The 60,948-nt window shown below is 30.3% G+C and overlaps 7 protein-coding genes and 1 pseudogene across 11 annotated transcripts; 5 read left to right on the top strand and 3 right to left on the bottom strand.

The window, feature by feature from the left end:
* The first annotated feature begins 1,169 nt into the window (after positions 1-1,169).
* Positions 1,170-3,934, top strand: LOC119608162 (zinc finger protein 181-like). Its single transcript, XM_037962468.1, has 5 exons — positions 1,170-1,649; positions 1,762-1,947; positions 2,011-2,454; positions 2,516-2,536; positions 2,660-3,934. Exons 1-5 carry the CDS (start codon positions 1,281-1,283, stop codon positions 3,605-3,607), a joined length of 1,968 nt encoding a protein of 655 aa, XP_037818396.1. The 5' UTR covers positions 1,170-1,280; the 3' UTR covers positions 3,608-3,934.
* Positions 3,935-4,087: 153 nt separating this feature from the next.
* LOC119608157 (zinc finger protein 2 homolog) lies at positions 4,088-7,654 on the bottom strand. Its single transcript, XM_037962459.1, has 8 exons — positions 6,914-7,654; positions 6,797-6,847; positions 6,143-6,193; positions 5,966-6,048; positions 5,882-5,903; positions 5,655-5,684; positions 5,153-5,206; positions 4,088-5,083 (listed from the first exon to the last, which is right to left on the bottom strand). Exons 1-8 carry the CDS (start codon positions 7,526-7,528, stop codon positions 4,139-4,141), a joined length of 1,851 nt encoding a protein of 616 aa, XP_037818387.1. The 5' UTR covers positions 7,529-7,654; the 3' UTR covers positions 4,088-4,138.
* A 47-nt stretch (positions 7,655-7,701) lies between these two features.
* Positions 7,702-17,405, top strand: LOC119608165 (zinc finger protein 155-like). The gene is made up of 6 exons (XM_037962473.1): positions 7,702-8,397; positions 8,730-8,780; positions 8,875-8,928; positions 14,879-14,920; positions 15,184-15,213; positions 15,500-17,405. Exons 1-6 carry the CDS (start codon positions 7,810-7,812, stop codon positions 16,232-16,234), a joined length of 1,500 nt encoding a protein of 499 aa, XP_037818401.1. The 5' UTR covers positions 7,702-7,809; the 3' UTR covers positions 16,235-17,405.
* Positions 15,084-28,348, bottom strand: LOC119608166. 3 transcript variants are annotated; one of them, XR_005231800.1, is made up of 3 exons: positions 27,934-28,348; positions 27,747-27,848; positions 15,084-15,643 (listed from the first exon to the last, which is right to left on the bottom strand). XR_005231800.1 is itself a non-coding variant. In XM_037962475.1 (2 exons), the coding sequence occupies exon 1, from the start codon at positions 18,624-18,626 to the stop codon at positions 17,562-17,564; it is 1,065 nt and encodes a 354-aa protein (XP_037818403.1). In that variant the 5' UTR covers positions 18,627-19,270; the 3' UTR covers positions 15,510-15,643; positions 17,543-17,561. The 3 variants fall into 3 exon arrangements, 1 of the variants encoding a protein (XP_037818403.1); XR_005231799.1 differs by lacking the exon at positions 15,084-15,643 and adding an exon at positions 19,936-20,218; XM_037962475.1 differs by lacking the exons at positions 27,747-27,848; positions 27,934-28,348 and adding an exon at positions 17,543-19,270 and having other exon boundaries at positions 15,510-15,643.
* On the top strand, positions 19,803-22,229 carry LOC119608164 (zinc finger protein 846-like). Its single transcript, XM_037962472.1, has 6 exons — positions 19,803-20,446; positions 20,608-20,658; positions 20,896-20,949; positions 21,023-21,067; positions 21,139-21,168; positions 21,264-22,229. Exons 1-6 carry the CDS (start codon positions 19,871-19,873, stop codon positions 22,083-22,085), a joined length of 1,578 nt encoding a protein of 525 aa, XP_037818400.1. The 5' UTR covers positions 19,803-19,870; the 3' UTR covers positions 22,086-22,229.
* Positions 23,162-28,191, top strand: LOC119608163 (zinc finger protein 571-like). 3 transcript variants are annotated; one of them, XR_005231798.1, is made up of 5 exons: positions 23,162-24,085; positions 24,173-24,223; positions 24,309-25,210; positions 25,661-26,099; positions 27,207-28,191. XR_005231798.1 is itself a non-coding variant. In XM_037962471.1 (4 exons), the coding sequence occupies exons 1-3, from the start codon at positions 23,219-23,221 to the stop codon at positions 25,203-25,205; spliced, it is 1,815 nt and encodes a 604-aa protein (XP_037818399.1). In that variant the 5' UTR covers positions 23,162-23,218; the 3' UTR covers positions 25,206-25,210; positions 27,207-28,191. The 3 variants fall into 3 exon arrangements, 2 of the variants coding, with proteins under 2 accessions (XP_037818399.1, XP_037818398.1); XM_037962471.1 differs by lacking the exon at positions 25,661-26,099; XM_037962470.1 differs by lacking the exon at positions 27,207-28,191 and having other exon boundaries at positions 25,273-25,921.
* A 66-nt stretch (positions 28,349-28,414) lies between the features above and the next one.
* LOC119608173 (zinc finger protein 845-like) lies at positions 28,415-33,344 on the top strand. Its single transcript, XM_037962483.1, has 4 exons — positions 28,415-29,015; positions 31,962-32,012; positions 32,206-32,241; positions 32,310-33,344. The coding sequence occupies exons 1-4, from the start codon at positions 28,443-28,445 to the stop codon at positions 33,204-33,206; spliced, it is 1,557 nt and encodes a 518-aa protein (XP_037818411.1). The 5' UTR covers positions 28,415-28,442; the 3' UTR covers positions 33,207-33,344.
* Positions 33,345-53,681: 20,337 nt separating this feature from the next.
* LOC119608171 lies at positions 53,682-54,088 on the bottom strand (annotated as a pseudogene).
* Between the last annotated feature and the right edge of the window lie 6,860 nt (positions 54,089-60,948).

Genomic DNA, 60,948 nt, shown 5'->3' with positions numbered 1-60,948 from the left:
TAGAACGATGAAATCCGGAAAAAAATGTATGCCATCCGATTTCTACACTTCCAACTTAAAGTTCTATATAGGTTTTTGTCGTGCACAAGATCGTCCGATAGCACTTATATATCATTTTATATATACGGCTATAGTAACATTTTTTGTAAAAAAAAAGTTTGTTGTTGTAGTACACACCCTAGAACGATGAAATCCGGAAAAAAATGTATGCCATCCGATTTCTACACTTCCAACTTAAAGTTCTATATAGGTTTTTATCGTGCACAAGATCGTCCGATAGCAGTTATATATCATTTTATATATACGGCCATAGTTATATTTTTTGTAAAAAAAAAGTTTGTTGTTGTAGTACACACCCTAGAACGATGAAATCCGGAAAAAAATGTATGTCATCCGATTTCTACACTTCCAACTTAAAGTTCTATATAGGTTTTTGTCGTGCACAAGATCGTCCGATAGCAGTTATATATCATTTTATATATAGGGCTATAGTAACTTTTTTTGTAAAAAAAAAGTTTGTTGTTGTAGTACACACCCTAGAACGATGAAATCCGGAAAAAATGTATGCCATCCGATTTCTACACTTCCAACTTAAAGTTCTATATAGGTTTTTATCGTGCACAAGATCGTCCGATAGCAGTTATATATCATTTTATATATATGACCATAGTAACATTTTTTGAATGTTTTTTATTAAAAGGCATTCTGTAACGATATAATCCCAAATATATTTATATTTTATCAGATTTGATCCTTTCCACATTTATACACTTATTTTAATTGATCAAAAATATTTTTTTTAATGTAAATCATGAAAATCAATTTTTTTGAATTTTTTCCACGTGCATAAACACATATTGAAAATGTAAATAATGAAAACGAGTTTTTGCGTCTTTTCCACGTGCAGAAACACATATTTGTAAACAAAAATAACTCACCACACCAAAAAAAATGTTTATTTTGATAAAACAGCTGTTACGGTTTGTTTTATTTTTCGTCGGGTTGTTTTCTTTATGTGCGTAATGATTTTATAAGTTAGTAGAAAATATTCAACTTCAACTTTTGAACACAAAAAGTCGATTTCAGAACCATATCAAAAACATATCGTGTAATAATAACTTTAAACATATTCTTTTCTTTAAACCCACTTTTACTATTGAACATACTCTTTAAAAATCATACTTAACTGAACATACCACGTACAAAAAGTAAACATTTCTAAATTTGGACCTTTAGCTAAAAAATTAAAAGAAAATTAGCAAACATATATTTTAATAAAAATGTCAAGTACAAGTGTTTCTAACTATAATACTGTTAGCAAAAAGTGTGGAGAAATTATAATCACAATGAAAAAGAATGCCAAAAATGTTTATTCATTCAATTGCTGGTTTTGTGACACCATTTGTATACAAATGAAAAAATTCACTTTGCATCTTGAACAGGAACATGTTACTGAATTGCAACATGCAATTTCTATTGTTACTGATCAATATAAACAAGAAAATGCTCATAAATCTGATATTGAAAAATTAAATAATGTCGATAATACATTAGTTGGAGAAATTAAAGTAGAAGATTGTGTCAATGAAGATATTAAGTCCGAAACGGATGAGGAAAAGTCACAAGTTATAAAGGGATGCAACAAAAAGGTAAAGTTTATACATATAAAATTGAAAATGCAATAATTATAAAAAAAATGATTTATACTAAGCTGAAAATTAACATAATTCACTTTTTGCATACATATGTATATATTTTTAGGAAGAAGTAATACCAAGATTCCAAGACCCTCTTGAGACCTTTGAAGATAATCATGATGGAATTTCATTGTCCATTTCTGAAGTATTGGTTGACCAAAATTCTTTGAAATCAGATAGAAATGAGTGCTTTGAAAATATACAACCAACAGAAGATGTAGAAATGCATTACTTTTCAGCAGATGAACAAGTAAATACCATTAGATTGTATTGTAATTAACAATAAAACACCAAATAAATTTATTTTTTTCAGCATGAAGATCATTCAGATTTAAGCGGTGAATATTCTTCTGATAGTGATTTTAAAATTGAGGACAATGTCGATGAAAAACTAATGAAACCATTTAAACAAAATGCAAAGGCAAAAGAAAAGGAACTAATTTTGGGTCTTATTGATGCGTACTATAAAAATCCACAACTCTGGGATACGACACTTACGGAAAGATGTAATTTGAAGCAGAAAGAAGATATACTACAAAATATAACAGACGAATTGAATGCACACCTAAAGATGAAATTAAAATTATACATGGTTAAGAAAAAGTTAAATTTTATTTGCAAGCAGTACGAAAAAGAAATTGAAAGACAAATCAACGAGAATGACAATAGCAATGAGTCGCAGAATTCAGAATTATGGTTCTTTGAAAATATGAGTTTTCTGAAATCCACAATTGAAAACAAATTAAAACTAAAAAGGGTATGATATTTATATATTGCTTAATATAATAGTTGTAATAAAGTTTCCTTTCTTATTGCAGAAAAAACCAAAACATAAAGTGGTAAGTTGGGAGAAAATATTTTAATAAGTACATACATACATGTACATAAGAAAGAAATTTATAAAAAATATTTTAACATTCACTCATTTCTATGTAATTAATTCAACTTGTATTTCATTCCAGAAACCTTTAAATGATAATCTCTTATCTGATTTAATTGATATTTACAAAAACTACAACAGTTTATGGGATGTTAATCATTTAGCTTATACAGTTAAGGATAAAAGACATGAAACTATGGAGTCTATGTTGGAAGATATTAATACTAAAATGAATCTTACTTTAGATATATACAAATTAGAAAAGCACTTACATTTTATACACAAATCATTTGCTAAGGATAAACACCACAGATTGGAATGTCAAATAAAACAAGAGGATTTTCATCCATCATGTTCATACTTTAATAAATGTGACTTTTTGGAAAGCAATCAAGGACCTTTCAAATGCCCCAACTGCAATGAAATCATTGAAACTTATAATGACTTTCAAGTACACAAATCGCAACATGATGGCTCCGTACCATTCAAATGTCAGGAATGTGGCATGGGCTTCAAAAAAGTTACTAACTACACCATACACGCGAAACGGCATTTGCGCGTCTTTAAATTTCATTGCGAAATCTGTGGGAAGGGGTATCCCTTTAATGCTGAACTAGATCTTCATATGCGTTCACACACTGGAGCCCAACCATATTTATGTTCGGTATGCGGCGAAGGGTTTCGTACAGCCATTAGTTACGATAATCATATACGACGTCATGAGGAAAGATTTAAATATTTTTGCCATATATGTAAAAAAGGGTTCAATCATATGACACGCCTTAATGACCATGTCAAAGCCCATCTCAATGTCCGTGATGTTATATGTACGGTCTGTGGTAAGGGTTTTACTAGCCGTAAATATTTAAATCATCATAAGCGTATACATGAAGGTAAAAATTATAGTTGTAATATATGTGGGAAAAGCTTTGCTCAGGATGCTGGCCTAAGGGCTCATAAAAAATACCATGGAACTCCCATTGGCATTAGTAGTATTCAAAAGGAACAAAATAAATATAACTTATTGTAAGTTCATAAATATTTATGAAGAAAAAAATTAAATGTATGTAAAAATTTTAAAAATTTCCTGTATAAAATAAATATAAAGAATATTACTTTTAAAAATTATAAAATTTTTTCAATATTTGGAGTAAAAGTTGTTGTAAATCCGAATTATGGACACCATATGTCAAGCCTAAAAAAATTATATTATTTGTAAGAAATTGCAAAATTTTTTCTATGTAATGCAGATATTATCATGTTTTTGCTGAGTGCGTATTTATTAAAAGTTTTTCTATATAAAAAATCATCTAGTTTATTAATAAGTTTAATACCTGCATATCAGTATCACTTGCTCACTTTTTTCGTTTTTATAAGTTTGTCTCGCAATTGAATTCTCAAACAATTAAACAAATATTTTTACTAATAAAAATTGTTTTGAGTCACCAAAACAATCTTTTCTTCTCGATTAAAATTTTTGTTGCGATGTAGAAATTGTATATAGTTCAAATAGCTTTAATTTTTTATTTAATAAATTATTTATATTCAAAATTATATTACACTATTTAAATACATTTAATAAATTTTTATTCTCCGCTATCGTGGCATAGGGTTGATGTTGTTTTCGATGTGTTCGTAGTCCAGAATCTTGGGCAAATGCCTTACCGCATACATTGCACTTGTAGCGCTTTTCTTCCTCGTGTATAAGTTTGTGTCTATGTAGATATTTAGCTGCAGTAAAACCTTTGCCACATACATTGCATATGACATCACGTATATTAAGATGAGATTTAATATGAGTATTGAGTTTACATAAATGATTAAAGCCATGTTTGCATATATGACATTCATAACGAAAACGTTTTTCGTGTCGTCTTATATGATTGTCATAACCGTGACGTGCTCTAAATCCAGCACCACATATTGGACATAAGTAGGGTTTTACTCCCGTGTGCGACGTTAAATGCCAGTCTAACTCTGATTTAAATGGATAACCTTTACCGCACACATTACAGTGGTAGCTATTAATGCCTAAATGTCTGGTTACATGCCTTATATAGTTGTCGAATTTCTGAAAACCCATCTCACAAAGACGACATTGGAATGGTATCGTACCATTGTGCTGAGCTACATGTATGTGATAACGATCGTATTTTGCAATAATCTCATCACAATTTGAACATTTAAATGGACCTTGGCTATCGCTTAGAAATAACAGTTCTTTATAAAATTTTGATGACGGTGTAAACTCGGTTTTATCTAATTCACATTTAAGTTCTTTTTCTTTATCTTTAAAAAATATGTAATTTATATAATCGATATAATCTTGTAGTTCATCTAGATTCTTATCGAAGTTATGATTTGCTTTTAATTCCTCAATCATTTTGCCAAAAGTTTCGTTTCTTTTGGGTAAAATACCAAATGCAATGTCATTAACTTGCCATAGAACTTCATACTTTTTGTACATTTCAATTAGTACGGGTAGTTCTGAATCATCGATATTTTTCTAAAGCAATAAAAATAAAAAATGTTTTTATGATAGAAAAGTGATAAAGTTAGTGATTCTAAAACTTACCCAACGCTTTTTACATCTTTTATGTTTTTTTATTGTATTCGATTCCTTTTCTTCCTAAAATTATATAAAGATTTCAGCAAAGCGAGAAGAAATCTTGAAAATATTTTTAAATAACTTAAAAATAAAATACATCTATAAAATAAATAATAAATTATATTGAAACTATACACTTTTTGTTTTGCATTTATATTTGTTTACTTAATAAAAATTGTTTTTTGTTCAAAATTGTCTTTCTCGAAACTAGATCTAGGGAAACTGACGATAAAAGAAGCTTATCTTAAACATTTGTATAACCAATTCTAATGAATTTTATAAATTTCTAATTCAACTACACAAATTCTAATAAATCTCATAAATTTTTAGTTCAATTTTAGAAATTTCTCATTCAATTTTAAAATATAAAAATAAAAAAGATTGATTGCTAATCACTGTATTTAAATTAGACTGCTCTAATGTAAATAATGTGTTCAAAACTAGTAAATTCATATTTTATAAAAAGTACCTTTTGAGTTGAGTTTTGATTATTTGCAACCTGAAATTACAGAAATATATATTTAATCAAAATTAAAATTATTTAAGAATAATTAGAAATATTTCTTATATTACATCTATTAAAACACAAATTGTGTAAATATAAAATTTAGATAATATTTTCTACAAAATTTATCTTGGAGATGTATACCTACACACAATAAATAAAAAAATAAATAATACTTATATTATACTTACTAATTTTTGTTTCGACTCTTTTCTTTGTTTTGCTTCTTTTTTCTATGATAAGACAATAATACATATTTTAGATTGATTTAAAGCTTATATGTATAAAAATGCATAGTACTTACAATATGCTTTTTGGGGTTCATAGACTTTTTATCGGTATATAGTTCTTTTTCAATCTAAAAATAAAAGTTAGAGTAATAGTTAACATTAATTAATATGTTAAATAATACAAAAAATACAATTACATAAATTAATATGTTTAATACTTACATCGAAATCGGAATCACGTGAATCATCGGTGCTTACATCGGATATATTAGACTGAAAAAATAATAGTTATAACTTTGTCCCCACATTTTTGGCGTTATATTAATTTTGGCATTTTGTTTTTAACAAATTTAAAAAACACAAGGTGTTTTGAAGTGTGTCAAATTCATTCCTTAAATTAATAGTCGTTTTAGGTGACATCGAACTCATAAAAGATATATTCTCTATAAATTTCTATTTTATGTTGATTAACAATAGTGATAAAATTTTGAAGAAGTTTGTCTTATGTAATTAGAAAAGGTACTTGCCCCTATATAAGGTCCTTTCATAAAACGAATAACGTTCATAACTGGCTTACAAATAGCAGTATAGCAATGAAATTCGACCTTAACAAGTTTTATGAAATCAAAATCTTTTATGACCATGGGTTAATCATTGTCCCTACCTCCCAATAACAGTAATGGTATTAAGATCAAATTGTAAAGAAATAGTATAAACTGAATATTTTGAGTTCTGTAAATTTTGGCTCAAAATTGACACACAACACACCATAAAATCCCAAAATGAAGATTCTTAAAGACCTCAGTCCATCTATAGAGTCGCCTTCCGAAAATTTACAACACAAGCTATTTTAAAAAATAAAGGAAAAATATTTACATTATCTTCAGCATCTTTAGATTCATCAGTGCCCATTTCATTTTTATGTGTCTAGAAAAAAAAGTTATATTGATGTATACATATGTTATTACCGACAGAATAGTTATTTTATACTACCTTTTGCTTCACTCTTTTACGCCCTTTCGTAAAATTAAGTTTTAATTTTTTAAGCGGCATTTCATCTGCATCTTCTTTTATTTCATCCTCACTATAGCCACTGGAAAAATTTGAAATATCAAGTTTTTCATTGGCTTCATCATCACTGGCAGCTGTGGATAAAGCGCAGTCCATTTCATACTTTTCGCAATAAGTACTTCCATCATTAGAGTTTTCTTTTAATTCGCATTTGATAACATAATTTACAGTGTCATGATTTAAATTTGGTCTTAATGGGTGGTCTATTGTATCTAAAGGATCTGAATTTATATATGTACTGTTTTGTACGGTACTACCGAAATCTTTCTTAATATCTGTACTCTCTATGTCTGTGGGGTTATTAATTCTGACCTCTTCTGGTTCTGTTTCCAATTTTAGCTCCGACTCCTTTAAAATGTCTTCAGAATTATTTAAATGCGCTTCGCCAAGGTGAAGGGAAAACTTCTTTAATTGATCACACTGTATGTCGCAAAATGTGCAATGAAAAATGTATATTTTGTTTTTTCTATTTTTTGTTTTTATATCTATTAATATTTCACCGCATTTTTGAAGATTAGACAAATTATTAGCACCCATTTTATTAAAATTTATTTTTTTTTTTTTAACATGCAATAGATTTTCCAAATTTTTTTATTTACATCAAGTACTATTGTGTATTTACATTTTTCCAAAGGGGGTATGTTCACTTCAAGATAGTATATCAATTTAGTGATTTTAGCATTAAATTTTATATATAATCGCTACTAAATTTTGTTTATATTTTGCTGAAAGTTGCCAATATTGGTTTTTGTTTTGTTTATTTACATATGTACAATTTTATTTTATAAAATAGTTTTTTGTGGCTAAATATTACTAAAATGGGTGCAAACAAAAATTCAGATCTTCAAAAATGTGGAGAACTTTTAATTGATATTGAAAAAATTAAGTATAAAACAAAATCATATACATATCGCTGTGTTTTTTGTAATATTGATTGTGAACAATTAAAAAAATTTACAAAACACCTAGAAGAGGAACATTTTCTAAATTTTGACGAGGTATTAAAAAATGATCCAGTAAAAATTGAATCTGAAAGTTCTAGTCTTTCTTCTGATCCTGAGGATTTTAAAGTGGATCAGCAAATTTACATTGTTAAGGCAGATAGTGACGCAATTATTCCAAATAATTCCATTGATACTAATGTGTATTGTGATCCTTTAAAGGTGATAAAAGTAGAAACTAATGATTATTTAGTGGATGAGACAAAAAATGATGTATTGAAAATTGAAAAGATGGAAAATAAGATGCCTGACTTAGAAACAAACGAGAATGCATCCTACGATGAACACGAAAGTGATGATTATGTTATGGGCTTTGAAGATTGCAACGATCAAATAAAAGACAATAATACTACAAATTGTAAAATTAAAAGAAATTCAAAAAAGACGAAAACAAAACAAAGAAACGTAAGTCTTAAATATGTTTTTTTTGTTGTTTAAATATCCAATATATGAAATAGAAGTCCATTCATATAAAAATCTGTTGAAAGTACTGGAAGACCCGAAGGTGATGTTGTCCATTTCAGTACCAAACAATATTTTGGAGAATTTAAGCTCACAAGCTTTTCCCGTTCGGTGCCTTTTAGACAGTCATACGAGATGGGTAGAATCTAATAAAAACTCGAAATTTCTAATGAGGTCCAACTACTGACATTTCAATGTCTTTCAAACGAAATGACAAAATCAATCCTTCTGATTATGGTTGAAGTTAATAATGCAAATTATCTTTTTGATTTTAGTCTGATGTATCCGGTGTAAGCAGCAATAATTCAGATGATTCTGATTTCGATGTAAGTATTAAAAATGTTATTTGTGTAAATAGTATTATGTTTTTTTAATTACTTAACAAATAAATGTTAACTATTTTTTGTCCATAATTTTTAGATTGAAAAAGAAAAAAATACCAAGAAAAAGTCTAAGAACCTCAAAAAGGAAATTGTAAGTACTATAAATTTTATATATTGTTACGTTTTACCTTTTAAAACGTTTGTTTATTTCCTTTTGAAATAAACTGGATTCTTCTTATTGCAAATAAAAGCGTCAATTTGTTAAAAACTACAACAACTCTTTATTTACACAGTTTTATACACAAATACTTTTATAACACAACTTATATAGTAGACTGTAAGGCTGTCTTTTTATCTTTAACACACGAAAGCACACTTGACTTTATTAACTTTACTCAATGACGATTTATTACAGACTGACTCATTTGGTGATTGCCACCGCTATTTATACATGGGCATCACCTTCTTTATATTTCCAGTTTATTCTGGCTCCATCATCTAGATACTTCTACTGATGTAAGTCAATGTTTAGTGGAGACACACACCTCTTCAACGCTTAGTGATGCCACCCAAATGTTAGTCGCTAAGAAATGTCGGGAACTGGCCGTTAAAAACCGTTTAGTTTAAATGCAAATTCAATTTCGTAACACTGTCCCCCGCTTAAGCCTGTTCGTCCCGAATAGGCACAGATTCACCTTTCCCATAGGCAGCTAGTCGTTCTAGGTGTACAACCTTCATTTTGCTTCTCGGGCTCTTATATTTCTGTATTCGGTAGACTACGTCGTTTAATTTCTTAATCACCACATACGGTCCTTCCCAGTGAGTTTGCAGTTTAGGGGATAAACCTTTTTTACGTTGTGGGCTATACAGTAGTACTAACTGGCCTTCGGTAAATCCTTCAGAATTTACTGCTCGATCGTATCTGGCCTTCATTTTATCACTAGTCATTTTTATTCGTCTCCGCACGAATTCATGAAGTTCATTAAGGTCATCTTGCTCTTGGGAAAAGTTTTCATCATCCTTACTTTTTGATGACGGCTTTATACCAAATTCTAAATCACCAGGCAGCTTGAGTTCTGTTCCGAAAATAATTTTTGCAGGTGTTCGAGAGGTGGAGTCGTGAACGGCTGTTCGGTAGGCCAGCAGAAATTTTGGTATGTGTTCATCCCAGTCCTTCTGATGTGCACTAACCACTTTTCTCAAATATTCCTCCAGTGTGCGATTGAATCTTTCGACCATGCCATCTGATTGAGGATGCAGTGGAGTTGTTCTTGTTTTTCTTATTCCGTATAAATCGCACATTTCTTTGAACACAGCGGATTCAAAATTTCTGCCCTGGTCCGAATGTAACTCCAATGGTACACCATAACGACATATCCAGTTGTTCACAAACACACCTACGACTGTTTTAGCTTCCTGGTTGTGGATGGCATACACCTCTGGCCATTTGCTGAAATAATCCATAACCACTAGAATATAACGGTTTCCGGCATCACTAACAGGAAAAGGGCCTGCTACATCCATTGCAATCCTCTCAAATGGCGCTCCTGAGTTGTACTGCTGAAGTCGTCCACGACTTTTTCTTACTGGACCTTTGGCTGCTATGCATTGTGGACAATTTGAAATCCAATCGGCTACCGATTGTTGACAACCGACCCAATAAAACCGTTGTTTTACCTTTTCTATGGTTTTCGTCACGCCAAGATGTCCACCACTTGGACCGTCATGGAACTCTTTCAATACTTCATTTATTTTAGAGGCAGGTACCACAATTAGATTTGTCACCGTTTTTCCGTCTGCACTTTCCCATATTCGGTATAGGCAGCCATTTAACACTTGTAGACTATTCCATAGAGCCCAATAGGATTTCATTAATGGACTTTCTGCAGATATTTCATTGCGGGCTGGTCTTTTGCCTTCTACTTTAGCCGATATTATCTTTGCCAGTAAGGGGTCATCCCTTTGCGCTTCAGACCAATCTTCAGTGGAATCTATATGGGTTAGCCGAACATCGATGACGCTTTCTTTTACCTCAGCCTTTGTGCAATGCCTGCATTCCACGGTGCATGGTCTTCTCGATAGAGCATCCGCATTACCATGTTTTACACCTTTCCTGTGCTCAATGCTAAAATCATAAGACTGAAGGCGTTCAATCCAACGAGCCAGTTGCCCTTCAGGTTCTTTAAATTGCAGCAACCACCTGAGGGCAGAGTGATCGGTTCTCAGTTGGAAGTGTTGCCCATATAGATACTTATGGTAGTGTTTGACACACTCAACTACTGCTAGGAGTTCGCGACGAGTAACGCAGTAGTTTCTCTCAGGCTTTGAAAGCGTTCGGCTGAAGTATCCGATGACTCTTTCAGTTCCATCGATTACTTGGGAAAGCACACCGCCTATTCCGTATCCACTAGCATCACTATCCAGCACAAACTTTTCTCCAGGTATGGGATATGACAAAATTGGTGCCTTACATAAGAGATCCTTGAGCTTTTGGAATGCTAATTCTTGTGCTTCACCCCAATGGAATGGTTGCGACTTCTTGGTCAATTCATGTAAGCTTGCAGCTACACTGGCGAAATTTGGAACAAATCGTCTGTAGTACGTACAGAGGCCAAGAAAACTTCGCAATTCATGGAGATTTTTCGGCCGTGGCCAGTCTTTTACAACTATTATTTTATCTTCATCTGTTGATATTCCATCTGCTGTTACGCGATGCCCCAAATATTTCACTTCCTTCTGAAACAATGCACATTTCTTTACACTGAGTTTTAGTCCAGCCGCTGATATTCTTTTAAGGACTTCTTCAAGGTTTTTAAGGTGTTCATTAAAAGTATTTCCCATGACAATTATGTCATCGAGATACACCAAACATGTCTTTCCATGAAGTCCTTTTAATACATGTTCCATTAAGCGCTCGAATGTTGCTGGAGCATTGCAGAGTCCAAAGGGCATTACATTAAACTGCCATAATCCGTCACTAGCACTAAATGCAGTTTTCTCTTTGTCTTTGCCTGCAATCTCTACTTGCCAATATCCACTTTGCAAGTCCAATGTGGAGAACCATTTTGTTCCAGCTAGCGTGTCCAGAGTATCATCAATTCTAGGTAGCGGATAGCTGTCTTTCTTGGTGACATCATTCAGCTTTCTGTAATCTACGCAGAATCTTGTGCTGCCATCTTTCTTCTTAACTAAAACCACGGGCGAGCTCCAAGGACTAGAAGATGGTTCGATTACGCCGTTCCGCTCCATTTCGTTCACTAACTCTTTCACTTCGCTTCGTTTTGCTAAAGGAATACTTCTGGGGGCCTGCTTTATTGGTCTCGCATCGCCAGTATCTATTTGATGTTTTACAATTGCTGTTCTACCTTGATTTTCACTTTTTAAAGCAAAGACAGATGCATGTCTCTTCAGAAGTTGTTTGGCTTTATTTTTATCTGACGGCGCTAGCTTTTCTACCCATTTTCCCACATATTCCGCTAGTAGCTCATGTTCCTTGATGGATTTATTTGCAGGATTTTCCACACAGTTGACTACAGCCTCTGCTGAAGCACATTGACCTAGTTCGGAATTTGGCTTTATGACTTTTTCAAAGCTGGACAAGTTAAGAACTCTTACGGGAACTATTTTGTTTTTACAGGGTTTGACGAGGGCTTTAGCTGTTACAATATCACTTTTTATTTCTGCTGGTTCTACTACCCACAAACTGTTGTCCTCACAATCTCCCTCCATACGGGCCCATATCAAAACCTCTGACTGTGGAGGCAATTTTTCATGTTCAATAGCAACTAGTTTTTTTACTTGAGCCTTGCTTTGATATCCGACATCAAGAGGTATTTCAACATTACGCCAAATCATAACATTTGGTCCCAAATGTAATTTAATGCCATGCATAATCATGAAGTCTGCACCAATGATTACCTCATCCACGATATCGGCAACAATAAATAAATGATCTACGCTTATGTTGGCAATGTTTACTTTCGCATTTACTTTACCATAGACAGTGGCAGGCTCTCCAGTGGCGGTGCGTAATCTTACCCCGCATAGTGGTTCAATTGTTTTCTTAACTAAATCTGGTCTAATAATAGACTGCGACGCTCCTGTGTCTATAGTAAAAATGTGCTTTCGACCATTGATGTATCCACCAGCAGTTAGATTACTATTTTTCTGCTGCATTACTGATATGGAGATTGTGGGGCCGTCATATGTGGGAGCTAGCTCTTGCCCCTCAGTGCTAGCTCGTTTTAATTTAAAGGTGATTCTTGTGATGAGTGATGATTTACCTGTTGGTTGTTTCTTGGCGGTGAGACCGATCTGGTACGTTTTCTTTGTGCTTTGCAGTTTCGCTGAATATGTCCGGTTTTTCCACAGTTATAGCATTTGATTTTGGCTTTATTTTGTTTCTCATTTAAAGCCTCTAAAACTGCCTCTTTTATCTCAGTGACTATATTCCTTTCGTTTTCAGCGACAACTTCGACATTTCGTACCTTGAATATTTGTGGCTTTGAAATTATTTTAGCCGTTTCTTGTGCCAGCGCAAATGAGACAGTTTCAGCGAATGATGGCTTTGGTGTGGCACAAACCGCATGTTTAATCTCAGGATCACGTATGCCATTTACAAATGCCTCTATCTTGAAAATATCCAAAAACGGGTGATGTTCTCCTGGATAAGTAAGCTGTATCAATCGCTCGATTTCCAATGCAAAGTCTTGTAGTGTCTCATTGGCCTTCTGCACTCTGCCACGCAATTCCATTCGGTATAATTCCTTTTTATGTTCTCCACCGTACTTGCGTTGTAGTGCTTCCATTATGTCGTCATAATTATTTCTGTTGCTCACTGGTACGCTCTCAAGAACTACTGAAGCACCTCCTTTTAAGGCTAAGATCAATTCTATAGCTTTTTCTTCATTATTCCACATGTTTCTGATGGCAACTGTCTCAAACTGGAACTTGAACACATTAAAAGGTGTGGTGCCATCAAAACTAGGGGCTTTTATTCTACCCGAGGTTTCTGGAATGATTCGTACAGCTCCTTCTTGATATTGCAGATTATTCATCTTTGTTTCTAAGTCTGACACCTTTTTGTCAATGCCATCTACTCTGCTATTAATAACCTCAGACACTTCCAGAATTTTTTCTTCTGTGGCTCTTGAACTTTCCTGAAATTTTGCTTCCATTTCAGCTAAGTGTTTAAAAGTTTCCTTTACTTCAGCTTTAACCTCAGCTCGAAGTTTCTCGTTGTCAGTAAGAAGTTTCTCGTTGTCAGTAAGAAGTTTCTCGTAGTTAGCCTTAGAAGTTTCTTGAACTTCAGCAAATTTCTCCATCATAGCGGCAAACATTGTGTTTAAGTCCATGTTGCTCGTTGTTGAGCGAGTACATATCTCAGTTTCTTCTTTGTACTCGAATTCGTATGTACCTATGTCAATGTCACGCCGCTTGAATTCATCTATTAGCCTCTTTTGCAATTCTGCCTTATTACCGGCTGTCGGTAACTCCATCTTACTCAATTCTCTCTTGAGTTGTTCCACTTTTAGTTCTTCGAACTTCATGACTGCTTTTTATTATGCAATTCCGCTTCTGACACCAATTGTTACGTTTTACCTTTTAAAACGTTTGTTTATTTCCTTTTGAAATAAACTGGATTCTTCTTATTGCAAATAAAAGCGTCAATTTGTTAAAAACTACAACAACTCTTTATTTACACAGTTTTATACACAAATACTTTTATAACACAACTTATATAGTAGACTGTAAGGCTGTCTTTTTATCTTTAACACACGAAAGCACACTTGACTTTATTAACTTTACTCAATGACGATTTATTACAGACTGACTCATTTGGTGATTGCCACCGCTATTTATACATGGGCATCACCTTCTTTATATTTCCAGTTTATTCTGGCTCCATCATCTAGATACTTCTACTGATGTAAGTCAATGTTTAGTGGAGACACACACCTCTTCAACGCTTAGTGATGCCACCCAAATGTTAGTCGCTAAGAAATGTCGGGAACTGGCCGTTAAAAACCGTTTAGTTTAAATGCAAATTCAATTTCGTAACAATATGTATATAAACATAAATTTAATATATTTTTTAATAGAAAAAAGAAGCAAAGCACAGCAAAGAGCCTAAAAAGGAATTAGTAAGTATAATAATTTACATATATACTCTGTGTACATCTTTATTAATCAGGATAAGGTAAAATTTATAGATAATATTGAGATATTGCTCATTATGATACTAATTAGATTAATTTTAATATACCTTTTATTGATATTAAATCAAAATAAATTTGTTGTATACAAATTTTCGTAGAAAAAATACTGTTACAATTTTACAAATAAAATAAAATATTTTACAAATTTCGTAAACATTTATGATAAAGATATTCATGTTTATTTTTAGGTCGAAGATAATGAAAATCCGTCATCATGGGTAAGTTATGTATAACAAATAAATACATATATTTTAAAATTAGCTTTTGTTACAATCTTTTATGTATTAAATATATATTTTATTTTAAAATTTTCAGAAAATTTGAAATTTCGGATAATTTAAAAATAAATATAATTCTATAAGTAACATTCTTTAAAATTTAAATATAAAATTTTTAATTTAAATATATTTTTAATACATACATACATATGTACATATCTGAGAAATTTATATTAATGATGTAATACGAATAAAGTTAGTTTTACTTTAATATTTTTTACTTTAGCGCATCTACAAACAATTTTTACCGCTATTTATTGAACAATATAAAAAGTATGAAGAACTTTGGAAGGTAGATAATATTGCATTCGGAGTTAAACCAGCAAGATTTGAAATACTTGGAAAAATAGCTGAAGAAATAAAGTTGAACCTGAAAAGAAACATAAGTGCTCAAGGAGTACATACTCATATTATGTATTTAAATCGATTATATTCCAAAGATAAAAAACAAGAGTTAGTATGTAAAATGGAAAACAAGGAATTTACGCCAGAATCAGATTTGTATCCTAAACTGTCGTCGTTTCTCAGCGAATGTCAAGGACCATTCATTTGTTCGATTTGTAATGAAATGATACCAAAGTATGACCCCTATTGTATTCACTTGGCTGAACATAATGGTACGAAGCCATTTAAGTGCACGTCTTGCGGAATGACATTTTCTAAATTGCATAAATATAAAATACATAAAAAACGTCATCTAGGGGTATACAATCATCAATGCAATATATGTGGCAAAGGCTATCTTTTTCAAGCTGAATTAAACGATCATCTAACTTCTCATACTGGACTTAAGTTGTTTCTATGTCCTATATGTGGTGAAAGCTTTAAACGACGCCAATACTATGCTAATCATATGTTGCGCCATGAAAATCGTTTTCGTCACGAATGTTACATATGTAAAAAGGGATTCATGTACACACAAGCTCTAAAAGCCCATATAAAAAGTCATATTAAATTGTAATATAGATTGAAAGTTTCTATATGTATTTAAAACAAGTAGGAAAGTATAGTCGGATATGGCCGACTATATGATACCCTACACCATGGGTATATTTTAAAAAATATTTGTTTTTCATAAAAAATTTGTTGAATTTTACCTTAATTTCGATGTATTTAAGCAATTTATTAATGAAAAACTAAATTTATAAAAGAGGCTTTATATGGCAGTTAGGGTCAAATATGGGCCGATCCTCAACAAATTGGGAAGAAGGATATAATTTTATATAAAGGTTAGTTATGCTGAATTTCATCGCGATACTAATGGTTATAAGTAAATTTGTGGGCGTTTAGGAAATTTTTTAAAGCGAGGTTTGTATGGGGGCTGGGTTCAAACGACGGCCTATCATTATAAAAATTGGCATGGTCATTTATGCTTATGTAAAACTTGTTGTGAGATAGTGACATAGTTATGAGTTAAAAACACAAAATCGGAAGGTCAGGTTGTATGGGGGCTAGGTGAAATAATGGACCGATTTCAACTATTCTCAATAGGCATCGTCCTTGTGCTGAAAAACTCTTATTAATCTTAATCGACTAAGAAAGTGATTCTGAGGTGGGTGTAGGACCAATATTTGTATGCGTTACAAAAATCAGCACAAACGTATAATACTCTCCCCACTAGTGGTGTAGGGTATAAAAAGCATGAAACGTCTACGCCAGAGGCGATTTAATCTGATGTATTAAATGCCTGCACAAGACAACAATAATGAGACAATTTGTAAAAAACTATCGTGTGCGTCATCATAAGCACAGGAAATTTTTTAGCAAATTAACTCATCATTGTTGCCTTTATTATGTATTAAGCAAGATATGGTGATTTTAATTTTATCGAGTCGTCAGCATATTATTATTGTTCGATATTGAGAAACATTTTAAAGAAGGTTAATAAAGAGTTTTCTCAAAGCATGCGTGATAAAAATTGTAAGAAAATAAAGTTTTTTTTTGTGGTCCATGTAAAACTTTTGTTTTCATTCTCGGTTTTTGCAATATGCAAAATGAACAAATTAAATTATCCTAAAAACTATTCAAAATATAGAAAAATTAGTTGTGAAATAGAAGAGAACCACGAAAAAACATAAATCACAAAACAATTTGTGTTATATGGAGAATTGATGGTAAGGTGATGTCAAAACTATAACATCTTTTCTTTTTTTCAATTCGCCTTTAAAAAAATTTAAAATAAATTTATTTTTTAATATGAAAAATCAAGTTATAATTGCATTTATACTTAATATAAATATCAATATTAGTTGTCAGTGAGGAATAATACCAATTCTGACTAAGCTGTTTCACATTGGCGTAGATTTATCTGCACCACCAGCAGCTTCTTTAGTCTTATGTTTCGAAAAACGGAATTTGACAGTGCCAAGACCGAAATTGGCAACACCAGCCACTTCCTCCAAATATTCTAGAGATTTCTGATCCACAGCGAATCTGAAGTCCCTTCCGGAGTTCTCCTTACACACCAGTGAGGTGACAAACCTCCATTGGTCTGTTAGAAGTTTAGCGTTCTGTTTGGCCAATACTCCCAGTATAGTTTCCACCGATATAATGGGTGGTGGAATCCATACCGTGACGACTGATCTAAGTGGTAGTTTTGAGGCGTTTATTACATCCAACTTTATGTCTGGGTTAAGTTGGTTAATCTTGTCAATTGTGTTTTTTAAGAAATCAAATGAATTTTTGTTACCACAATTGACTATCTTCGTGCCCTTAGACCAATCTGCGCCATTGAAGGATACATCCTCCGAGCTGCCATTGAAATTGGCGATTTCATCCAGAAGCTTACGCTCAACTAACTGCCATAGATCGGCATTTATCTTCCCATTGCGATTACTCCAATCGACGACAGCTGCCTGAAGGTATCTATCCCGGTTCTCGGATTTCTTTGCCTTCTTTGTTGATGCTGAATGTTTTTCTGTAACTTTCTTCACCATACCTTTTACTTTAAATCCGTTGGTTTGTTTACTGGATGTTGCATTATTATCTCCTGCAGCTCTTTCCGAAGACGTGAGCGATTTGACAGTAGGAATAACACCATTACTCATTGAACAGTTTGTGGATGAAATAGCCGACCCTTTACTTATAATAGTATTTGTCGGGTTCACAGTAGTCTCATACTGTTCAAAAAGATACGACCTTCCTAGAATAACACTGACAGGGCCGTAAATTCTTTCAAATTTTGACACGTCCTGTCTGTGTCTCCTGATAAGGTGCCTTTCTTTAGAGGTTAACGACGAAGGATCTTTTTTCGCCATCTTAGCCAGAAAGACCAGAGATTTCTTTGTGCCGTTCTTCGCCTTCTCTTCCTTCGTACGACTGGTTTTATTGTTTCCTGAAGAGGCTCTTTGCATTTTTTGCGTCCTTATAAACGATTTTATTATTAAATAAAGTGAAGCGGATAGAAATGAAGACTTGTAACTTGTTGTATGAACTGTATTGATATTTCTAATACTGTTTATTTTTGGTTTTTATCTAGCATTTTTGTTCGCTTGTTGTGTATATAAATAGAGTAACGAGTCGATCCGCGTAAAAGCGGCGTCTGGCCGCGGCTTATCAAATTGTCGACGTCGCGCCGCTACCAAATTACTGATCAGTCTTAATCGTTGCGGCCGTTGTTTGTAGTTTTATTTTATACATATACACAACAATATTTTTTTAAAAAATTGTTTGATTCAGTGCTTTGCTTATATTAAATTAATTGTACAACAGTTTTCTGTTTTGATAAATTGTCTATGTAGTATATAAAATATATATTCTATATTGCCTGTAAAATTTTATTTCATGAAGAATTTATATGTTTTCTCTGTATAATAGGTCTTTCTAATAGTTTATCTGTAAAAATCATAATTTCAATGTGTTCATAGTTTCATTTGGACAATTTTCAGTACAATAGTTTAGCTTGTAGAATACAAAAATTTTCCAAAAAAACTTATTTTAAAGACAGTCTTTTACAGAAAAACTTTGTGACAAATTTCTTTAGAAATATTTTTATTTCTATTCTATATCTTTTCTTCTTTAAGGTATTTTCAGACTACAATACTGAGTATTAATACTTGTCAAGAATATTTGTATCATAATACAATTTATTAGTCTAAATATAATTTGTAATTTGATTTTCAAAAATATTACTGATTTTTTTGGCATACGGTCGGTATTCATAAATTTTTTAAAACAATTCAAAAACTTTTTATTTTCAAACGTATTCGGTATGTATTTTATAAATACAATAAAAAACAAAGAAAAAGTGTAAAATACATTAAAAATAAGAACGAAAAGTGCATAAATAATTGAAAATTGGATAAAAAATATTACAAATGTTATAGTGTAAACATAAAATGTATTTTTCGGATTGATTTTTTGAAAATGCGAATTATTTTCATAATATTTTTAATTTGAAGTGTGTTAATACTCAGTATTGTAGTCTGAAAATACCTTTATTTACATCATAGACTACTCAATTTACATCTTACAAAGAGTATGTTTAATTGAAGATACTTTTGCTAGTTTCACGATTTTATAGTCAAATGACTAATAATTTTCATTTGGTTATCAACACTGATTTTTGTTTATATTTTTTTTAGAAAATATTTGTAAAATGGGTGCAAACAAAAATTCAGATCTTCAAAAATGTGGCGAAATATTAATTGATATTAAAAGAATTAAACATAAAACAAAATCTTACACATATCGTTGTGCTTTTTGTAGTATTGATTGTGAACAACTTAAAAAATTTAGCAAGCATCTCGAAGATAAACATTTTCGAAATTTTGATCAAGAATTGAAAGATGTTCCAGTACAAATGGAGCCTGAAATTTCAAATCCTTCATCCGATCGTGAGGATTTTAAAATGGAACAGCGAATATATATTGTTGACACGAATCACAATGCTGTTGCACCAAATAATTCCATTGAGACTAATGTTTATAGTGATCCCTTAAATATGCTAAAAATAGAAAATAAGGATTTACTAACAATTAATAAGAAAGAAAATGAAACATCTTATTTAGAAGCCAACATGAATGCATCTTGTGAGGATTTAGAAAGTGACAATGATTACACTATGAATTGTAATGATTTCAGTAGTGAAACAGAAGATGATAACAGTACAAATTGTAGAAATAAGAAAATCAAAGATGAGCAAAGTTCTAAAAAGTTGATCAAAATACCTAAGGTAATTTACATTATACGTAAACATATCATATCGGAATATTGGTTCTTCATCTATCCTCCAAAATATCAAAAACGATATAGCCAAGTTTTCTGTAGTCTGTTATTAAAAATAGTTATAAACAAATATATTTTAATTTATTTATGTATATATTTAAATTGTAGCAATATACTTCTGATGTTGACAGTGATAATTCAAAGGATTCCGATTTTAATGTAAGTATTAAAAACTATTAAACTGTATTAAGAAAAAAATTTATAATTACATATTTTCTATTGATAAAATTAACACAAATGGAAATTTTGACGAGAATATCTCACCAAAATTACCACATTCTATGTTCAGTCCTTACTATGTGTATATTATATGGAAAATTTTAAAATATTTGGAAATCATATTTTAACATTTAATTAGTGTCTTTAACAAATAAATTTATGTGCTTTAATTTTTAGGTTGAAAAAGAGCTAAATTCTCACAAAAAGACCAAGAAATCCAAAAAAGATAATGTAAGTAAGAAAATTACATATGTGCATATACCTATTAAATTTTTGTTTAATGTAAAAGATTACATTTTAACAGAAAAAAGAAGCAAAAACTCCCAAAGAAGCATCGGAAAAGGAATCAGTAAGTATAGTAATAAGATTTTCATCAAGTTATTTAAATAAACTTATTTTCATTTAAATTTCTACTCTAAGGTTGACGACGATGAATATCCATTATCCAGGGTACGTTTAATAACACAATGATAATTATTTAGTATTTATATATGTAAATCTTAAATTTGCAATTTATGTGTTTATATAACAATTTGTTTTTTTAGCGCATCTACAAAAAAAATTTGCCGCTTTTTATTGAACAATACAAAAAGCATGAAATTCTTTGGAATGTAAATAATATTGCTTTTGGAGTTAAACCGAAGATATTATTAATACTTGGTAAAATAGCAGATGAAATAAAGGTACATCTAAAAAGAAACATAAATGTTCATGGAGTACATACAAACCTTAAGTATTTAAATCGATTATTTTCCAAAGATAAAAAACAAGAATTAATATGTAAAATGGAAAATAAGGAATTCATTCCTGAATCTGATTTATATACGAAACTGTCATTTCTCAGCGAAAGTCAAGGACCATTTTTATGTTCCATTTGTAATGAAATTGTAACAAAATATGACATCTACTGTCAACATATGGCTGAACATAATGGTACTCCGGCTTTTAAGTGCACATCTTGTGAAATGACATTTGCTAAATTTGATAAATATAGAATTCATAAAAAACGTCACTTAAAAGTTTACAACTGTTACTGTAATGTGTGCGGCAAAGGATATCTTTATCAAGCAGAATTGGACTATCATTTAACTTCACACACCGGTTTAAAGCCATTTTTATGTTCTGTATGTGGTGAAGGATTTAGAAGTCGTAATCATCATGCTGTTCATATGTTACGTCATGAAAATCGCTTTCGTTACGAATGTAATATATATAAAAAAGGATTCATGTACTTGCATGCTCTTAACTCCCATGTAAAATGTCATCTTAATATTCGTGATATCAAATGTAAAATTTGTAATATGGGTTTTACAGGTAATAAATATTTAAAACGACATGAACAGAAGTGTCACTCAAATAAACCGTAGAAGCATGCGTCTTTATTTATTAACATTAGAAATAAAGTCATAATAATGCTCTTAATACAATTTATGCAAAATGTTGAAGTAAATTTAATGAAATATGTATAGTGAATATAATTAGATCCCGTGCAAAAATAAACAAATAATTTTAAGAATAATTACAAAAATCCTGGACATTTATTCTTTAACATTGATTTGAAATATATTTTTTTACTATTTAAAAAGTTAAGTATTTATAAAAATATTACATTTAAACAAGTTTAAGTTAATATCTTTAGCTGGAGTTTAAGATTTTTTAATTTTGTTTCACTCAAAGACGATTTTTTGCAATGAAAAAGTAGATTTTTTTAAGAATAATTACAAAAATCCTGGACATTTATTCTTTAACATTGATTTGAAATATATTTTTTTACTATTTAAAAAGTTAAGTATTTATAAAAATATTACATTTAAACAAGTTTAAGTTAATATCATTAGCTGGAGTTTAAGATTTTTTAATTTTGTTTCACTCAAAGACGATTTTTTGCAATGAAAAAGTAGATTTTTTATATTTTATTGTTTGGAAGTGAAAAGAAGAAAATTTAAAAACTAACGTTTTCACAAAGTCGATTTTTCGATTTCTGAAATTTTAAAATTATCGAGTTTTTTACATTTACATGTATATTTATATTTTGACATCTTACGACTTTATCCAACATTTGCTAACTTTTTTAAATTTTTCCAATGTATAAAAATGAACTTCTAGGTTTACAAATTGAAAATGTAATAAATAGCCTTTAATTTTGTAAAACTATGATCTTAAAAGCCTGCCAATGGAAACGAATTTTAATACGTAAGCTAATTAAGAGAAGAAAAAACGTTTGTTTTTTTTTTAATTTTTTGCAATAGAAACATCGAAATGATTTTTTAAGTCTTAGATGTTTTCTATAATCACTATTTTAACAAACATAGACTTGCGGTAATAGAAATTGTTATGTGTAAACTCAACCTAAAGCCAGTCATGTAGTAAATGCGCAATATGTTCAATCCACATCGATTTTTGCTTTGTCTGAACATACCGTAACACTTTGGTTCATCACTAAACGTACATTCTTTGAATGTAAACAAATTTTCTTATACATATTAATGACAGAATAAAAATGGAAGACAACAAAAATACAAATCGTCAAATCTGTGGAAATATATTTATAAACATAAAAACAATTAAAAACGATAATAAAGTTTTTACATTTCATTGCGCTTTTTGCAGTACGGACTGCGACCAATTACAAATTTTTTCTGAACACCTTGAAGAACACTTGCATTATTTTGAAGAACATGAGATGTGCCCAAATCTCCTATCTGAACCAGAAGAAATTAAACAAAGAATTCATATGCATGTATTTGATGATGCCTATAATAGAAGTATAAATACTGCCACAAGATCGGAAGTTTATGAAGATCCATTAGAGACAGGAAAGACAGAAAACATGTGTGCTACGGAGGGATTTATTCCAGTAAAAGTTAAAAATGAATGTGAAGATAGTGACAATGAAGAAGTAGATGAAGAAGATTGTAATACAAATTATATTCATGAAGCAGACGTAATTATTGAAGATTCTCCTGAATATGCAAACAAATTATATTCTTACATATTTAAGGACCTTAGTTCCGATGAATTATCTGTAGATTCAAATGATGAAGCATTTGATGAAGCTCATAATGAAAGTATTAATACTGATACAAGCTCGGAATTTTTTAAAGATCACTTGAAGACGGAGAAGGACATGTGTGCTAAAGAAGAATTTGTTCCAATAGCTGTTAAAAATGAAAGTGAATTAAGTGCCAATGAAGAGGAAAGTTGTGATACTAATAAAATGGCACAGGAAAACGGTACAAATTATTTGCAAGGGGAAGACCTAATTATTGAAGAATCCGTTGAAAATTCAGACATACTATATGCTTACATATTTAAGGACCTTAGTTGCGATGAACTTTCTGATGATTCAAACCATGCCTATTTTAATGTAAGTAAAGTGAAACAATTTTCTTTTGTGTGAAACTTTAATAATTAGTTATGCTTTGTATTCATATATTTCATCCTTTATTTTTAGTCGAAACATGATGTAAATACATCCTCTAACAATTTGAAGAAACGAGGACGGGTAAGTAAACATTTGATAAACATTGATATGTAAATAAAAATGAAGGGGTTTATCTAATAATTTTCTTTTTTCCTTTTATTTTTAGACGATTTTTATAAGAATTTTGCCAAGTTTAATACAGTTATATAAAAAATATGAACTTTTATGGCAAGTAGATAATATCGCATTCGGTATAAAAGAAAAAATAAATGATGTCTATACCAAAATATTTGAAGAGTTAAAATTAGAGCACGATGTTAACATCACATTAGAAGATATAAGCTTTCATATAAACTATATAAACGATTTATTCTCCAAAGATAAAAATAACGAATTAAAGTGTAAAATGGAAGAAAAGTTGTTTGTACCTGAATGTGAATACTATGCGGAATTGTCATTTCTTAGCAATAGTCAAGGTCCATTTTTATGTCTGATCTGTAATAAAATGCTTTTAAAATATGATTCCTATTGCCAACATATGGCTCAACACAGCGGAACACAGCCATTTAGATGTCCATCTTGTGAAGTAACATTTAAATGTTATCACACATTCCTTACACATAAGAAACGTCATTTGGGTATATACAGTTTCCACTGCGATATATGCGGAAAGGGCTATTCATTGAAAAATGACTTAGAATGGCATAAAACTTCTCATACCGGTGATAAACCTTATTTGTGTCAAATATGTGGTAGAGGATTTAGGGCACGTCATGGCTATGTCAATCATATAAGGCGTCATGAGCAACGCTTTAGGTACGAGTGTCACATATGTAAAAGAGGATTCAATCTACTACATGCTCTTAACAGTCATGTTAAATCTCATCTCAATATACGTGATATAATATGCGAAATCTGTGGCAAAGGCTTTGTACATAAACAATCCTTACGGAAACACGAACTTATACATGGCGATGTAAAAAAATATAAGTGCAATGAATGTGGAAAAGCGTTTTTCCAGGCGTGCGGCTTACGATCCCATCGAAAAAATCATCATACTTAATCAAGGTATAAAAAATATTATATTATAAAAACATAACCTTCCTTATTAAAGTTATTCTTTTTATTAGTTTTTAGGTTTTATTTATTAATTTTTTAAATGTCACATACAACATATATTAATGTTTACAATAAATAAGTTAATTAAAAAAATTCTTTTATTGCAAACTTAAGTTTTCGGAGAATCCGAATCTTTAAATTTGAAAAATAATGAAAATTTAAACATTCTTTTTACAATGTTCAACTTTGATTTTGGCCTTAAATGTAACAAAACCATCTTCCACTTTAGCATATTTAAATACAATTTATTTTTTGAAAATATGTAATAAATTTAAAATTAATTTTAAATATTTTTATTTAAATTCTGATATTGAAGTTTCGGAACTCCAAGATATTTTGTTGAAAAAGTAAAAAAGTAAAATCATTTACCTAATTTTACAACTTTCAATTGATTTCCAGCACGGTTTCCCGTTATCATATAGGACTTAAATTTTACACTAAATATACGTAGTATTTTTAATGCCGGTTCACTGTTCAATGAACATACTTCATACAAATGTAAACAAAGTAATTAGTTTTTTCATTTACGAAATTATAAAAAAGGAGCCAACAAAAATCCAGAACATTACATCTGTGGAAATATATTTATAAACATAAAAACTATAAGAATAAAGTTTTTACATTTCATTGTGCTTTTTGTAATACGGACTGTGATCAATTACAACAGTTCTCTAAACATCTTGAAGAACATTTGAATTGTTTTGGAGATGAACCAGAACATGAACGGTGTTCAAATACACCATTTCAACCAGAAGAAATTAAAGATGAAGAAGTAGATATGGAAGAAATGGAGGAATTTTTGCCAATAGATGGAAATGAAAGTGCTAATAAAGAAGAAGTAAGAAAATGTATTATTAATGTATGTACATTAGGGATGTCAAATAAATTTATAAAATGGAATCATATTTCCTCACACTTGAAAAATTTTTTGAATCTTGACTTTGACGATTATCTTAAATTTCGCTGGTTAATATACCTATATAAAATCATTAAACTTCAAATACCCCAGGATATTGTACAAAAAATATTATTTACAAGATCTATTCGGAATCCACAAATTATTATATCTGCTATACATAATTCAATATATGAACAATCATTTGTTGTACAATCTGCTCGTATTTGGAATTTATTACCCAGAAATTTAAGATCTTTTACATTATCAGTAATGACCTTCAAGCTAAGAATTCTTGATCTGTTTCAATCCAATAATTTTGGCTGATAATTAGGGTACATTGTTTATCTTATTTTTATATTTTATATAAGTATGTATTTGTAGGGGTCGTTAGGAGGAGTGGATGTTCTCATAGATAATAAGAATACTTGTAATATAATTTTTATTGGCCAAGTGGCTACATGTATTACATTTGAATAAATAAATAAATAAATTGACAGTCCATATACTTTACAAATTATATATTAAGTTATAGACCAGACAATAAGCTAAACTGTAGACTAGCCAGTCTATAAAATAATCCTTATCCAGCACAACGATTTATTACAAGACTGGTCCCTAGACTAGTTAATGTGTATATATCATTGAACTAACCCATAGTCTAGTTACTAGACTCTAGTAATAGTATAGTCTATCAAAATTGCACTTGAAAACTCTTCAGTGTTATATATTATATTTTATTATTTCGAACGATATCATGTATGTTACCGTACTCGTCAATTTTGCAGGTTTTTATTAATTGAAATTTGAGTATGGGAATCTGTAAAAAATTGTAATTCTGGCGAGTAGTTGAACACACACATTATTACATCGCTGTCAAATATTTTGTTTCCATAAAATAAAGAAAATACCAAAATTTTAAATAAAAAAAAACGTTAAACAAAAATAATTTAAACTACACATTTTCAAAAATTTTTTCACAAACCAACGAAATAACGTCTTTGGTATTTATTCTTGAAAATTTGTTCAATTCTACATTTGTACTTTCAGAATTTAAATTCGCCAGTTTCCAGAAAAGCAGGAAACAAATGCTGTCTACCGCATTGTCGTAGATCCAAAAGAAGTTTTCCTAACATAAAACTTTTTCGTTTTCCAAGTGGTGATACACCTTTGTTTAAACAGTGGGCAGAAATATGCAACATTGATAAGCAGTTTATGGAAAAGACGCCTCGATTATATTTATGCGAAAGACACTTTTCGTTAGAATGTATTGGGAAAAGGCATTTGAAGCGAGGTGCCGTTCCAAGTATAGACCTAGCTGAGAGAGACGATATCATGGAAGAGAAGATAGCGAAGACTGTTTGGGAAATGATTTATCTCTTCCTAGCTCTCCACCACAAAAGCATAGGAAATCATAATCGCTATTATAGTATAGACCTAGCTGAGAGAGACGATATCATGGAAGAGAAGATAGCGAAGACTGTTTGGGAAATGATTTATCTCTTCCTAGCTCTCCACCACAAAAGCATAGGAAATCAAAATCGCTATTACCGTGATGTACAGGTTGCAATAATATAAAAATTTAATTACCTGTGAATTACATCTTCATGGTTTTCGTAATGAAAATCATTGGAATGCAGAATGTCAGAGAGGATCCACATAATTATAGCATCACACTACATTGCATAATTGCTGCCAAAAAGGAGAAATAAATATTTAATTTGTAAAAATATTTATTGATTGATGCAAATCGCTTTCAATGAATAAAATAAGTAACCTTATTTCTGGATATTGCGTATTGGATCATTGTCTATATGCAGACGATTTGTTGATATCTTTTGTAAGAAACTCAATTTCCCACTTAAAAAATTAGAAAATAACCTATCAGCTTCTTTCACCACTTTAAAATTTTCATAGTCAACGTATTTATATGTATTTATGTATATAATTCTGAGAAGAAGTCCATAAATCTAAGACAAAGATCGAATACTAAATTATGTAAATAAAATCGAAATAAATATTTTTTTGCACTCTTTATTAATCATTTTATTAAAATTTTATGATTTCTTTGCGAAACGTTGTAGTTACATATTTCAGTTGTATATTTTTAATATAGATATTAAAAAAGTCGACTTTTTATATATACTGTAGAATCCTAACTGAATGTTCAGTCCATATGATTTTTTTTTCTTTGACTGAACATACCTTAAGCATTTCGTTCTTTCAATAAACGTACTTCTTTCAAATGTAAACAAAGTTTGTTTTTCATTTTAACAACAATGTAAAATGGGGGCTAACAAGAATTCAGATCGCCAAATTTGTGGAAATATATTTATAAATATGAAAACGATAAAAAATAAAAACAAAGTTTTTACATTTCATTGTGCTTTTTGTAGCACAGAATGTGATCAATTAAAAAAGTTTTCTAAACACCTTGAAGAACATTGGAATCGTTTTGAAGATGGATTAGAACATGAGAAGTGTCCAAATCTTCTATTTGAACCAGAAGAAATAAAAGTTGAAGAACGATTAGATATGCAAATATTTGATGAAAGATATAATAAAAGTATTGATACTACTACAAGCTCAGCAGTTTATGAAGATCCTTTAGAGACAGGAAAGTTAGAAAAGAGCCTTATAAAAAATATGAGTGACTCAGAGGAATCTGTACTAAGAAATGTTAAAAATAAAAAGGAAGAATGCGTCAATACAGAAGATGAAATTTGTGATGTTAGTAATGTGGCAAGTTCTATCCAAGAAACAGACACAATTATTGAAGAGTCCGCCGAAAATTCTTACATATTTAAGGATCTTAGTTCCGATGAACTATCTGATGATTCAAATGACGCAGATTTCGACGTAAGTCTAAAAATTAACAAGCATATTGCCCGAAATTATATACTCGTCACCATAGCATACTTTTATTTAAAAATATCGATACCCTATATTCAAAAAGTGCTAAATCAATAAAGTCTAGTTTTCAGGAAAGCAAAAAAACTATTTAATTCGTGAAATATTGCACTAAAAAACAATATTTCTTCCATAATACGTTTTTAACATCCTTACTAATTCTTACCTATGAAAAAATTTTAATATTTTGCACATTTTAGCGACTTATATAAGATAGCACTTTTTGGTCGACAAAAAAACAAATATTTGTTCTAAGTTAGCATGTTTTGTTCAAAGAATAGAATTTCTTCTAAAAATATGCGTTATTTTATAATTTTATGAAATGTTTTTTTTTTTAAAGGGATATAAGTCAAACCAGTAAGTCCAATAAAATGCATTTACACCATTTAAGTAGAAAAACTCATGGCATATCTGCTTGTTTACTATTTCTTATTCTCAGTACAAATATTTTAAATTATGAAAAGCTTTTGAATATAAAAAGTACCAATATTTTTTGAATAATACTCCATAATTTGCACATTTAAAGACTTTTTTATAATCAAAATTCTAAATTGGAACCATAGAATATTATAGATCTTAGTGTTATAAACGATTTCTGAAATAACTTTACATTTTTCGGAAAAACATTATTTAAAGTCTAAAACTGGCTTTATATACAAATATATAAATGATCATATCTTAAAAACTATACATTCAATTTATTAATCTTCACCTGTTTTGTGTTCAGCATGTTCATCTTGTTAATATACAAAATAAATTTTAAATAAATTTGAAGTTTTAAAAAATGTTGTAAAATTTGTATGGAAGTTAGCACTTATTTTCTTCAATAAAAATTTAACTTTGAGATAGCATATTAACAAAAATTGTTGTTAAAAGTGCAAAAATTACTTTTTTGGTTTCAAATTTATACCAGACGTGGATCATACATTGAGGAATCCTTTTGCATCAAAAACTCACTTTGCCCAAAATTGAGTTCGCACTTTTTGAATATAGGGTCACGATATATTTAATCCTTTAGGGCAGTGTCACACGTTCAATATATATCGTGATATTTGCTGTATTGTGATATGTATTGAACGTGTAGCATGTAATATTGATGGATCGTATTCCATATCACAGAAAACCCCAATTTTGTGAAATCCAAAATTATTATCAATATTTATAATGGATCACGTGATAAATATTGAAGGTGTAGCATGTTTTGTGATATCAATCACGATACTTTTGTAAAATTTGTAAAAATAAATAAAATAAAACAAATACCAATGAAATATTGTTTTAAAAGTTGTTAAAAAATATAACAGAAAATTACTTTTTTCTCATGATACAACCATTTGTGTTAATTCCGGATTTTCGAGGCATTCGTTTAATCATCTGCTGACCCGTATACCATAAAATATTGCAAATACTGACGTAAAAAATATTGAACGTGTAGCATACCCGAGGTATTCATCAATCCAATATATTATCGCGTCAGTATTTTCATTATTTCGTGCTACACGGGTCGTACGATGATAACAAGAATGCCGCGAAAACTCCAAATTCATACAAATTTAGAAAAAATTTATTATCTTTTATATTTTTTATTAACATTTAAAAAAATATTTGACTTTGTTTTTTTTTTTATTTTATTTATTTTTCCGAATTTTACAAATGTATCGTGATTGATATCACAAAACAAAGAATAATAAGAAGTTGGACTATGACATTGTTTTACAACAATAACATTTCCTTCTCTTCACAGACGAGTTCTGTGTAAATTCAACACACTTGTGAGAACTCAATTCTCTCACAATACTTCAAAACTTTTTCGCGAAAATACCGGGATAATAGGACTTGAACGACGTTTTTTCACAAACACAGAACTATTTTTTAATTTTTTACACAATTTTATCGCATTTAACAATCCGAAATAATTTTATTTTTCACAAACTAAAAAAATATTATTTTAATTTTTTTGACAATTAATTTTTGTGTGTTGAAATTAAAATTGACAAAACAAAGTTGTATATTTTGGTATTGAAAATGAAAAAATTATTTAAAATAAACTTATTTTTTTGCAAAAAAAGAGATTTTAAGTCCGAAAAATATATTTATTAAATGTTTACTGATTAGATGTGGGCAAAATAAATTAAAAAATCTGCGAATGTAGAAATTTAAATGATATTTATTTTTCCTAAAATTTTTATGTACGATTTTATGCAAGCATGTATGTTTGGAAAGTGTGGTGAAAGTGGTTGGAGCTCCAATACTAATACAAAAATTCTACCAATACATACTTAGAGTTAGGTACCGAATGACAACTCCTTTACGTACCAACTGACAAGCCCCAATTTCTTTATATTCTTTGTCACAAAACATGCTACACGTTCAATATTTATCACGTGATCCATTATAAATATTGATACAAATTTTGGATTTCAGAAAATTGGGGTTTTCTGTGATATGGAACACGATCCGTCAATATTACATGCTACACGTTCAATACATATCACAATACAGCAAATATCACGATATATATTGAACGTGTGACACTGCCCTAAGGGCACTGGCACACGTTCAATATATATTGATCAATATGGATCAAGACCCATTTTAATATACTGATGAATAACTCGGGTATGCTACATGTTCAATATTTTTTTCTTCAGTATTTGTTATATTTTATGGTATACGAGTCGGCGGATGATTAAACAAATACCGCGAAAATACCGAAATAACAAAAATTTTGAAAAAATTAATTTTCTTTTATATTTTTTAACAATTTTTAAAACAATATTTAAAAACATACTATGGTGAAGTACATGTATATAATATTCGACACAGTGGAATATATGAAAACTTAGTTGTATAATATTTTATTATTAATTAAAAAAACATATGATAATTTTATAGCAAACAAAGACGTCGGGTAGCCCTCTAAATAAGAAGAAAGTAACAAAAAAAGTAAGTTAAATTTATTATAAATAAGTATTTTCTAGCTACAGCTTATTTCAAAGATTACCTTATGTATTATATTAATTATAATAAAATATCTTTATGGAACTTTTTCAAAGTAATGCATTAATAAATGTAATTTTATTTTTATATAAATATTTGTATATTTGATAGTTATAATATATTTGCTCTTAATTTTTAGTCCTCTGAAACTAACAAATCAAAGAAACGTCGACGGGTAAGTAAACCTACAAACAGAATTCATGCGATCAAATTAAATGGTATTTTCCACTTTTTGTTTATTAGACGATTTATGTAAAAATTTTACCAAGTTTAATACAGCTATATAAAAAATATGAAATTTTATGGAAAGTGGATAATATCGCATTTGGTATAAAAAATAAGAAAAATGAAATTTATATGAAAATAGTTGATGACATAAAATTAGAGCACGATGTCAATATAAGTATAGAAGAAATGAACTATCACATAAACTATTTAAATGAATTGTATTCCAAAGATAAAGACAAAGAATTAATATGTAAAATGGAGAAAAAGGAATTTGTACCTGAACATAAATACTATGCAGAAATGTCATTTCTCAGCGATAGTCAAGGTCCATTTTTATGTACGATTTGTAATGAAAAACTGCCAAAATATGATTCCTACTGTCAACATATGGCTCAACACAATGGAACACAGCCGTTTAAGTGTCCGTCCTGTGATGTGACATTTAGTAATTATCACAAATACCTAATACATAAAAAACGCCATTTGGGAATATATAATTTTCATTGTGATATATGTGGAAAGGGATATTTGTTTAAAAACGATTTAGAATGGCATGTGACTTCTCATACGGGTGATAAACCTTATTTATGTCAAATATGTGGTACCGGCTTTAGGGCGCGTCATGGTTATGACAATCATATACGCCGCCATGAGGAACGTTTTCGCCACGAGTGTCATATATGTAAAAGAGGATTTAATCAGCTACATGCTCTTAACAACCATGTTAAATCACATCTCAATATACGTGATATAATATGTAAAATTTGTGGCAAAGGTTTTGTCCATAATAAATACTTAAAGAGACATCAACTTATACATGGTGAAGTAAAAAATTATAAGTGCAATGAATGTGGTAAAGCGTTTTTCCAGGCGTGCGGCTTACGGGCCCATCGAAAAAACCATCATTCTTAATATACAATAAATATGTTTATGTAAACATACATATAGTAGATATTAGTGTATTTTATATTTTACTTATTTTTTTAATTTATAATGTGTATTATTGTTTGTTTCTAATCTGTTTTCTTTGTATATACATATGTACAAAAATAAATTAAATAAATTTTAATATTTGTATGTGTTTTACAAAAGAATATTCATTACAAGAATATGCATTTACACGTATTCTTTTAGTATCACGACCCGCTATTGAAAATGTATCTTGTATGAGACGCATATTCTATGTATTAAATATTTTTTGGTATAACTCACGGTTCTTATTTTTTGCTTATGGTTTCACATGATAATAAAATTTAGGTTTATAAAGTGTAAAAGTTCTAGAAAAGGCCCCCGCTTATAGGTTCTCACTTACTCAGGGCTCTACATGTTTAATTTCGTGTTTCTACACAGAAAAAAATGGAATTCAAAATCAAACAAAAAATTCATAAAGCCAAGTATTTTTTTTACTAAAATAGGACCTATCACGAAATTCGTAAAATCAAGTACTCAAATTCGTAAATTCCCAGCAAAAAATAATTGATGTCATACTTTACAAACTACATCTTAATCACATCTTAAAATGCGATCACATATTTTTCACTTTTATAAACCAAATATTTCCTTACAAATGAAACCCCAGTTAAAAGTGAGGAAAGAGATGTGGAAAAGTCATTACAAATAACATATTTGAAGTACATCAAGATTTGGTGAAAGAGTAGTGAAATTTACATAAGCGTATCATTAAGAGAATGTGTTTTATTTTTGACATCCAAATATCGGATTTTTACTGCTTCTAAAAATAAGATCAGATGTAGTTCAAAGTTGCCAAAAATGAACAACATCCCTCCAATGACACGCTAATGTAAAATTCATAGGTTTTACACCCGAATTTGAAGCACTTCGGGTTACTAGTTGTGATGAAAATTCTACATCTTTTTCTACACTTTTTTTGCTGGGTTCTTTATTGAAAAAATTTCAGGATTTTTCTTATTAAAATAATATACTATTTACGAAAAACATTAATAAATAATCGCAACATTTCCAAACAATTATTTTACTGAAACAATAACACAAGTTATTAGTATTTGTACTGAAATTCAAGCAAATATGTTATCTGAAACAGTTAAATTATTTATTGTATTTTGGCAATAATAATAAGAAAATTTTTTATTGAATCTATAAAAATTTTGTTAAAAAATATATACTAAATTTTAACAAAAATTTTACAAAAAATATTTACAACTAAAAGTAGTAAAAAAATTACATATATACTTACAACATTTTTAAGAAAACGTTTCTAATTCTAGAAACTATTATTTTGTACTGTGAAAACTGAAACACTTATACATTAAATGTTATAAACCAAATAAGAATTATATCAATTCATTTTAGTACATTCCAAAACTGGTTTTATTGTTGTATTCCATATGCTGACATAAAAATAAAACTCAAACAAAAACATTTATTGAATCAGTAAAAATATTTACTGAAAGTTAAATTTATTTCAATAAAGTGTTTGTTAGAAAATATTTTCCTTCTGTGTGAACATCAAACAAATTCGTTATAAACCCAAATAAAAATATTTATAAATCGAAATTAAATTTAAGCAAACGATTGTTAAGAAAAAAATTGTGCATATTTTTTTCTGTGTAGTCAAAGTGTGCCTTCTGAAGAACGAAAAACTACCCAGCAAAAAAAGTGTGGAAAGAGATGTAGAATTTTCATCACAACTAGTAACCCGAAGTGCTTCAAATTCAGGTGAAAAACCTATGAATTTTACATTAGCGTGTCATTGGAGGGATGTTGTTCATTTTTGACAACTTTGAACTACATCTAATCTTATCTTTAGAAGCTGTAAAAATCCGATATTTGTATGTCAAAAATAAACCACATTCTTTCAATGAAACGCTTATGTAAATTTCATTGGTTTTTCATCAAAATTTGTAGTGACTTTTCTACATCTCTTCTCATTTTTAACTGTGTTTTCATTTCCCAGCAAAAAAAGTGTGGAAAAAGATGTAGAATTTTCATCACAACTAGTAACCCGAAGTGCTTAAATTCAGGTGAAAAACCTATGAATTTTACATTAGCGTGTCATTGGAGGGATGTTGTTCATTTCTGACAACTTTGAACTACATCTAATCTTATCTTTAGAAGCTGTAAAAATTCGATATTTGTATGTCAAAAATAAACCACATTCTTTTAATGAAACGCTTATGTAAATTTCATCAAAATTTGAAGTACTTCGAATATGTTGTTTGTAGTGACTTTTCTACATCTCTTTTCTCATTTTTAACTGTGTTTTAATTTGTAAGTATATGTTTGGTTTATAAAAGCGAAAAGTATGCAATCACATTTTTAGATGTGATTAAGATGTCGTTTGTAAAGTATGACATCAATTATTTTTTGCTGGGTACCAAAAGATCCCCTTTTATTGGTTCTCATTTACTTCTAGCTCTACATGCTTTAGCTTATGTTTCTAGGTTTAATATTTTAGAAAACTCAAAAAGCACCTTTTGACGTACGAAAAGTTCGCTTTTATTGGTTCTACATGCTTAATTTAATGTTTCTAGGTTCAATACTGTAGTTACTTCGAGGAACAGCCTTTTTATGAATTTCATGCAGGAATACTTCTCAATAGAAACGTATTAATATACTGAACACGAGAAAAACAAAAATATTTTTTTTCGAATGGTTCTCAGATCTCTATATTAATAGGAAACTTCTTTAAAGTATGTCCAACAGAATTATTAAAGATTTGGATCCCGAAGATATCTAGGCTTTTCAGAAAATTGATTTCGACACACACACACACAGACAGACCGATGTGGTTTAATCGACTCCGCTTTCTATAAGGATTCTGACAAACTTATATATACCCTTCTCATGAAGGTGAATGGTATAAAAAGGTTGGCAAAGTAATTGTCTTATCAATGCTAACACTTTTTTCTTCTCTCCTTCCCAGTGTGCAGGAGAAGATCTAATACCCTTTAAAATATCATATCAGTCATCATGCTGTACCAGGTTTTGTACAAAATGTCCATCTAACATGTTTCCAGCTGTATGTTGGTTAGGTTCCATTTTTTCCTCAAATATGTGATATGCTTTTTTTACACGTGATAGTTCCAGTTTTTTATATGAATATAAAATTTTGTCTACACGTCCACATCTTAAGTCATATTATCTTGTCTCTGATTTAATGATTTTTTCTACTGTAGCAGTACAAGTCCTTTTAACTCCACAGTATATCGATGGCCATGATAGCTCTTCGGAGTCTTCATCAAAAGTCATATCTAGTGGACGTTGTATTTCACAAGGTGCAATGTAAATCCATTCCAATGAAACATTTTCGATTCGAATGCATTCCAAGAGTGTGGCTTGAGGATTAATTTCTTCCGGATCAGTTAAGGCTGTATTATCTTTTAATCTGTATTATCATTTATCTTCTGCGGTCTTCTATATTTTATATAAAAGGAACTTCTTCATTTTGACCCACATTATTTATCCAATCATCGGATATACTTACATTGTACTTCCTATATAATTCTGTGCTGACCAAGTATTGAACAGCCTCTATTATTTTCCTTGCTCTGTTTCAGTTATAAAGCTATGATTATGTTCCAATCTTCTTTGACTTTTGTCTCGTCAAAATTTCGTTGTCCACTGGTTTATCCAGATGAATTGTTACGTATTTACAACAGCTAGGCGATTATACCCAATGACACCACTCTCATGAATGGGATTTGTGGAGTCACAAATCGTTCAATCCTGTTAATTATTTTAATTCATTAAGTACTTCTGGAAAATGTAACCCATTAACTAAGTTGGCGGTTCACACAGAGAAACTTTTGATTTTTTGTGTGGGAGAAAGAGATGGTTTATATTTCGTTCTCTTTTTCTCACACATAAAATCAAAAGTTTCCCTGTTAACAATTTTACAACATGTATTGTAAAATTTATAACGACTTTCATCAGAAGGGAAAATATCTGACAAAAAGAAAACTTTCGGTAATTGCTTAAAGTTATTTCTGCGTAATTCTTTTGTTTGGTTAGGAAACCAAAGTCCGCCACAACAAACGTCTGTAGTTCCATTCTTTATAAAATTTAATTTAAATTTATCCAATATTCCGCATGTATGTCTCTGTGCACCTGCTTCTATATGTTGAATTCTAGTTTCAGGGGATAGCGTACGTCTATTATTACTGTTTCTTTCAGTCTGTCTTTGGTTTTCATTCGCTCTATTTATTGCATCCATTCGGTGAATTCGAAAGCGACAATTTCCCATATATTGTAAATTTTCGGATTGATTTCATGCAATTTCCCTAGATTTTTATCCCAATATCGTATTACGCTCCTACTCTTCTATTTGAATAATAGGATCTGCACGTCATGAAAAAGGAGCTAAGGCAGCACGTTCCCGTTCTGCTTCTCTGAACTCCGCTTCTTCGTACTCCAGATCTGCGCATGTTGAAGAATGCGCAAAGGCATCTCGTTCACGGTTCCCTGAATTCCAGATTTGCGCGTCTATATGAATGTGCTAAGACATCCCGATCAAGCTCTGCTTCTCCTAACTTTGGGTCTGCGCACATCAATGAATGCGCTAAGGTATCCCGTTCACGCTCTGCATTTCTGTACTCCGGATCTGCGCGTCTTGCAGAATGCGTTAAAGCATCCCATTCACACTCTGGTTCTCGATGTTTTCTATGCTCTGCAGTTGTTTGTCTTTGTTCCTCTGCGCGAATAAGAGCGTCTAGTTGAATGCACCAAGGAATTCTATTCACATTCGGCTTCTCTAATCTCCGGATCATCGTGTTCGCATTCTGCTTCTCTGAATTTCTGTTCTTCTCGTCGCAATGAATGCGCTAAAGCATCGCGTATTGATTCAGATATTCTATTTTGGTCCCGTTCCTCATTAATATGTTGTGAATTTTATTTTGATCGTCTTAGACGTTGAGATTCTGCTTTTCCACTGTATTCTTCATTATCTCTGCGTTGAGAAAGAATTGCGGATTCTATCAACTTCTAAATATTAAAGTAATTTTCTAAAGGGGAGTTTGTGTCGGAGGTAGGGTCAATTATTGATTAATATAGAATTTGTCAGAGTCAAATATGGAACGATCACTATGATATGTAGTATGGAGATACAGGTACCAATAAATCTTGTTTATGTCGATTTTCATCCCTAAAGTTATACATATTTTGAGCATTAACGTTATTTTATGGAAACTTGTTTACACCGATTTTCATTGCTACATCCAATAACAACAATTTTAAATTTTGTTAAATGCATACAATATCAATAAAATTTTTAATTTCCTCATAAAAAGCATTTTAAGAAATCGAAAAAATAGATATAATGTCCCTAATAAAATATATTTTTATATTTTGCATAAAAAGACTCAAATAATCGATTAATGAACTTGTAAAAAATTTTAAACAGGGAGAAAAATTTAAAAAATACATTCAAAAAGTGCATTTAAAAAATAATGCTCTTAATCTTAAACTTATTAACATAAAAACAAGTAAGAGTACTATATTCGGCTGTGCCGAATCTTATATACCCATCACCATAGTGTATTTAAAAATTCATTTCCCCGACTATATCATTATTATAGCAATAGCAAAACATAATGAACAACAACAACGCTAAACGAAAAAAACACACAAAAAAATACACAAGGCAGTAAAACCAACAGACATCCAAACATACACAACGCAATGAAACCAACAGACATCCAAACATACGAAATTCAATACACCAAGAAACAAAAACAATATACACAGGCAATGAAACACACAGCCATCCAAACATACGAAACGAAATACTCAAAAGAACAAAAACAAAATACAAAAGCAATGAATAAGCAGTGTTGTTGTTGTTTATTTGTTATGAAATTTTCAGAGGTTGTCTCGGATTTTTGCTTATATCTCCGTTGTTTATGAACGGATTTTGCTGATTTTAAATAGGAAACTTCTCGAAAGCATGTCTGATAGAATTATTGAAGATTTTAATCCCGAAGATATCTGGGGTCTTCAGAAAACTGATTTCAACAGACAGACTGACGGACAGACAGACAGACGGACATGGCTTAATCGACTCGGCTATCTATAAGGATTCAGAATATATATACATACTTTATGGGGTCGTCAGATTAAATTTTGGAAATTACAAACGGAATGACAAACTTATATATACCCTTCTCACGAAGGTGAAGGGTATAAAAATTATATTAGAATAAAAGAACGCAGCCATAGTATTAGATTGTGTTTTAAATCAACAAAATCCTATAAAAACTCTCAAAGATATGAACCTTCAAAATTTTATACCTTTTTTTATTTTTAGTAGCTTTCGAACAAATTAAAATATAAACTTTTTATGTAGATATGTCTTATATGTCTAATAGAGTATGTGTTTACAAAAAATTTATGAAATATGAAGACCTTCGGTCAATTCTTAATTGATTTCTCATAGAATTCATGATACATAAGTATGTACAATATTAACATTTGAACATTAGTATAATGTGGATAATATGTAGGATTTCATTGATAAAAATTTTGGATTCTGTTCATTGATTAATTTTGTGGTTTTGTTTTAAGCACAAGAGTATTTTACAATTCAAGAGAATTAACTTTTTACTCACCCAATAGTACAACGATGAACGATAAGGCATCTCCATTCTCGATGTTGGTGCTGTTTGTTGATGTTGGGAAAAAATGTAATTTATAAAAGACTGTTGCTAGATTATTTAGTTAGTTAAGATCCACTGGATTTTTAAATTATTAACAATTTATTATGATGCAAATAGAATAATCTTATGTTTTCTGATTTGAAAAGGATGATGAGATATTTCTCTTAGCATAGATTTTGGGCCATTGGATGCACAGGATTATGAAGCTGGTGGTTATCTTGCAGCTGGTTGTGTTGTGGATTTCTCTTATAAGCAATTCAATGGAATAATGTATTGAGAATTGTTGTTTAGCGATTGACTTTGCAATCCTTAAACAGGCTTTTGCAACTTTTGCTGATTGATATTGAATTTGGTTTCAAATGGTGGTTTGAAAGTTAGTTTAAATGAACGAATGCGCAGATGCAAATGTGCTAATTTTAGATCTTACACCAAATCTCTCTAAAACAATAAGAAATCTGTACCTATAGTACACTGAATTAGCGCATTGCCAAAATTGGCATTATTATGGACTCAAAACCTCAAAATTTTTAAACTTGTAATGTAAAAATATTTAGTTTTACAATTAAACGATATAAACGTTCACCACATTGTAAACATTTCAAGTTGTACATGGATCCCTATAATTTCCCTGTTTAACGTCAATAATTTTGTATTTAAGAAGAATTTTGATATCTTCTTTTAGCTTCTTCAATAAATATTTTCACATTATGGGCATTAATTGGATTCATTTTTAAGCATTCAAAAATGGAATAAACAATTTTTCTAAATCCACCATTATCACAAATTGATGAAGGTCTCACATCCTTCGTATTCGAATTTGAAGTATTGACGAAACAAAATCATGTTTGCTTAATTGAATTCATTTTTAAGCATTCAAAAATGGAATAAACAATGCTTCTAAATCCACCATTATCACAAATTGATAAAGGACTCACATCCTTCGTATTCGAATTTGAAATATTGACGAAACAAAATCATCTTTGCTTATTTATAACATATTTTTTCTTTTTTTTCTTCAACTTCCACATAATAAATCAGCATAAACGGATTTATGATATCTATTTACGATATCTTGCGTGGGGTCACTTGATATGAAATCGCCCTTATAAATCTTTATATACATATTTGCAAAATGACTTCCGTTATATGTATATTTTTCACAAAATTTGCACACTGTTTTATTTGTTTCACATTGAATGTTAACAAATTTGTAACCATTGGTTTTTCTACCCATCTCGACATTCTTTCCATAAGGAACAACAGTACTATATTTAAAAATACTAAAGTACATAATCGAAATAAAAAAGAACGAATTGCAATAGTAAAACCGATTAACCACAATGGAAATTGTTTGTGTATCACTAAAATCATTAAAGTCTAAAAGTAGTAAAAGTCATAAAGTAGTAAAAGATCTATTCCGTAAGTAAAAATATTCTAGTTTAAAAATATGTGTATATAATTTAATATTGTGTCTTTAAGATGTTCTGTGGGAATGTCTAAATGCTTAATGTGAACACCTGCCTTGACGGCCTTATTTAACGGTGGTCTTTTTCATCCACTGGGTAGACTTGGGACGGTCTACCACGAGCCCCTGAATCCTTCTATGAAGAACTCAGATGGCAATTTTTGTACGTGGCTGTAGCCCCGTTGCGGAATGACAGGCAGCATGAGATCAATACCAATGCAAGCCCCGACAAGGAAAAATCAATCGTTGGTCTAAAATCAATAGAAGGGGATACAACCCCAACATCAGGTGAAATCAATCTTTCGATATACCGGTAGCCACGCTTTAAATATCATGAAAGATTCTTTAACCTTTCAAAGCCCGCGCAACCATACTACTGAGATGGTCCTGTTGATTCTGTAACAACAGAGACGTATTTGGTAGTCCGAAATACCCAGCCAATAAATCAATATCCCTCTGTATGTCAGATAATGTGACAAAGGATGTAGGTATTTCCAAAGTCAATTCGAACGCAATAATTGCCTCGACAAGTTGAGTGGTGGACCTCAACCATAAGTCGCATATCATGAAACAATATGCATCCGGTTGAGATGGCAACAGCACCGAGAACTTCCCTGAAGTAATAGATCTACTAAATCACAACTAGTCTCCTGTCGGGCATAGGAGTCTTTCCCGATCGTTCACCAACTTACATCAGTTCCATTCTCAGATCAAGTTTCAACATGGTACTGGCGCTCTACTACGCGAAGAGTAAGGAATACTCAACGGGTTCAGGAATCCAGCATAAGTTGCTCTGTCACATCACCCAGTGACATCTGTTGAGATGGCAACAGCACCCGAGAGAGAATCCATAGGGTATATCAGTCCTTAAACCAACATTCTCTCCCCGCGAATTTGGGTTTAAACCACAGCCACTACGTGGGTCCCGAAGGAACCTCAACCAACCAGGACAAGACCTGCGGGCAACTGGCCACCCGTAGTGCCAGATTATATGGTGCTCTGGTTCGACCCCATTCCAAGGAAATGCCGAGGATACATTTGATCACCACCAGTTTATAGTCCCGGCTGACTAAAGGTATTGGTAGCTACTCTTATTACCGGAATATTGCAATAACACCAATGTAACATGTACCCGGGAGGATATTCTGTGGAAGTTATTTTAAGATGTATTATTTCCAAAATGCATTCCAATAAGGCGGTGAACATAACACGAGGTAAGCGTAGTGCAAGAATTCTCGCCAGTTTATTTAATTTTTATTTTGTTGTTTCTTTCAGATTATTATTTCTTGGTACATACGTGTCCCTAAATTCTCCCGTAAATTCTAGGAGTTTGCATCAGCTATGATTGGTTTCGCAGTCACTCAAATGTATCTGAAAATATCGTGGAGTTTGCATACATACACACATTTTATTTATATTACTTATAATTTGAAAGTTATATTCAATAAAAAAATAATAATTATGGAAAATTTTAATATTTTTATTCGCAATTTAGTTAAATCTTGAATTGGGATAGTTAAATTTTTAGTCGATATTTGAAATAAAAATAATTACGAAATTAATCAAATACATTAAAAATTTGTTTGAAATTTGCTACCGAATCAATTACATAAATTAATTACAATAATACTGCTTTAATTGAATTTTTTGCCACTTATTTTCCAATTAACATTTTTAATTTTCAGTTAATCAATAGTATCATTTTGATGATTAGAGCAAAATCAAAACTTTTTTAATTAATATGAGCAATTTCATAATTGATATTAATTCATATTTTTTTTCTGTGTATATGTATACTTACAATATTTGAAAGTATAAGGGCCACAATCTCATTCTCCGGTTATCGTTTAGCCGGTAGATATTCTGCCGGTTAAAAAAAATGGGGGTAAGACTACAAATTTTTAAGCCCATACACAGAAAAAATTATCGGTAGTTTATTTTCAATTAACATGTTTTCCTCTTTCTTTAACTTTTATTTAGACAATTTTTTAATTGTCATAATTATCTCATTGTTTTGATCCTAAGTATACAAATTTGATTAAACTTTTAATTGAATCAATTAATTTTTTAATTGGCTGAAAAAGTTTTTCCAGCCTACTTTTTTATTTTGGTTTTTTGTTTTGATATTTTATTTAAATAATTTCATTATTTATAACGGAAAATAATTCTCAAATAGTCAATAATATTTTAGGCATAAGAAGTTGAAGTTTCATAAATATTTTAAAATTTATAAATCACTTTATTTGTTCAAATGTGACAATAAAGAGATATTTTTGAATCCTTTAATGTTGTAAGCATTCAATTAATGCTTTGATTGTTTCAATCATCGACTTTATTGATTTTTAATACATTTTTAACCAAACTGTTCAATTTATTTGATTAATAAACTAATTAAAATGTAAGTTTTATTTTATTAAATATTTAATGAATTAACTAATTTTGAATTTAATTACTGATGTTAATTGTTTTGATTATTTCTTTAATTGGAAAAAAATATTTTTTTACAAATTTCATAATTGATATCATCATTTTGTTGATAGGTGCAAAACTTGCTTGATACAATCAATTTGATAATTAAAACTCATTTTCAGTTTTTTCTGTGTAGGTAGCTCCATCAAATATGTAAGTGTTTAAAGTTAAAAACCTTTGAACAAATTATAAAATTTTCAACTTTTTTTAATAACATTTGGATAATATTTGTGAAGCTTATGAGATATTTGTTCAATACTCTCAATGAGGGTTGGATACACTTCTATATTTCATAGTAAGCCCATGAATGATCGAATGATGAAGACAAAATTATATTGCAATTTTTTTTTTATTATGAAATTTGTATCGTATTATAGATTTAGAGGTCTCTTGGATGGAAGTCTTAATTTGCGCTTGTATTAAAATAAAAACTTGAACATTTTCGATACATCTTAATAAAATTTGTTCAAATTTGCTCTTTTCATGTACTTGGGAGTCTTTATCCACCCCCAAACGTGTGTTCCTCTATATGTAAAATACTATTATGTGTTTATACCCTACACCACCATAGTGGGGAGGGTATAAATTCAATTACTATATATACTTCTCTACAAATTGCTGTTTAGAAACGACCTGGACGAGATTCCGTAATTGGAGCTTAGGTAATTACTCTAAATGATTCACATTGTTGCGGAACGTTTACAATGATGTTCTTAAAACTGCTCTTTAAAAGTTCTTACATCTCTTTCTCTTTCATCTGCACCAAAAGCTGTGAATTTTCATGTATAGGCAATAAACTTCTAATCAAGTGACAAACTTTTCCTTGTACTTTAAACATCGGCATAATGCCATCTTGGAAAATATGCGCTGCTCAAAATGAGGTCATTTGAAATCAACAATTATATTTTCTTATATTGTTCACGAAGTTCTTATGTTCAGGGTGATTGTCCATTAGTAAACTGTGTAACAAAAAAAGATAGGATTAATAATGGTTGTTTTATAAAATAAAAGTGATCACAGATATACATCCTTTTGGCCCTATCTCTTCTAGTTTAGCCAGAAAATGAACTTTTATATTTTCACTAAAAAAATCGAATTTTGGTAGAAAATAAAAGTGATCAGAGATATCCATCCTTTTGGCCCTATCTCTTCTAGTTTAGCCAGAAAATGAAATTTTGTGTTTTCACTCAAAAAATCAAATTTTGGTAGAAAATAAAAGTGATCACAGATATCCATCCTTTTGGCTCTATCTCTTCTAGTTTAGCTAGAAAATGGACTTTAATGTTTTCACTCTAAAAATCAAATTTTAGTAAAAAATAAAAGTGATCACAGATATCTTTCCTTTTGACCCTATCTCTTCTAGTTTAGCCAGAAAATGGATTTGTATGTTTTCACTCTAAAAATCGAATTTTGGTAGAAAATAAAGGTGATCACAGATATCCATCCTTTTGGCCCTATATCTTCTAGTTTAGCTAGAAAATGGACTTTAATGTTTTCACTCTAAAAATCAAATTTTGGTAAAAAATAAAAGTGATCACAGATATCTTTCCTTTTGGCTCTACCTCTTCTAGTTTAGCCAGAAAATGGATTTGTATGTTGTCACTCAAAACATAGAATTTTGGTAGAAAATAAAGGTGATCACAGATTTCCATCCTTTTGGATCTATCTCTTCTAGTTTAGATAAAAAATGGACTTTTATGTTTTCACTAAAAAAAAAGAATTTTGGTAGAAAATAAAAGTGATCACAGATATCCATCCTTTTGGCCCTATCTCTTCTAGTTTAGCTAGAAAATGGACTTTAATGATTTCACTCTAAAAATCAAATTTTGGTAAAAAATAAAAGTGATCACAGATATCTTTCCTTTTGGCCCTATCTCTTATAGTTTAGCCAGGAAATGGATTTGTATGTTGTCACTCAAAAAATCGAATTTTGGTAGAAAATAAAGGTGATCACAGATTTCCATCCTTTTGGCACTCTCTCTTCTAGTTTAGCTAAAAAATGAACTTTTATGTTTTCAATAAAAAAAAACGAATTTTGGTGGAAAATAAAAGTGATCACAGATATCCATCCTTTTGGCCCTATCTCTTCTAGTTTAGCTAGAAAATGGACTTTATTGTTTTCACTCTAAAAATCAAATTTTGGTAAAAAATAAAAGTGATCACAGATATCTTTCCTTTTGGCCCTATCTCTTCTAGTTTAGCCAGAAAATGGATTTGTATGTTTTCACTCTAAAAATCGAATTTTGGTAGAAAATAAAGGTGATCACAGATATCCATCCTTTTGGCCCTACCTCTTCTAGTTTAGCCAGAAAATGGACTTTTATATTTTCACTAAAAAAATCGAATTTTGGTACAAAACAAAAGTGATCACAGATATCCAACCTTTTGGCCCAATCTCTTCTAGTTTAGCCAGAAAATGAAATTTTGTGTTTTCACTCAAAAAATCAAATTTTGGTAGAAAATAAAAGTGATCACAGATATCCATCCTTTTGGCCCTACCTCTTCTAGTTTAGCCAGAAAATGGACTTTTATATTTTCACTAAAAAAATCGAATTTTGGTATAAAACAAAAGTGATCGCAGATATCTTTACTTTTGGCCCTATCTCTTCTAGTTTAGCCAGAAAATGAACTTTTATATTTTCAATAAAAAAATCAAATTTTGGTAGGGAATAAAGGTGATCACAGATTTCCATCCTTTTGGCCCTATCTCTTCTAGTTTAGCCAGAAAATGGACTTTTATGTTTTCACTCTAAAAATCGAATTTTGGTAGAAAATAAAAGTGATCACAGATATCTTTCCTTTCGTCCCTATCTCTTCTAGTTTGGCCAGAAAATGGACTTTTATGTTTCCACTCTAAAAGTCGAATATTGATAAAAAATAAAAGTGATCACAGATATCCATCCTTTTGGCCCTATCTCTTCTAGTTTAGCTAGAAAATGGACTTTATTGTTTTCACTCTAAAAATCAAATTTTGGTAAAAAATAAAAGTGATCACAGATATCTTTCCTTTTGGCCCTATCTCTTCTAGTTTAGCCAGAAAATGGATTTGTATGATTTCACTCTAAAAATCGAATTTTGGTAGAAAATAAAGGTGATCACAGATATCCATCCTTTTGGCCCTACCTCTTCTAGTTTAGCCAGAAAATGGACTTTTATATTTTCACTAAAAAAATCGAATTTTGGTACAAAACAAAAGTGATCACAGATATCCATCCTTTTGGCCCAATCTCTTCTAGTTTAGCCAGAAAATGAAATTTTGTGTTTTCACTCAAAAAATCAAATTTTGGTAGAAAATAAAAGTGATCACAGATATCCATCCTTTTGGCCCTATCTCTTCTAGTTTAGCTAGAAAATGGATTTGTATGTTTTCACTCTAAAAATCGAATTTTGGTAGAAAATAAGGGTGATCACAGATTTCTATCCTTTTGGCACTCTCTCTTCTAGTTTAGCTAGAAAATGGATTTTTATGTTTTCTGTAAAAAAATCGAAATTTGGCTGAAAATAAAAGTGATCACAGATATCTTTCCTTTCAGCCCTATCTCTTCTAGTTTAGCCAGAAAATGGACTTTTATATTTTCGCTAAAAAAATCGAATTTTGGTAGAAAATAAAAGTGATCACAGATATGTTTCCTTTTGGCCCTATCTCTTCTAGTTTAGCCTAAAATGGACTTTTATGTTTCCACTCTAAAAACCGAATTTTAGTAAAAAATAAAAGTGATCACAGATATCTTTCCTTTTGGCTCTATCTCTTCAGGTTTAGCCAGAAAATGGATTTGCATGTTGTCACTCAAAAAATCGAATTTTGGTAGAAAATAAAGGTGATCACAGATATCCATCCTTTTGGCCCTACCTCTTCTAGTTTAGCCAGAAAATGGACTTTTATATTTTCACTAAAAAAATCGAATTTTGGTACAAAACAAAAGTGATCACAGATATCTTTACTTTTGGCCCTATCTCTTCTAGTTTAGCCAGAAAATGAACTTTTATATTTTCAATAAAAAAATCAAATTTTGGTAGGGAATAAAGGTGATCACAGATTTCCATCCTTTTGGCCCTATCTCTTCTAGTTTAGCCAGAAAATGGACTTTTATGTTTTCACTCTAAAAATCGAATTTTGGTAGAAAATAAAAGTGATCACAGATATCTTTCCTTTCGTCCCTATCTCTTCTAGTTTGGCCAGAAAATGGACTTTTATGTTTCCACTCTAAAAGTCGAATATTGATAAAAAATAAAAGTGATCACAGATATCTTTCCTTTTGGCCCTATCTCTTCTACTTTAGCTAGAAAATGGACTTTTATGTTTTCACTTTAAAAATCGAATTTTGGTAGAAAATAAATGTGATCACAGATATCTCTTCTTTCGGCCCTATGTCTTCTATATCTCTCCTTTTGGTCCTGTCTCTTCTAGTTTAGTCAGAAAATGGACTTTTATGTTTTCACTCAAAAATGAAATTTTGGTGGAAAATAAAAGTGATCACAGATATCTTTCCTTTTGGCCTTACCTCTTCTTGCTTAGCCAGAAAAGTGATTTTTATGTTTTCACTAAAAAATGGAATTTTGGTGGAAAATAAAAGTGATCTCATATATCTTTTCTTTTGGCCCTATCTCTTCTAGTTTAGCCAGAAAATGGACTTTTGTGTTTTCACTCAAAAAGTAAAATTTTGGTAGGAAATAAAAGTGATCACAGATATCTTTCCTTTTGGCCCTATCTCTTCTAGCTTAGCCAGAAAATGGATTTGTATGTTGTCACTCAAAAAATCGAATTTTGGTAGAAAATAAAGGTGATCACAGATTTCCATCCTTTTGGCACTCTCTCTTCTAGTTTAGCTAAAAATGGACTTTTATGTTTTCACTAAAAAAAACGAATTTTGGTAGAAAATAAAAGTGATCACAGATATCCATCCTTTTGGCCCTATCTCTTCTAGTTTAGCCAGAAAATGGATTTGTATGTTTTCACTCTAAAAATCGAATTTTGGTAGAAAATAAAGGTGATCACAGATATCCATCTCTTCTAGTTTAGCCAGAAAATGGACTTTTATGTTTTCACTCTAAAAATCGAATTTTGGTAGAAAATAAAAGTGATCACAGATATCCGTCCTTTTGGCCCTATCTCTTCTAGTTTAGCCAGAAAATGAAATTTTGTGTTTTCACTCAAAAAATCAAATTTTGGTAGAAAATAAAAGTTATCACAGAAAATAAAAGTGATCACAGATAAAAGTGATCACAGATATCTTTCCTTTTGGCTCTATCTCTTCTAGTTTAGCCAGAAAATGGATTTGTATGTTGTCACTCAAAAAATCGAATTTTGGTAGAAAATAAAGGTGATCACAGATTTCCATCCTTTTGGATCTATCTCTTCTAGTTTAGCTAAAAAATGGACTTTTATGTTTTCACTAAAAAAAAAGAATTTTGGTAGAAAATAAAAGTGATCACAGATATCCATCCTTTTGGCCCTATCTCTTCTAGTTTAGCTAGAAAATGGACTTTAATGTTTTCACTCTAAAAATCAAATTTTGGTAAAAAATAAAAGTGATCACAGATATCTTTCCTTTTGGCCCTATCTCTTCTAGTTTAGCCAGGAAATGGATTTGTATGTTGTCACTCAAAAGTTCGAATTTTGGTAGAAAATAAAGGTGATCACAGATTTCCATCCTTTTGGCACTCTCTCTTCTAGTTTAGCTAAAAAGTGGACTTTTACGTTTTCAATAAAAAAAACGAATTTTGGTGGAAAATAAAAGTGATCACAGATATCCATCCTTTTGGCCCTATCTCTTCTAGTTTAGCTAGAAAATGGACTTTATTGTTTTCACTCTAAAAATCAAATTTTGGTAAAAAATAAAAGTGATCACAGATATCTTTCCTTTTGGCTCTATCTCTTCAGGTTTAGCCAGAAAATGGATTTGTATGTTGTCACTCAAAAAATCGAATTTTGGTAGAAAATAAAAGTGATCACAGATATCCATCCTTTTGGCCCTACCTCTTCTAGTTTAGCCAGAAAATGGACTTTTATATTTTCACTAAAAAATCGAATTTTGGTACAAAACAAATGTGATCACAGATATCTTTACTTTTGGCCCTATCTCTTCTAGTTTAGCCAGAAAATGAACTTTTATATTTTCAATAAAAAAATCAAATTTTGGTAGGGAATAAAGGTGATCACAGATTTCCATCCTTTTGGCCCTATCTCTTCTAGTTTAGCCAGAAAATGGACTTTTATGTGTTCACTCTAAAAATCGAATTTTGGTAGAAAATAAAAGTGATCACAGATATCTTTCCTTTCGTCCCTATCTCTTCTAGTTTAGCCAGAAAATGGACTTTTATGTTTCCACTCTAAAAGTCGAATATTGATAAAAAATAAAAGTGATCACAGATATCTTTCCTTTTGGCCCTATCTCTTCTACTTTAGCTAGAAAATGGACTTTTATGTTTTCACTTTAAAAATCGAATTTTGGTAGAAAATAAATGTGATCACAGATATCTCTTCTTTCGGCCCTATGTCTTCTATATCTCTCCTTTTGGCCTTGTCTCTTCTAGTTTAGTCAGAAAATGGACTTTTATGTTTTCACTCAAAAATGGAATTTTGGTGGAAAATAAAAGTGATCACAGATATCTTTCCTTTTGGCCTTACCTCTTCTTGCTTAGCCAGAAAAGTGATTTTTATGTTTTCACTAAAAAATGGAATTTTGGTGGAAAATAAAAGTGATCTCATATATCTTTTCTTTTGGCCCTATCTCTTCTAGTTTAGCTAGAAAATGGACTTTTATGTTTTCACTCTAAAAATCGAATTTTAGTAAAAAATAAATGTGATCACAGATATCTTTCCTTTTGGCCCCATCTCTTCTAGTTTAGCCAGAAAATGGACTTTAATGTTTTCACTCTAAAAATCGAATTTTGGTAGAAAATAAAAGTGATCAAAGATATCTTTCCATTTGGCCCTATCTCTTCTAGTTTAGCCAGAAAATGGACTTTTATGTTTTTACTCTAAAAATCGAATGTTGGTAGAAAATAAAAGTGATCACAGATATCAATCCTTTTGGCCCTATCTCTTCTAGTTTAGCCAGAAAATGGACTTTTATATTTTCACTAAAAAAATCGAATTTTGGTAGAAAATAAAAGTGATCACAGAGATCCATTCTTTTGGCCCTATCTCTTCTAGTTTAGCTAGAAAATAGACTTTTATGTCTTCACTCTAAAAATCGAATTTTGGTAGAAAATAAAAGTGATCACACATATCCTTCTTCTAGTTTAGCTAGAAAATAGACTTTTATGTCTTCACTATAAAAATCGAATTTTGGTAGAAAATAAAACTGATCACAGATATCTTTCCCTTCGAATTTTGGTAGAAAATAAAAGTGATCACAGATATCTTTCCTTTTGACCCTATCTCTTCTAGTTTAGCCAAAAAATGGACTTTTATATTTTCACTAAAAAATTGAATTTTGGTAGAAAACAAGAGTGATCACTGATATCTTTCCTTTTGGCCCTATCTCTTCTTGTTTAGCCAGAAAATGGACTTTAATGTTTTCACTCTAAAAATCGAATTTTGTTAGAATATAGAATTGATCACAGATATCTATCCTTTTGGCCCTATCACTTCTAGTTTACCCAGAAAATGGACTTTTATGTCTTCACTCTAAAAACCGAATTTTGGTAGAAAATAGAAGTGATCACTGATATCTTTCCTTTTGGCCCTATCTCTTCTTGTTTAGCCAGAAAATGGACTTTAACGTTTTCACTCTAAAAACAGAATTTTGGGTAGAATATAGAAGTGATCACAGATATCTTTCCTTTCGGCCCTATCTCTTCTAGTATAGCCAGAAAATTGACTTTTATGTTTTCACTGTAAAAATCGAATTTTGGTAGAAAATAAAAGTGATCACAGATATCTTTCCTTTCGTCCCTATCTCTTCTAGTTTAGCCAGAAAATGGACTTTTATGTTTTCACTCTAAAAATCGAATTTTGGTAGAAAATAAAAGTAATCACAGATATCTTTCCTTTTGGCCCTATCTTTTCTAGTTTAGCCAAAAAATGGAAGTGATCACAGATATCTTTTCTTTTGGCCTTATCTTTTCTTGTTTAGCCAGAAAATGAACCTTAATGTTTTCACTCTAAAAATCAAACAAAAAGTGATCACAGATATCTTTCCTTTTGGCCCTATCTCTTCTAGTTTAGCCAGAAAAGTGACTTTTATAATTTCACTCAAAAAATCAAATTTTGGTAGAAAATAAAAGTGATCACACATATCCTTCCTTTTGGCTCTATCTCTTCTAGTTTAGCTAGAAAATAGACTTTTATGTCTTCACTCTAAAAATCGAATTTTGGTAGAAAATAAAACTGATCACAGATATCTTTCCCTTCGAATTTTGGTAGAAAATAAAAGTGATCACAGATATCTTTCCTTTTGGCCTTATATCTTCTAGTTTTGCCAGAAAATGGACTTTTATGTTTTCACTCTAAAAATCGAATTTTGGTAGAAAATAAAAGTAATCACAGATATCTTTCCTTTTGGCCCTATCTCTTCTAGTTTAGCCAGAAAAGGGACTTTTATGTCTTCCCTCTAAAAATCGAATTTTGGTAGAAAATAAAAGTGATCACAGATATTCATCCTTTTGGCCCTATCTGTTCTAGTTTAGTCAGAAAATGGTTTTAATATTTTCACTCTAAAAATCAAATTTTGGTAGAAAATAAAAGTGATCACTGATATCTTTCCTTTTGGCCCTATCTCTTCTTGTTTAGCCAGAAAATGGACTTTAATGTTTTCACTCTAAAAATCGAATTTTGTTAGAATATAGAAGTGATCACAGATATCTATCCTTTTGGCCCTATCACTTCTAGTTTACCCAGAAAATGGACTTTAATGTTTTCACTCTAAAAGCCGAATATTGGTAGAAAATAGATGTGATCACAGATATGTTTGCTTTTGGCCCTATCTCTTCTATTTTAGCCAGAAAATGGACTTTTATGTTTTCACTCTAAAAATCGAATTTTTTGTAGAAAATAAAAGTGATCACAGATATCTTTCCTTTTGGCCCTATCTCTTCTAGTTTAGCCAGAAAATGGACTTTTATGTTTTCACTCTAAAAATCGAATTTTGGTAGAAAATAAAAGTAATCACAGATATCTTTCCTTTTGGCCCTATCTTTTCTAGTTTAGCCAGAAAATGGAAGTGATCACAGATATCTTTTCTTTTGGCCTTATTTTTTCTTGTTTAGCCAGAAAATGAACCTTAATGTTTTCACTCTAAAAATCAAATTTTGGTAGAATATAGAAGTGATCACAGATATCTATCCTTTTGGCCCTATCTCTTCTTGTTTAGCCAGAAAATGGACTTTTATTTCTTCACTCTAAAAGTGATCACCGATATCTTTCCTTTTGGCCCTATCTCTTCTAGTTTAACCAGAAAATGGACTTTTATGTTTTCACTCTAAAAATCGAATTTTGGTAGAAAATAAAAGTGATCACAGATATCTTTCCTTTTGGCCCTCTTCTTGTTTAGCCAGAAAATGGACTTTCATGTTTTCACGAATTTTGGTAGAAAATAAAAGTGATCTCAGATATCTTTCCTTTTGGCCATATCTCTTTTTGTTTAGCCAGAAAATGGACTTTCATGTTTTCACTCTAAAAATCGAATTTTGATAGAAAAATAGTCTTTATAAATATGTTTACTGACCTTTAAAAGAACCGATTCAGCATTGTTCACATAAATAAGAAAACAAAATTGTTTAACTTATGGTAGTAAATTTTCAGATCTCTTTTTTAAATTTTAGTCACTGGTCCTGAAAAGGTCCGATTTTTTTTTACAATTTTCAATCTCTATTTTCTTAAGCACGTTCACCACGAATACGTCTGTCCAATTGAAAATCTTTCGGCATAATTGTGACACGTTTTGCAAGAATGGCACACAAATTTGTATCTTCGAAAAGACCAACCAAATATGCTTTACTTGCTTCTTGCAAGGCCATAACAGCGGAACTCTGGAAACGTAAATCAGTTTTGAAATCTTGAGCAATTTCACGAACCAAACGTTGGAATGGCAATTTACTAATCAACAATTCAGTACTCTTCTGAGAACGAAGAATTTCACGCAGTACCGGGACGATAACGATGTGGATTCTAAACACCACCTGTGGCTGGTGCACTTTTACGTGCAGCCTTAGTTGCCATTGTTTACGTGGTGCTTTGCCACCAGTCGATTTACGGGCAGTTTGCTTAGTACGAGACATTTTCACTTCACTTTGATCACTTTTTTTTTTCTTTAACACACACTTAAACACTGTTCACACAAGAATATTCTGGCTGCGCAATTAATTCAATTCAATTAAATTTTTATTTCCAACAAATTTTCATTTTACATGTTTATAAAACTACATTTATGTTAACATATTTCCTTACATACTAGCGTACATTTCATGGACTTATCACATTAAAGAGGTACATATTTATAGCAATGCTGATAAATAATCATTCAAATTTAAATTTATATATTTATTCATTTACAGAGTATTCTCTAAAAAAGGGAAAAAAGAGACCAAAATTTTCTAAGATTAATACTTATGCTAAATAAAATAACTTAAAACTGGGGAAGATTATAATTTACAAAAGATCGTGAAGAAATATTTACAAGAAGAGTGATAGTAGAAAATATATTTACAAAAGTGAAGGCCTATGATCTATTGTGCAGTATTATACACCACGTTATCCAAGTCTAATGTACCTATTCTTCTATGGTAGAATAATAGGTTTGTACCCTGATAGAGAAGGCAGCCTCCCGTAACGTTTGATATATATTTACTTTGTGTTAATTTACTTTTATATTTTTAAATTTTGTTAAGTTGTGAATAAAATTTGAATAGAAAACATACACAATAATTGGCGACGAGGAAAATTTTTATAAAAATGGAACAACAATTTGCCCAAATGCTTAAGGATCAGCAAACTTGGGCACAACAATTGTTTGAACAACAACAAGATTTTTTTGCACGTTATATGAATAACGTTAACACAACTCCGAAGAAGAACATTCCGCCTTTTTCCAAATTTGATATCAGTTCAGACAATTTTTCTGCTTATTCCAATCAACTAAAAGAACATTTTAAAGCGAACGATGTCCAAGACGCCGAGCAAATGAAGTCCTACTTTTTATCGTGGATGGGTCAAGATTTATTTGAATTGGCAAGCAAATTGTTCGGAACAGAAAAACTTGAAATCAAAACTTTTCAAGAAATTATTTGTAAGCTAACATGTTAGCAGCAAGATTTAAGTTTCACAACAGATTGATGCAAGAAGGTGAGTCTTATGCAAAATGGTTACTTGAATTGAAGGGATTATCCAGAAATTGTTCATTTACATGCAAAAATTGTCAAATGGAATACGTTGATGAGATGATAAGAGATGCACTTATTTTAAATACGTCACATGAAATAGTAAGAACTGCCGCTTTACAAAAACAAAATCCAAAATGCCAAGAAGAAGCTTTTCAAAATCTTAAACAGCAACTTATTTCAACAACTAAACTTTCTCATTTCAATAATAAAGAGAATAAAAGAGTTCAGTTCATGGACGAAACCTTCGAAACCCTGGCAGCGAATTCATTTAGATTTCGCAGGACCATTTAAAAATTCGTCATGGTTCATATGTGTTGATGCTTTTTCTCATTATCCTTATGTTTTTAAAATGAATTCCACAACAACATCTGCTACAATTAATACATTGAAAAATATTTTTGCAATTGAAGGTCTCCCAAAAGTAATAGTGTCAGATAATGGGCCTCAATTTACTGCAGAGGAGTTTAGACTATTTTGTAATTCCAATGGGGTTACACATCTAACTACAGCGCCGTTTCATCCAGTTTATAATGGTCAAGCGGAACGGTTTGTTCGATCTTTCAAAACATTATTAAAGAAAAATATTGAATCTGGAAAAAACATAGATGAGTCCTTACTAAGTTTCTTGTCAACATATCAATCAACACCGATGGAAAACGATAAATTACCAGCAGAATTACTTCATGGTCGACAACCAAGAATAATGTTGAGCTTACTAAATCCATGTGAAAGAATTTCAAATGAAAATAGAATATCTAAGTTCAAAATAAACGATAATGTGGTTGCAAGATTATATGAAAAATCTAAACGTTGGGTCGATGCACGAATTCTAAAAGTATTAGGAAATATGTTATATTTACTTAGGACAACTGATGATAAAAGTATTAAACGTCATCAAAACCAAATACGTAAATCCGTTCCTACTATTCAAGAAAAATTAGCAGACAGAGATTTTAACAGAGCTCATGAATTAGCTAATTTATTTCCTCCCCATAATAATGCTGAACCTTCTGTCGTTTCAGATCAACCTGCTGGTCATAATAATTATAATAGAAAAGGACAATCTCAAAATTCAGCTGCTTCATCGGAACCTCGTTCTTTACAGCAACCAATTGTTCGAAGATCTATGAGAATAAGAAAATTAGTAGCCAATAATTCCTCAGCAGTAAATACAAAATTAAGGCGGAGGAATTGTGTGGTGGATGCTGTCATAGCATTTAAAATGAAACACCTTGTTGCATTGAATTGCATGTGCAGACTGATCTGCTTGATTTATTGTTCACTCTTATTATAGTTATTCTTATTCTTATTGTTTTATGTTTCATTGTTTTATCATGTTTTACTTATTCTTATTGCTTATGTTGTTCTTATTTGCTATGCATTTCTTATTACAACTACATAACTACAATTGTTACAGTGGGTCATGTAAGTTTCCTTACACCTCCCTTCTTAAAGAAAAAAAAAATGTTGAATCAAAACAGGTGATCAATTTGTATTTGGTTCAAGATTTTTTTTTTTTTTTAATTATTTATTATATTGCTAACATATATGTTTTTTTTTTTTTTTAAATATATGATTAAAATATTGTTAAATTTACAAGAATGTTAGTGTATTCTAATACATATGTACATATTTACAGGATTTCAATAAAGGGGTTTGCTTTTGTTAAGCAAACAAAAAAATTAAATTTTACAACAATAATAATAAATGTTTCTTTTTTTACTAGTTGTAATATAACAAATAATATTAAAATTTATAAAAATAGGTGGAATATGTTTTATATATATTTCTTTTAGCTAAATAAGTTTTTCTTTTTAAATTTATTTTCACAAATAATTTTATATTTGTATTCAAAATTCTACATATTCAATTGTACAACAAATATTTCATATATTTTTGTTGTTTTATTTTATAATAATTTCAAAGTTTACAGAAAAATATATGTTTTTATATGAATAATTTCAAATTTGCAAAAGATAATTTATATATATTATTTTTTTTATATAATTTTGAATATTACTACATATTTAATGAATCTTAAAATTTATAAAAATATTTGACATATATTGTATTTTTTTTATGTAAACATTTTCCAAATCTACAGAAATATTTTATATGTATATGTTTTTATATATAACTAGCTATACCCAGTGTGCTTCGCTACCCTCATCGTAATGGAATAAAATAAATATCATTATTGTAAATGTATATATATCTGCAATATCAAAAATTCCCCTTTTAGAGAACTCTTTAAGTTTGATTTTATGATTCTAGTCTCAATATTACAGAAAATTAAAAAAAAAAAAAACAGTTGAAGAACTAAAAAGTACCAGACAGTGCCTTTTTATATATTTTCATTAAATCAGGATGACGCATGTTTAATTTTCAACCAGAAACCAAAAAAATCGCATAAAGATTTTTGTACAATCAGGAAGCTACATGTCCAATTTTATGTTTTTAGGTTCAATATTATAGAAAATTCGAAAAGTATTAGTAAAAGAACAAAAAAGTACCAGAGTATCCTTTTTCAATTTTCGTTCAATTGGGATACTGAGTGTTTAATTTTATGTTTTTATATTCAATGTTTTAGAAAGCTCTAAAAGTACCAGTACCAGTGAAGTACGAAAAAGTACCAAAAAACCTATTTTATTTAATTTCATGTTCCTAAGTTCAATATTATAGAAAATTCAAAAAGTACCAGAAAATATTCCAGTTTAAATTTTCATTCACTCAAGTCCCTGATTGCTTTTATAGATTCTAACTAACTCCGGCTCCACATGCTTAATTTCATGTTTCTAGGATCAATATTATAAAAAACACAAAAAGTACCTTTTGAGAACGAAAAAGTACCAAAAAGTGCCCTTTTATAGGTTCTCACTTAATCCAGGCTCTAAACGCTTAATTTCATGTTTCTAGGTTCAATATTATAAAAAATTCAAAAAGTATCTTTTGATGAACGAAAAGTCCCCTTCTATAGATTCTCATTTACTCCGGGCTCTACATGCTTAATTTCATGTTTCTAGGTTAAATTTTATAGAAAACTCAAAAAGTACCAGTCGAAGGACGAAAAAGTACCAAAAAGTCCCCTTTTATAGATTCTCGTTTACTCCGGGCTCTACATGCTTAATTTCACGTTTCTAGGTTCCATATTACACAAAAATCCAAAAAGTACCTTTTGAAGAACGAAAAAGTACCAAAAGGTCCCTTTTTATAGGTTCTCACTTAATCCAGGCTCTACATAGTTATTTTCATGTTTCTAGGTTCAATATTATAGGAAATTCAAAAAATACCTTTTGAAGAACGAAACAGTACCAAAAAGTCCCGTTTTATAGATTCTCATTTACTCCGGGCTCTACATGCTTAATTTCATGTTTCTAGGTTAAATTTTATAGAAAACTCAAAAAGTACCAGTCGAAGGACGAAAAAGTACCAAAAAGTCCCCTATTATAGATTCTCATTTACTCTGGGCTCTACATGCTTAAATTCATGTTTCTAGGTTAAATTTTATAGAAAACTCAAAAAGTACCAGTCGAAAGACGAAAAAGTTCCAAAAAGTCCCCTTTTATAGATTCTCATTTACTCCAGGCTCTACATGCTTAATTTCATGTTTCTAGGTTAAATTTTATAGAAAACTCAAAAAGTACCAGTCGAAGGACGAAAAAGTACCAAAAAGTCCCCTTTTATAGATTCTCATTTACTCCGGGCTCTACATGCTTAATTTCATGTTTCTAGGTTAAATTTTATAGAAAACTCAAAAAGTACCAGTCGAAGGACGAAAAAGTAACAAAAAGTCCCTTATTATAGATTCTCATTTACTCTGGGCTCTACATGCTTAAATTCATGTTTCTAGGCTAAATTTTATAGAAAACTCAAAAAGTACCAGTCGAATGACGAAAAAGTACCAAAAAGTCCCCTATTATAGATTCTCATTTACTAAGGGCTCTACATGCTTAATTTTATGTTTCTAGGTTAAATTTTATAGAAAACTCAAAAAGTACCAGTCGAAGGACGAAAAAGTACCAAAAAGTCCCCTTTTATAGATTCTCATTAACTAAGGCCTCCGCATGCTTAATTTCATGTTTCTAGGTTAAATTTTATAGAAAACTCAAGAAGTACCAGTCGAAGGACGAAAAAGTACCAAAAAGTCCCCTTTTATAGATTCTCATTTACTCCGGGCTCTACATGCTTAATTTCATGTTTCTAGGTTAAATTTTATAGAAAACTCAAAAAGTACCAGTCGAAGGACGAAAAAGTACCAAAAAGTCCCTTTTATAGATTCTCATTTATTCCGGTCTCTACATGTTTAATTTCATGTTTCTAGGTTCAATATTATTGAAAATTCAAAAAGTACCTTTTGAAGAACGAAAAAGTACCAAAAAGTCCCATTTTATAGATTCTTATTTACTCCGAGCTCTACATGCTTAATTTCATGTTTCTAGGTTTAATTTTAAAGAAAACTCAAAAAAGTACCTGTGTAGAACGAAAAAGTAGCGGAAAGTCCCTTTATTATTAATTTCATGTTTCTATTTTAATATCATAGAAAACTGAAAAAGGACCAGTTGGAGAATGAAAAGTACCAAAAAATATCATTGTGGTTGAATAAAATCAAATTTCCCGTTTTTACTCCTTTTGGTACTTTTTTCCTCCCCATTAACGAAATAAAAATTCTATTCCAAAAAGTTGCAACATCGTAGTGGGAGCCCGTTATTATGTATTCATATGTATAAGTTAATAAACCAAAAACAATGTTTTATGAAAAAAGTACCAAAAATAATTAACAAAAATTTTAACCCCTTAAACGTCCGAATATCCAAAAAGTACTAAATTCATATTTTTATTTTTTCGTTAAGTTATGAAGGAGTCAAAAATATTTTTTGAATGTGCACTGGTTTAAAAGATACATGGGGTGCGAAAAAAGTACCAAAATACAGTTTTTACCCGTTTATTCCCTAAAGGGGCCGAATTTTAAAAAAGTACCAGACACCTGTCCGTTTATTTTTTAAATGAACGGCGATAAGCTTTAAACTGTTTTTGTATCTTTTCTAGTTTAGGAGATATAAGGTTACCGAATTTACCCGTTTTTACCCTTTTTTACCCCCTAAACATTCGAATTTCCAAAAATCCCGTCTTAGTGGATCTATTTGGCGGGAGACCAACCAGCTCTTTAGCTTCAACCGCTTAGGCTGTGCGATGATGAATCAGTCAGTGAATCAGTCAGTCAGTCAGTCAGTCAGTCAGTAACGTTAGAATTTTATATATATAGATTAATTTTCGATTTTTATAAAATGAATTTTATACATGTTTTCCAAATTTACAAAGAAATTGATTTCAAATTTACAACAATAAACAATATACTGTTTTTTTTTATAATTTTCAAATTTACAGAATAATTAATTTACAAAAATAGAAGGAGTTTTAAATATTTACCTTTGTGATAGCTTTAATTAGCTATTCTTAATCGATCTTTATGAATTGTTTTGTCTTTCTTTGTAGATTTACTGTGTATAGTTACATTTACGCCATTTATATGTTTTACAATGTATGGTCCTTCATAAATATTTCCAAATTTATTATATGGTTCTTTTTTTACATATACTTTGTCATTTATGTTTAAATTAATTGCCTTAGAATTTCTATCATACAATTGTTTATTTCTTTGTTTGTGTTTTTCTATAAGTGTTTTTATCATCTTATGAGATTTTTGTAAACGGTATTTTACCTCTTTGCTATAATTTTCTGCATTATATATGGGATCAATTTTTTC

The sequence above is a fragment of the Lucilia sericata genome, unplaced genomic scaffold (genome assembly GCF_015586225.1).
Source record: "Lucilia sericata isolate MDLA Ls3-8-SP2 unplaced genomic scaffold, ASM1558622v1 Contig000798F_arrow, whole genome shotgun sequence".
Classification (NCBI taxonomy): Eukaryota; Metazoa; Arthropoda; class Insecta; order Diptera; family Calliphoridae; genus Lucilia; species Lucilia sericata.
This window is presented reverse-complemented; position numbering and strand designations above follow the sequence as displayed.

Bases quoted from the DNA above. Each gene is read 5' to 3' on its own strand.
- LOC119608162 (XM_037962468.1), top strand. From the start codon at position 1,281: ATGTCAAGTACAAGTGTTTCTAACTATAATACTGTTAGCAAAAAGTGT. The intron at 1,948-2,010 runs GTAAATACCATT...TATTTTTTTCAG, and splicing joins ACTTTTCAGCAGATGAACAA to CATGAAGATCATTCAGATTT. The intron at 2,537-2,659 runs GTAAGTTGGGAG...ATTTCATTCCAG, and splicing joins AAAAACCAAAACATAAAGTG to AAACCTTTAAATGATAATCT.
- LOC119608157 (XM_037962459.1), bottom strand. From the start codon at position 7,528: ATGGGTGCTAATAATTTGTCTAATCTTCAAAAATGCGGTGAAATATTA. The intron at 6,049-6,142 runs GTAAGTATTAAA...TTTTATTTTTAG, and splicing joins CACGTGATTCCGATTTCGAT to ATTGAAAAAGAACTATATAC. The intron at 5,904-5,965 runs GCTTTAAATCAA...AGCAAAACAAAG, and splicing joins ATGCATTTTTATACATATAA to AAAAGAGTCGAAACAAAAAT.
- LOC119608165 (XM_037962473.1), top strand. From the start codon at position 7,810: ATGGGTGCAAACAAAAATTCAGATCTTCAAAAATGTGGAGAACTTTTA. The intron at 8,398-8,729 runs GTAAGTCTTAAA...TTTTGATTTTAG, and splicing joins CGAAAACAAAACAAAGAAAC to TCTGATGTATCCGGTGTAAG. The intron at 8,929-14,878 runs GTAAGTACTATA...ATTTTTTAATAG, and splicing joins AGAACCTCAAAAAGGAAATT to AAAAAAGAAGCAAAGCACAG.
- LOC119608166 (XM_037962475.1), bottom strand. From the start codon at position 18,626: ATGCAAAGAGCCTCTTCAGGAAACAATAAAACCAGTCGTACGAAGGAA.
- LOC119608164 (XM_037962472.1), top strand. From the start codon at position 19,871: ATGGGTGCAAACAAAAATTCAGATCTTCAAAAATGTGGCGAAATATTA. The intron at 20,950-21,022 runs GTAAGTAAGAAA...ACATTTTAACAG, and splicing joins AGAAATCCAAAAAAGATAAT to AAAAAAGAAGCAAAAACTCC. The intron at 21,068-21,138 runs GTAAGTATAGTA...TTCTACTCTAAG, and splicing joins AAGCATCGGAAAAGGAATCA to GTTGACGACGATGAATATCC.
- LOC119608163 (XM_037962471.1), top strand. From the start codon at position 23,219: ATGGAAGACAACAAAAATACAAATCGTCAAATCTGTGGAAATATATTT. The intron at 24,086-24,172 runs GTAAGTAAAGTG...CTTTATTTTTAG, and splicing joins CAAACCATGCCTATTTTAAT to TCGAAACATGATGTAAATAC. The intron at 24,224-24,308 runs GTAAGTAAACAT...TTTTATTTTTAG, and splicing joins ATTTGAAGAAACGAGGACGG to ACGATTTTTATAAGAATTTT.
- LOC119608173 (XM_037962483.1), top strand. From the start codon at position 28,443: ATGGGGGCTAACAAGAATTCAGATCGCCAAATTTGTGGAAATATATTT. The intron at 32,013-32,205 runs GTAAGTTAAATT...CTTAATTTTTAG, and splicing joins AGAAGAAAGTAACAAAAAAA to TCCTCTGAAACTAACAAATC. The intron at 32,242-32,309 runs GTAAGTAAACCT...TTTGTTTATTAG, and splicing joins AATCAAAGAAACGTCGACGG to ACGATTTATGTAAAAATTTT.